Source organism: Lactuca virosa, chromosome 9 (assembly GCF_052849685.1).
Source record: "Lactuca virosa cultivar CGN04683 chromosome 9, Lactuca_virosa_CGN04683_v6, whole genome shotgun sequence".
NCBI classification, from domain to species: domain Eukaryota; kingdom Viridiplantae; phylum Streptophyta; class Magnoliopsida; order Asterales; family Asteraceae; genus Lactuca; species Lactuca virosa.
In genome coordinates, this window is record NC_136434.1 from 261,250,560 (window position 1) to 261,322,648 (window position 72,089).

Sequence of the window (72,089 nt, forward strand, 5' to 3'; positions counted from 1 at the left end):
ACCGCTTACTCCCGAATGTCTCACTTGAGATTTGATCTTCAAATTTAGGAGTTCTTTTATTTTCCAAAGAAATCTGTATGGTTATGTCACACGAGAGGCCCTCAAACATGCTTAATCGTTTACTTGTATTGGATAATGATGCTAAAGTTCCATACATAATTTAGTTGTTGCTTAAAAGTTAAAAATTATGTTCTACTAGAACAAATCCTTAATTTAGTTGTCTTTAGAATTGTAGAATCGTAGTTTTTGATGAGTATGAAAATAAATAGAGCTAATCTCTATTTTCTAAAATCTTCATTCCTTTTTACGAGGTTTGGATTTGGAGCGTTCCTCTTTCCTTTTATTAGAGACAGCAGTGGTTCTTTTATCTTGTATTTTCGTTCTAAGTGAGAAACCTTAGTTCCTTTTTGGGGTTCATTTTCATTATTTCTTCCACCAGTTTTTTTCCAGCACTTACTTTCATATCATTGAATGAATCTCTAACTTCCGCATATTAATCCCAGACAACCTACATACTGGTTACCCATTTCCATCACTAATTTTTTGAATAATCATGATACTAAAATTAGGCACTCTTTTTTTTTTGGCACCGAATGGAATCCATTGCTGATATATACAAGTAACACAGCTCGAAAATAATTTTGATAACCGAGTGAAGTCAAACAAATCCTTGAATATGTTTATATATCTATATATCTATACACAATCTGAATGAATCCCAAGGAAATTTATGTTTTATTGTTGTTTACAATAATATGATGAATTTGAGCTAATGTCCAAAGCTGGAATGACATTGTTTGTTTACATCTTGTGACCAGCATCGGCTGAGTTGAATGTTTTGTACTCGGCTGCAAGAAGATCAGTTGGATGATTGCCATGAAACCCTCCAAACTGATAATATGATGATAGCAACCGTGGAAGAATCTCATCAATCTTTCCAGAATGCTCATCATGTCGATCCATCTCAATAAGATCCTACACATGTAATGTAAAAACCACACATTCAGGAGAATGAGAGGGAGAGGGAAAAAAGACCGATTTGCCCCACTACCTGTACGGCTTTGTTGTTGAAAAGTGGCAAAAACTTATGGCGACAATACAAGTTGAAAAGGGCAGTGAAGATGATGAGTACAAAGGCAAGGGTTGATGCAGTGCCAAAGTTTTTCATTCCAAAGATAATTGAAGCTACTGCTTGCATCACTATTAAAGAAAAGATTGCAGCATTATGTGCAATTGGCCAATAACTTCCATTCGTATTGTATCTTGTGATATAGACGTTCAGGAGCTGCAACACATCAAATTCATCATTTCATGTAGAAATTAAAGATCAATGAGTTTCAAACCTATCTATTCTAGTACTAGTAGTTAGGTTTAATCTAAAGAGCCAAATGCATTTATTTTTTTTAATTGTATCATCTTACTTCCATTTCTTTCGATTACAACCTTGTACTTTCAGCTTCTTCTTATAAGGGCATTGTACATTGAAAAATATATCCAATTTTAGATATGAAAGCATTTGATTAGGACATTATAATTTGAAAAAAATTACCCATATAGAAATGAAAATTTATTTAAATTTGGATGGCATCACTAAAATTAAAGTACGATGTTGTAATAGGAAAACATTTACCCATAGTAGGATGCTATGATAAACAATTCAATGAAAATACGCTGCTATTTCTTGCATTTAGATATTTAATCCTAATCTAAGTCCACAAAGAATATAAAGAAAATTGTAAGGTAAACTATGTTTTCCTATTTCATACGTGTGTACATCTTGCTTAAAGATCCATGAAGACTACTAAGCAAACATTGAAGCAAACCATGTTTGCCCATTTCATATTTAAAAAACATTTACCATATTTACTAGGGTTAAATGCAAGAAATAGCAACATACTTTTACTGATTTGTTTATTATAGCATCCTATTTCCTTTTCTTCCGATTACAACATTGGCCTTTGAAAAATCTACCCAGTCATAGCAACATCATCCATTACAAAGCAATATTCACTGCTATAGATGGGTAGCTTTTTCAAAATATGTCCTAATAAGAAAAATATTATAAGTCTAATTCTATAAATGGTTAGATTTTCAAAGTACAACACTTGAATGAGAAAAAACTGAAACTACAGTGATATAATAGAAAAAAAACTATGAAATAGGATGCTATAATAAACAAATCAATGAAAGTATGTTTCTGTTTCTTGCATTTAGCCCTATTTTCTAACCCTTCTTAACAACAATTAGTTTCAAATCTATATTTTATGGTAGTTGGGCTTAATCTAGACCACAAAATGTCGTTTTTCTCATTAAATGAAAGTATGTTGCTATTTTTTGACAAAAGAGAATAAAATGTCATAGTTTTCTCTATCCTTCTTGAGTTGATTCATAAGTATGCTACATAGAACTGGAGTTTATATCAAATCTTAAGAGTTGATTAGCGTTTGAACAAATTACTCTCCACCCTTAGACCCCATTTTTCACAAATTATAGGACATAAAAGAACAACTTGTATTACGTTTAATGTGCACGAGATGTTGTAATTGGGACAAATATTGTAATTTTTATCCAACCTAAAAAGATGGGACAGGGACTTGCTCTCGATCTTTCATGTGTGCAAAATATGTGAATGCCCTTCTCATTCTCATCTAAATGGAAATGATGAGGTCATTCACATTTTTTTTATAAACGAGAGATTCCTTGCCCCAAACTATTTGGGTCAAACAAAAATTGTAATTTGTTATCTCACCTAAAAAGGTGAGACAAGGACTTGAGACTTGCTCTCAATCTTTGGTCTATGCAAAAGACAAAAATACCCTCCTCATCCACATCTATATGCAAAAGATGAGGAGGGCATAAACATCTTTTTCGATCACCAATGCTCACCACACACTGTAAGTGGCCATATGTTCTATACCCACAAAGTCAACTAATATAAGCACCAAAGTCCATAGTTTAGATTATTCTAAGGTGGAAATGAAGTGAGAACCTGATTTCTGTAGACAAAATACGCGAAGAAGTAGTAAACAAGCAGGAAAGGTAATATCAATGGTGCCAAAATGCAGAATGTGAATCCAAGGAGTCCAAATAGAAGGGCCCTTGGAACTTCAGTGTGGTAAGGGAAAGTGTAGAGGTCACCATAGCCCTCTTTCCTCAACAGAACAATCTGATAGATCCAGTTAATTATAAGGACAAATGGTTGCATCAATTCATATGCCAAACTCGCCCATCCCGTGGTCATAATGTATGTCATAAAGAAGGGCGCCTGCAAAAAAATATATGAAACAGAGAATTGGATAAGGGATTGTATTTTGTTAGCTAACTAGACAAAGCAAGTATCAACCTCGAGATTTAGGGTGGGCTGTTTCGCTAGGTGAAATGGAATGGAAAAGGTCAATGGAATAAATAATTCTATGGAATGAGTCATTACATCCCATGATCATGTATATTATTTATATTCTACTTTCATTTTCTTCCTATTAAAAAATTGTACTTTCAAGGATCTACCCAATTATAGCAATGCCATCCAAATACTTCATTGCTATAATTGGAAGGATTTTTCAAAGTACGACTTAATAAGCAAAAATTTGAAATGAAATATTGTATTAGAAATAAATGGAATTGTGATGCTATAATACACACATAATTTAGTACGTTGCTATTTCTTGAATTTACGTGCAAATCTATCAAACAATGTCCATGGGGGGTCGTAATAGTCCATACAAGGCCTTTCTTAACTTACATACTTATGTTTTGCCAAATTCTTTTCATATCTTGGTGGCAGGTCCATATAAATCTCTTACAACAATTTTTTTGTGTAAACATGCATTTTGTATATAAAATGCTCCAAATTGTAGACATAATTAGTTTCCAATGATAACGAGATTCTCAATATGTTAGATCATTTCAATCAGGGAAACGTCTCAAGGTATAATGTTCTAAAAGGAAGAAATTAAAGCAAAAACGAATCTTTATAAGTAATCAATGAAGACACATAGTGAATTGTTCCAACAATCATTTTTGAAGTCTACTCAAAGGGCCCATCAATCAATAGGGAAAAATGCAGGAAACAACAACATACTTAAATCTCGCAACCAAAAATGAGCAATGTACTTTGTTTCTTATCGATATTAGTAATGTACTTACATTTTTTTAACATTAACAACCATATCTTTACCAATAACAAAATTATATAACTTAAAATTTGTAAATTTCTTACAATTTTCATGTTACATATTGCTATTATCCATAATGTAATTAAGTACTTTGCTATATGTGTAAGGAATTTTAAGTACGTTGCTATTATGTGTAGAGAAATGTAGCTACGTTGCTATTACAGCTATCATATGTTTTAAATCACCTCTTGCTAAAAATGGCAAGCAGGTTACGATTATGGGTAAAGAGGTGCAAGTACATTGCTATTACCTGAAAAGCGTAAAATACATTGCCTATATTGGTAAAAAGAGTAAAGTAAACCGCTATTTCCTACAATTTTCCCTAATCAGTAAATATATGATGGAGAGAATAGATTAGAAAGAAATTTTACCTGCCCGGGGATCAAATTGCCAAGAAGGGTAGCCATGTCTTTTAGACCAGTAACAGTAAGTTTACCCATGCGATCCCACCAACTACCGGTGAAAAGGTTATAGAAGAAAATATTCCAAAAAAAGAAAATAATACATTTGCAGCAAGCACTCTGTTTCCTTGAACTACGAGAGACAGTTCCTTCGAGTGTAGCAAACATCAACATTATCGGTGGCACGATTAAAACAAAACAAGTCAGCACAAGACTTGGTAGATATCCCGAAACTATGTTTGCATATTTCCTGCAACATTCATAAATTATATTGGTTAAAATAAAAAAGTAAAGTGTGTTGCTATTTCCTACGATTAGAACTAAACATATTTACTAATTGCATACGTAAAGCTTTTTTTTATGAATGTTTTGTTCTATAATTATACTACACCATAAAAACAAATAGGTTGTGTTTATTATGTGGGACTCGTCTGGATAGGACTGAACAAGCTTTTTAGGGTCATCTTCAAGGCCTAAATGCAAGATATAACAATGTGTTTTTATTTATCTATGTATTATAACATCCTACTTCTATTACTTTCTATCATTGCATTGTACTTTTACTTTTTCTTGTTAAGGCATTGTTGTTTTGAAATTATATCGATTATAGCAACGAACATTCAATTTTTTTTTCTTATTAGGACATTATACTTTGAAAAATATAGCTTTGTATTTGGATGTCATTTAGGTAGATATTTAAAGTACAATGTTGTACTATGAAGAAATGAAAGTAAGATGTTATAATAAACAAATATGAAAGACGTTATTTCGTGCCTTTAACCCTATTTCCAATAAGGATAAGGACGGCATTAATGTCTTGCAAAGACAAGGGATCGAGAATGAGTCGGTTTCGCATCATGCTACATATGTTTTCATGACAAATTCAAAATTCAACTCTTTACTCATCTTTGGAACAAGAAAACCTAACTTGGGAATATCAATTATATCTTAACGCAAACTAGATATGGTTATTTTATTTATTTATTTATTTATATTTTCTTTGGAGGGGGGGGGGGATATTTTATTCTTGGCGACCATGGCTATAATATAATACATATTATTTGGTTAAATGCAAAAAATAGCAACATACTTTTATTAGAGAATCCTACTTTCATTGCTTTTAATTACAACATTATGCTTCAAAAATAACTACCCATTTATAGCAATGTCATTGAAATACAAAGAAATTTCAAATGCAATAATTGGGTAGTATTTCAGAGTATAACGTCATAATAAGAAAAACAAAATTGAAAGTGCATTTTATAATTAAGTAGATTTTTTGAAGTCTAATTTCTTAATAGAAAATACAAATGTTGTAACAGAGAGAAATAAAAGTATGATGCTATAATACACAAGTAAATGAAAGTTGCATTGCTATTTCTTCCATTTAGCTAGATAATAATTTGTATTATTGTACTAGTGTTTTGGGATCAATAGAAGAAATAGAAATATACATTCATTTACTTGTTCATTATAGCATCCTACTTTCATCTTTTCTAAAAATAACATTGTAATTACAACGTTTCCCTTATTAAAGCATTACATTTTGACAAATCTACCCAATTCAATTTTTTTTCTTATTAGGATATTGTGCATTGAAAAACATATCTAAATAGAGCAATGACAATTAATTTGATTTGGATGTCATTGCTATACTTGGGTAGATATTTTGATGCATAATGTCCTCATACATTGAAAATGGAAAGTATATAGTAATAATTGATAGATTTTTCAAAGTACAATGCCTTAGTAAGAGAAAAAAGTTGAGAGTAAAAATATTGTAATAAAAAGAAACAAATGCAGGATGCTACAATACACAATTAAAAGGAAGTGCATTGGCCCGATAATAATTGCATTCTCATAATTGTTTTTCCGGTAAAATCAAGAGATAGTAATTTCATTAGTCTCGGTATATTCTTTCCTTATTAGAGCATTGTATAGTGAAAAAAAATCCACCCAGAGTATTGTACTTCCAATTTTTTTTTTGTTATTATGACATTGTACTTTGAAAAAATAACAAAATTATAGCAATTAAATTAAATTGTATTTGGATGCAATTTCTATAATTGGGTAGATTTTTCAATGTACAATGCTCTAATACAGAGGAAATGAAAGTAGAATGCCATAATACAGAAAATAATGAAAGTATGTTAGCATTAATCCTTGTGTTTTCAACCAAGTTTCATGGAAGCTTACGCACGTTTGTGATATCCCTCTGAGGAATGGAAAAGTGTCCTCGAGTTGATCAAGATTAACAAGACCTTGAACTAATGTTGTAGGCAAAAGAAACCACACACTGAAGATAATGGTGCCTATAAATACCGATGTTTTACGGATCCAAAGCATTCTATATGGTAGACAAAGGTTTTCCCAGTAAACATCATGTGGTTCAGGAGCAAAGTCTATGACCCATAACATTGGATCATATGATTGGATGGTTTTTGAAGCCACCATAGCTGCATATCGTGTCCTGAAAAACACAAACGCCGCTGCACACTCCTGTATAATCATGGGAAATCATTAAATACAAGAAATACTAATTGTACCTTTTTTTATTTATTTATTCATTATAATATCCTATTTTTATTTTTTCCTATTACAATGAGAAATCAATAACATGATGACTTAATTTGCTACTTTCTACAAGAAGCACCATCAAATGCAAGATAAACATAAAGTCTAAATCTCATTAATTAATAGGAAAGACAGAAACTCCACACAAATAAGACACCTTCTTTGCAAAGCAAATTCTATAACAATACTTCCATTTCTTTCTCTAATAGCATTGTATTTTTAACATTTTCCTTAGTAAGGCATTTTCCTGATAAGCCCCAAACCATTCTAGTCTACAAAAGGAAGAACAAGAAGCCCAAGAAGGATGCACCCCGGTAATTCCTTTCAAATGAAGTCCAATTTTCTTTTTAAGCTTGTCTTTTATTATTTTGTTTAGCTGTTAAGGTAGTGCCCTCATCATTTTGTGTTGGTCAGTGTAGCAGTGGGAAACCACCTTTTTGGTCTGGTCTGGTGAGGTGGCACCCTTTCTAGTATTTATATCCATTTTGCTTGTTCTAGAAGGGAAAAGAAGAATATTAAAGAATCGAATTCTTAGAGATCCCAATCCTCTCGAATGATTGGAACTATCTATCTTTGAGTGTTTCCCTTATACATTCTACTGTTCTATTGTTTGGTAATTGTGAGAATCAAGGTGCTTACCAACTGGTATCAAAGCAATGGCCGGTGCTGGGAAAAATGCGGCTGCTCCAGCCAAGCGGATAGAGTCGATAGAAGAAAACCTGGGAAAAGTACTTAATGAACAACATCAGAAACTGGTAAACCAACAACAAGCTAGGGTTGTGGAAGATGTGAGGCTTCTTCAAAACGAAATGATGAAGAAGTTAGACCTGATGATGGAGAAGATCGATCGTGGGAAGGGATCAACCACTCCTAACTCAGGTATGGGTACTCATCAAACTAACACTTGAAACAAAAACCCTACACGAGATGGACGCAGTGGATCCGAATTTGGTTCTGGCCCGGTTTTAGAAGGACCTGAGTTGGTCTTCGGATCTTTTGACGGGACAAACCAAGGGAATGGACAATTTGAATATCGCCACCGCAAGATAGATATGCCAGCCTTCGACGGAAAAGACCCTGATGGGTGGATTTTGCAGGCAGAGAGGTACTTTGCTCTCTCATGGTTGAAGCGGCGAAAAGGTTGAAGCGGCGGTGCTGAGTCCGATCACGAACTGGGGTGATATGAAGGAGATATTTCTTAGAAAATTTTGTCCCACCTAAGACGGCGACATGTACGAGCAATGGGTAACGGTGGAGCAGATGGGAATGGTGGCAGAGTACGTACGCCGGTTCATTGAGCTCATTGCCCCGTAGAAGACGTTTCTGATCGATTTGCAATTGGGACCTTTCTTAGTGTGCTAAAGCCTGCTATCAGGAAAGAGTTACGGATGTGGACTCCAAGGGAGTTGGGCTACGCCATGGAGTTAGCCCAACAATTTGACGAGAAGAACCAGGAGGATAGACCCAGCGGAGTCGGATCATTAGGGTACCGGTCGGGTAAACAAAGTAATCCTCGTGTTGGAGAAAAACCGACGTATCCCACCAACACCACAGTTACCAACACTCGACGACCCTTTAGAGAACGACGACTGTCGGAAGCTCAGATCTCGGACAAACGAGCAAAGGGGTCATGTTATAAATATGATGAGAAGTGAAACACAGGTCTGGTCTTTCCTCTCCTAAAACGATGAAATTACAAGGAGTGGTTATGGCGCAAACAGTTGTAGCACTGATTGATCCCGGAGCCATACATAATTTCATCGCCACTACGCTGGTCGTAGTGGCGACCAGATTAGGACTTCTAGTCAAGGACACGGAACCCTACGGGGAACGGATGGGTACCGAAGACAGTGAAGCAGGAAGGGGGATATGTCAGGGCATTCTCCTGGTCGACATCATCAAGGAGTTCTTGCCTTTGAGACTAGGAAGTTCCGACATTATCTTGGGATTAAAATGGTTGGAAACCTTGGGAACTACTCAAACAAACTCGAAGACCCAGACAATGGAATTCGATATTGGGGGAAAGCGGGTGAAGCTCCAAGGAGACCCATCACTAGGAAAATCCCTACTATCTCTGAGGTCTATAGAGAGGGAACTTAAACACAAGAGTGAAGGGTACGTGGTGGAACTGTGCAACTCAGAAGTCCATGTAACATCCGGTAAGGAGGTTCCAACTTTTCTTAACCATCTTCTACATCGTTTCCATAAGATGAATGCCCCCTAGAAGAGACATTGAGCACACAATCATTCTCTAAGAAGGTACTCCTCCGATTAATGTCTGTCCTTATCGCTACTCCCATTATCAAAAATAAGAAATAGAACGTATGATTCGCGAGATGTTGTCGGCTGGAATAATTCAAGCTAGTACCAGTCCCTATTCCAGCCCGGTTATACTCGTGAAAAAGAAGAACGGCTCGTGGCGTTTTTGTGTGGATTACCGAGCCTTGAACCGATCCACAGTACCTGACCGGTTCCCAATTCTTGTGATTGACGAACTTCTGGATGAGCTACATGGGTCGATGGTCTTCAGCATAGTTGGACTTACGCTCGAGATACCACCAAATCAGAGTGAAGGCTGCCGATGTTCACAAAACAGCCTTCCGGACTCACGACGAGCACTACGAGTTCAAAGTAATGCCCTTTGGCCTTTCTAACGCCCCTGGTACGTCGTACCTTCGTAAGTTCATCCTCGTGTTTTTCGATGATATCCTCATATACAGCCCCTCGGTAGAGACTTACGTGTATCATCTAACTATGGCCTTAGAGAAGTTGGAACAACACCAACTCTACTTGAATCTTAAGGCAAACAAGATTGTCATACTTGGGGCATGAGATTTCATCAGAAGGAGTGAAAGCGGAGGACTCCAAGATACATGATTGGCCATCTCCGAAAAACATAAAGGAAGTGAGCGGTTTTTTGGGTCTAACAGGCTACTATCGGAAATTCATTAAGGGATATGCAGGAATCGCATTTCCATTGACAGAGCAACTGAAGAAGGATAAGTTTGGGTGGAATGAGGCAGCAGAAAAAGCTTTCCAATAACTGAAGGTCGCAATGACTACAGTCCCTGCTCTCGCCATGCCTGATTTCAAGAAGACCTTCGTGGTGGAAACAGATGCATCGAGTTTTGGTCTTGGAGTCGTCTTAATGCAAGACAAGAACCGCTGATTACAGTTTCACCTTGGGACCACAAGCACAGTTGAAGTCCATATATAAAAAGGAACTCATGGCCATCATTAAAGCTTTGCTAAAGTTGAGGTATTACTTGATGGGATGGAAATTCATTGTCCGAACGGATGAGATCAGCCTAAAGTACTTGTTGGAACAACGGGTGATTGGGCAAGATTACCAAATATGGGTCTCCAAGATCATGGGGTTCACGAAAGGATGCACCTGTGTGAACTGTAACACTCTCAGCATCGGGGTGTTGAGCTCTTGGGAAAAACTGAAGGAAGAAATCAAGAATGATGAGCTGCTACAGAAAATTAACTGAGAGTTGCTATTGGACCCAACCACTCACAAAGACTTTGCCATCTTTAGGGATAATTTACTCTATAAGGGTAGATTGGTCATTCCCGCCAAATCCACCCTTAAGATTAAGACTGATATCATCAGTGAATTTCACAACACACCCATGCAAGGAAATGCAGGGGAGAAAAAGACTTATCAAAGAGAAATTGCAGACTGGAATAAAGAGCGACATCATCAATCATGTCATGCCAAACATGTCAACATAACAAGACCCTCGTGACCTCCTCAGCTGGCTTGTTGGAACCCATTCCCCTACCTACCCAATCTTGGGATGAAATCACAATGGATTTCATTGAAGGGCTGCTGAAATCTGATGGGTGGGACACCATATGGGTCGTGGTCGACAAGCTCACAAAATATGTCCATTTCGTCCCCCTAAAACATCCATTCACAGCAGCCACTGTGCATTGCACACTGTTTTGTTAAAGAAGTAGTCCGTCTTCATAGGTTTCCCCTTTCGATAATCAGTAATCGGGATCGAATCTTCTTGAGCCACTTCTGGACGGAATTGTTCAAATTGCATGTAGTGAACTTGAAATGAAGCACAACTTACCATCCTCAAACGAACGGCTGATCGGAGGTGGTGAATAGGTGTTTGGAAATGTATCTAAGGTGCTTTTGTTGTGAAAAGCCCAAGCAATGGTCAAGATGGTTAGATTGGGCATAATTCTTCATTTCATCCGGCTACAAAATGTACCCCATTCCGAGCACTTTATGGGCGAGACCCCCCACCCATCATTCGATATGAAGGTCAACAAACCCCTATCGATGCGATTGATGTTTTGCTGGAAGACAGAGACGCCATCCTGGATGATTTGTGAATGAATTTACTGAGAGCTCAACAGAAATGCAACAACAAGTTGATAAGAAAAGGAAAGAAGTGCACTATCAAGAAGGAGATTGGGTTTATTTGAAGCTAAATCCTTATCGACAACAAAGTTTGGAAAAAAGAAAATTTAAAAAACTAGTTACCCGCTACTATGACCCTTATTGAATTCAGAAGAAGGTGGGGAAGGTGGCGTACACACTCGAATTACCCCTTTCAGCTCTCATACACCCCACCTTCCACGTGTCGCAATTACGTCAAGCATATGGAACGGTGAACAAACCAACAAAATTACTATTCCAGCTCAAAGAAGATATGCATCTATTGGTGCAACCAGAAGCAATGAAAAGGTAAGGCCTTCTACGGGAAGCTCATCGAATGAAAAGGAGGTTCTAATTCAATGACAAGGCTTGACCGAGTATGATGATGCCACCTAGGAGGATTGGGAGAGGATGGACCAGCAATTTCCAACTTTATTTCCGACTTTTCACCTTGAGGACAAGGTGAGAGTTTGCGCCGCCGGTGTTGATAAGCCCCAAACCTTTCTAGTCTACAAAAGGAAGAACAAGAAGCCCAAGAGGGATGCAGCCCGGTAATTCCATTCAAATGAAGTCCAATTTACTTTTTAAGCTTTTGTCTTTTATTATTTTGTTTAGCTGTTAAGGTAGTGCCCTCACCATTTTGTGTTGGTCAGTGTAGCAGTGGGAAACCACCTTTTTGGTTTGGTCTGGTTTGGTGAGGTGGCACCCTTTCTAGTATTTATATCCGTTTTGCTTGTTCTAGAAGGGCAAAGAATAATATTAAAGAATTGAATTCTTGGAGAGCCCAATGATTGGAACTATCTATCTTTGAGTGTTTCCCTTATACATTCTACTGTTCTATTGTTTCGGTAATTGTGAGAATCAAGGTGCTTACCATTTCCTTAGTAAGGCATTGTATTGTAAATCTGGCCACTTTAAATTTTATTTATTAGGACATTATACTTCGAACAATTTACCTGATTATAGGAGAAATTACTGCTCTATATTATAATGGCATTGCTATACTTTGGTCGATTATTCGAAGTAAGAATTTATGATAGGAAAAAATGAAGGTAACATGTTATAATAAACGAGTAATGTACGCATATTGTTATTACTTACATTGAAAAAAAGAACTCGTCCAAAAGAATAAGGGTAAAATTCAAGATATAGCAATATACTTTCATTGATTTGTTTATTATAGCACCCTACTTCAATTTTTTTTCCTTTTACAACACTTTACTTTTAAAAATCTACCCATGTAAAGCAACATCGTCCATATACAAAGCAACTTTCACTACTATAATTGGGTAGATTTTTCAAATTAAAATGTGATAATAAGAGAAAAATTGAAAGTACAATGCAATAGTTAGATAGATTTATCAAAGTACAATACCTTCATCAGAAAAGATATGAAAGTATAATGTTCTGATAAAAGAAATGGAACTAGGAAGCTATAATACACAGATAAATGGAAGTACGTTGCTGTTTCTTGCACTTAGCCTTAAAAAAAGATAATCCAATAAACGAGGTACAGTAAGAGATATGTTACTAGGGGTAAATGCAAGAAATAACAACGTAATTTCATTGATATTTTCATTATAACATCCTAATTCTGTGTCTTCTTAATACAATATTGTACTTTAAAGAATCTACCTAGTTAATGTCACCAAAATACAAAGCAATTTTCACTGCTATAATTAGGTAGAAATTCAAAGTGTAATGTCCACATAAGAACAAAATTTAAAGTACAATGATACGATTTTAAGATTTTTCCAAGTATAATGATGTCTTAATAGAGAAAAAACTGAAGGTACAATGTTGTAATAGAAAGAAATGATAGTAGGATGCTACAAAACATGATTAAATGAATGTACATCGCTATTTCTTGCATATAGCCCTATGTTGCTTTTTTAGGTTTACCATTATATTTAAATGTATAATGAAAATACAGAGATTTTCAAGAAGCGATAAGTAACCGAAGAAATTCGTTATATTTCTTTTCATCTCAAAACTAAATATATAATGCTTCCTACCGGTAATTAAGTTCACTTTCAATTTTGAAAATTCAGACCTAGCTAGCATATCTTCCAAGATACATAATTAATATCGATGTTTTAGCTTTTTAGCTGTGATATTTTATTTTATTTTATTTTTGTAAATCTTTGGAAGGTCTGAAAACCTTACTCTACAACTAAAACAGTTTTTGTCAATTTTGCATTTAAAGAATAGAACTGAACAAAACAAAACAAGTTGTAATGCATTTGGCATTCATTGGACTTGGACCTGGGCTGATGTCAATAGGACAGAATTTGCATTTTTTGTCTCACCCTAAAAGGTGGGACAGGTACTCACCGAAGATCTCTCATCTATTAAAAAAGACAAGAATGCCCTCCTCATCCTCATTCTCATCATAAAAAACTAGCCCTAAAAACATGTTCAGATTGTAACCTAACGAAACATCTTTTTGATGGGACAAGTCGTTTTGGTCATGTTTATCAACGCCACAAATAAGGGCATATATAAGAAGCATTAATTATGGAAAATATTACTATAATTAAATGTGTGATGCATTAATTATATGAATATTCTTCATAATTAATGTATTTTATATTTTTTAATGAGATATATTTTGTATAATTAATATATTTCACATTTTGGTAATATTTCTCATAATTAATGTTTCTTATTTGTGCCCTTAAGGCACATGTTAGGAAATCTTTTTTTTATATTTAATTAAAAATAGGATTTCCTCAACAGTTAGTATCTTTTTATTTTGGTAGGTTTTTAGTTTTGGTAAAGTACGACTTGACAAACATTATAAGTATGCACTTTGGATCCTTTTTATGATTATGGAATAAACATTTTGAGTCTTCGGACTTTGGGACGTCTCGAATTACAGGCACCTTTTCTGGTTTTTCTTTGCCTTTTTTTTTTCTGGTTTGCATCAGTTTTCTTCAGTTTAAACTAGCAAGTACTAAAAGAGGATAAAAATCAACAGAAATAGCATTAAAACATAAGATAATTCAAAAATTCTGACCTCTTTCCCATCTGATTTTTTTGGAGTCTTATGTTTCTTGACATCAATTTCTGTTTCAGCAGCAATCATTTTAACGGAGTTTACACGTTCTCCACAAGTGTCACACCCTGCTCCTGTTCCCGTTCCCGTTCCCGTTCCCGTTCCGTCTGTAGAAGTTTGTTGACCACTAGCTAGGTCATTATACATCTTCTCTGCATCCATCTACATCAACAAGCTATAGGTCAAACATCACCACTAAGATAAAAGGGCAAAATACATAAAACCCATTATATTTTGGCCATTTTTACTATATTTCAATTTCATCAATGAAAGCCACCTAAGTTTTACAATTTTTTACATGTTCACCACTTTGACCTGCTATGACCTATTGTAATGCTCTATAGCAGGTTACAGAGGTCACAATAGAAAATTTAGTGTCAAAATTTTCACTAAAGCGACCAAACTTTGACAAAATTTTCGTATAGCAGGTCAAAGTGGTCGACATATATAGAGAAAATTGTGAAACTTTATTCTTACCATCAATCTCTGAATTGTACCAGATCGATAAACCATTTGGTGTGCCAGGTAACTTGATTCGTAATAACTCCCAAAGTGCTTGCTTACAGTATCACTGTATGCTTCTCCAGGACACCATGGGATACCCCGAACAAGAACTGTAAAGTGACTTGGCTTTGTTGGAAACCGGATTACTTGCTCCAGCCTCAACCGTGCTACACTCTTAAACTCCTATACCAAATTCTTATCTTTTTAATCACTATATAAAAATGTCACAAAACCAGAGTCTCTACTCTAGTCACCATTCTTACAATGTATAGAAGAACGTAAGCACAGATAGATACAACATAGAGCGCGAAGAAATGAGCCCACAGCCTAAGAAAAAAATAAAAACATAAGTTAAGAAAATCATGGGTATGTTTAATTATATTTTTATATAGATTGATAAAGCATACCCTTTTGAACCTGCTTGGACATTTCTAATAGTGAACATGTCCATCTGTGCTTCGGCATCCCTCTCTTGTATCGCTTGCCCAAACAAGTTTACTGGAAGCACGATAAAGATGCAAAGAACAGAAGCAATAGAAAAAATGCGTATGCTGCAACAATTTCATGGAAAACTTTAATAACAAGATAAAAACTTGAAGATATTAAAACCAGAATAATTAAGAAATATAATATGACCTAAAAACAATCATCTTGATGAAAACAAGGCCATCGATACCACCACAACGATAGATGTCATCATCTGATGCTTCCCATGCCTTAACCAACCAGCCTGCAGATGGGACAAGTCTCTGACCAAAATAATAAGTCTTTTGTTCTGGCTTCAGCTGTGCAAGCCTCTGCCCAAAGTATACTTTTAAATTAATCGGTTGCTTTCTCAATATCGAATATAGCGAGAAAAATCCCACACAAATCACGATATTGAAACCAGCAGAAGTCAGTAAAGCTGGTAAGATCATCTCCTCACTCTTGTTTCTTAAACCAATCAACTAACATCAAAGGGAAAGCTTCCAAATCCAACTTTTTTTTTTATATCGAATTTCTGCTCATGCCTACAAAACATCCATGTCAGATTCACAAAAAGTTATAAACTTACAACAACCCCTTAGCACATCATGTGAGGTTAAATCAGATGTACACATATGGGCATGCCCACAAGGTTTCTTTTTTTCCATTATACTAAATCTTGTATGCGTAAATGAAAGAGACTAAATGAACATTTTACCTTTACATTTTGGAAAAACGGAAGAAATAAAGATAAGTAAAGGGTTAATGTCTTAATAAAGATTAAGTGTTTAAGTTATTAAGCTCATTAAATAAAAAAAGAAACAACCCGTAATTCACATTGGAATTCTTCATTTATCATCAAAAAAGCACAATTGAGTGTCATGAACATAAAATAGTCAACCGTTAGTTATTTGACGTGATAATATCTCTTAAAATTTTTGAAGAACCTAAAAACTTATTAGTCAAGGGGAAAACATGAGCGTTATATTAGCATCTTGAACCAGTTGATTCAAGCTAGAAACAATCTTGAGAGAAAAAAAAAAAACAATATTAATAGAAATCTGAAACACAAAATCAGAAGTCGAGTTTCACAATCAAATTCTACCTTTATCCAACTTACTTACAGTTTCTTAATTATATCAAACCCAATTCAAACTTTTTCGCCACCATAAATTTCGAAATAGCAAGCAACTAATGCATGTTAAATACAAAAAATTTTCGAAGGAAACAATATTCAGAAGAAAATGCAATGGATATAAAATGGAATTCATAGCCTCATACCTGAAAGGAAGCGATTGATTACATGCATGAGAAAAACAACAAAAAGAATCAGGTCGAATTTAACCACAATTTCCTTTGAGCTTCCTGTTGGGTCGTCCTAACTTCAAATCCAGGGAAAAAGATTGATTGCGATTGTTTAAAAGAGAAAACAGGGATTAATGATTTCAAAGAAACTCAAAATCCCATGAAATTGCTATTGCTTTGGAAAAAGCAAAACTGGAAACAAATTATGCAAGAAATCGAAGGAGAACAAGAACATACGGAAAAGGGAATTGGGGTCAAGGATTTGTTAATTTCCGTTGTTAATCTACAGCGGAAACCCCAAAAGAGAAAAATTGAGAACTATTAACGAAACAAGAAAATCGCGGGGAATCGTAATAACGTTCGAATATCATTGGCTGTCCATGAACACATCAGATCAGGAACATAACAACCAAAAAAAGCCCATCATGTTTGATATATTACAGAAACTACCATCCAAAATCAAAGTATTACAGTTTACAACAATAACATTTTCTTACAAAAATTGAAAACAAAAACGTTTACAAGTAGGGTCTTTTTACAAACACCTTACGCTTACCCTAGAGCACAATATCATTTATAGATACGGCTGTCATTGCATGTTTCTACAAAGATAACACTTTGGGACTAACTATTCTATGCGAAGAGGGCTAAAGCAATCATATATCTTTTATTCTATGCCAAGAGGGCTAAAGCAATCATATACATCTAACGATCTGTCCCAGAATCAAACGAAGATAACCCAAATACCCACTTTAAACCCAAAGATTTTCTTGAAATACAAGTTGAGCTCTCATAACGTCTATGTCCACAAAAGGTCTCCACAAAGACCTTCATCCTTTGCATTGAAACACATAACATTTCTTCTGATAAGTTTGCGAAACATATCCGAAACCACCCAGGTTCGCTACAATGACAAGAAGCTCCTGGAGAGATATTCAACTTAATATCAAAAAGAATCTTGTTCCATAGCACGAATTCGGCCTCAAATGTGTTGGAGCTTAACAAATGCCTCAGATCCACCCAACAAAACAATCCGGCATTGCTTCTCAAACATGGAATCCCGATCATTTTCAACTTTGAAACCACCATTTTGTGTCTTCTTTTTAGGCGTTTTGCGTTTTCTTTCATGTAACATTTCATGAATTTCTTGTCACCGAGAATCTTGGAGACAAGATGTTGAGTTTGGGATGAGATGAGCCCAAAGCTAGACATTTTGGTTGCTGCAGATATGACCTTTTCATTGTACGAATAAATCATCCCAATTCGAAACCCTGAGAGTCCTAAATCTTTGGAGAGACTATAAACAACATGAACAAAATTCCCAAAATCTTGGAGGTTTCGTTGATGTAATACATCAAGTATGCTTATGAAGTTTGGAGAGGTGAAAACAGTTGCGGAAAATATTTCGTCACTTATAATATGGATTGATTTCGTCATGCAGAAGTTAATAACGATATCAAATTCTTGTTTGCTCATGGTTGTGCCCAAAGGGTTTGAAGGGTTTGTGATGAAAACCCCTTTTACGTTTAGATTAAGTTGGTTGTGTGCTTGCTTGTATGCTTCTTCTAAGGCAGACTTGGTGATTCTGAATTGGTTTGAGCTCCAACACTTGATGGGAACGATTTCGACCCCCGTTCGCCACTTTAAATCTCTGTCGTATCTACAAAGAAAACACATGCCCATGTCGACGTTAAATTATCTCCGGCCATACTTGTAGAGTAACAAAATGAAATCTTATCCGACAACACTCTAAAACCCAAAATAGTTTGATGTTGATGGACGGTGACACATGTTACACTATTTATGTTACAACACGCAACAAATTTGATTTCATAAACTGCTAAAACATTTAATATAAAAAATAAAATATAAATTTACACAACATATCTTATCAAGTAGTAATGAATTATATGTAGTTCAACCAAGTTGTATAATAATAAAAACAATATACAAAAGGGTCTGGTCATGTTGGAATGAACATTTTAATCAAAAAGACTTGAGGATTCAAACATCGTATATGTGTGATCAATGTTAAGAAAAATGCTATTAAAATATTAAAAAATAATTATGTATTATTGTTGGAAAATAAGTTAATGCTATATAAAAATCACTGTTGTATATATTTGCATGTGGAGTTAATGTTGGAGAATATGGCATCAAACTTCAATAAGTGACTATTTGTTTCAAAAGATGTATATAAGTGTGATTACCCTGGGTAATATGGTGTGGGGATAAGGAAACATTCACCAGGTTCAGCAAGGCAAAACATTAGGGTCTCGTTTGCAGAAGTTGAACCAGCAGTAAGAACAATCTTGTTTGGATCCATTCTTACTCTCTTCCCTCTGATTTCTTCCATGAATTCTGCTAATTCCTGAATCAAAAGTAGAAAAAACTAAATATATATATATATATATATATATAGTTTTTTAACATTTGACAAAACGGTCCGTTTTGAAAAAAAAAAAAATGACACTACATGTTTTTAACGTTCATTGTAAACAAAACGTTCTAAATCTAAAAGTTACGTCACGTAACGTTTAACAAAACACTATCAACTAGTTTTGCCGAACAAACACATTCGTGTGTATATATATATATATATATATATATATATATATATATATATATATATATATATATATATAAGAGAGAGAGAGAGAGAGAGAGAGAGAGACGTACTTTCTTGAAAGTTGGCAATCCGTGATAATCTTGAAACCGAGCCAAGTCCTTAAATATGGAACCTTCTTTTTCTTTGAATCCAGTAACATCTGAGTTCTTTGCTAGCCATGATTCAAGAAGATCCATCGACAACTGCATTATTATTCAGAGTAATCATAAGTTTTTTATTGTTAATAAAATGATCTACATGCATGTATATATACACACATACTGCATATACATAAAGAATATTGTTTTTAATGTTAATAAAATCTTTGACGGAAACCCAAATGTCATTTTAAAACCATAATAGATTAATGGAGATTGGCCAACGTACTTTCTTTATCCAACCATCATTGTGAACCATACTTCAGATTATTATCTATCATGCATGCCTACGACCTTCATTAGTTCATGTACAATAATACATACGTGGAACAAAAAACTATACAGTTTAAGTAAAGAAGACCTGATTTTCGGCAAGACCCATTTGGATGATACCAGAAGGGTTATGAACATGATCGTAAGGGTTCTTCTCGTATTCTTGTAACCCAACAAAATACGACGAGTCTTCTCCATGCGAATCGCATGAAGCTTTTTTTGACAACATTTTTTCTCAGTCTATGAATGCTACTTAATTTTAATCTCTGGTTCTTTATGTTTGGGGGACAATGACTAGATACTTGAAGAAACCTAGGCGTTTTGTTTCTTTTGTTGTGGGATTGTGTAGAATTAGTATGGATATAAGTGTATATATATAGGTGAACCGTGAACCATGCCACTTATCTTGATGTAATAATTACTATCGCTATATCTACCGTTAAATATAGAATAGAAAGCATATTAAATTTAATAACTTAATGGAATTTACTTTAAATAACAAAGTCGTGATGGAAATTGTTTTTTACGATTTATAGCATATTATCTTCACGGTTCAAATAAATGTGTGAATAGTGAAAACGAATTCTGACCTATAGTATTATCTAGGATTTTATTAATTAAAAAAATCGAAAGGGCAAATTTAAACAATTAACAAATCTCTATAATATTATATTATAAATGAAACATTTTTCCTTTTATCACATTCATTTTGAAACTTCCATTCATTTTTCCTTTTACCACATTGATTTGAAACTCTCATTACTTTTCAATTTCTTTCTAATAATAATAATTATAAGTTGGTTAATAAGGTTAAATAAATATCACACCTAAAGTGTAATCATATATAAACTAAATTTCAATATTAAAATAATATATTTTCTTCTACTTATAAAGTTATGTTTTTAACTTTTAACATATTATACTTAATTTAATAGGTCTAATATGTTGTTGTATGTAAACCATTATCATTTTAAAAGCTACAACTTTTGAACAATTTGTATAAAATACTCAAATTGTTAATTTAAATATAACCTTACAAGATCAACTTAAATATCAACTTAACTTAAAGTGTAATCATATATAAACTAAATTTCAAACCTAAAGTGTAATCATATATAAACTAAATTTTAATATTAAAATAATATCTTTACTTTTACTTATAAAGTTTAACTTTTAACATATTATACTTAATTTATTAGTTTTAATATGTTGTTGTATGTAACCATTATCATTTTAAAGCCACAACTTTTGAACAGTTTGGATAAATACTTAAATTGTTAATTTTAAATATAACATTACAGAGCCAACTTAAATATTAATTTCAGTTTAACTTAAAAAAACCCAAAGAATATTTTGTAAATAGTTAAAAGTGATAAATTGTAATGTTAAATGCAAAAACTAAATTGTAGTCTCAAATGAACTAAAATATTTCCTAAAGATATTTGTATAATCATTAAAAGTTTTCAAAATAACTAGTTTAAAATAACTTACAATAAAAATAGTTAAAAATAACACTATATAAATTATTATATTGTTACTTTTAAAAACAAAAACAATGTTTGATGTTTTAAATAATCACAATAATAGAAATTAAAGCGTTAAGCAAATAAATTTTAAAAAATTAATTAACGGTAACAACAACTATAAATAACATTAAACCATATATTATATTTAATTTTATTCATTAGTAACTCGCAGATAGAGGTCATTCAAACGATTGAGATTATGCAGTTTTAATAGATGTATATATTATCATATAATTCAAAATAATCAATATATTATATCAACTTAGTATACGAATTATTATATCAAATTTAACAACAATGTTATTTTTATATTTAAGAAAACAATATTGTAAAGATTTCAACTATATAAGTGATTCTGCGCAACGCGCGGGCATTCGTCTAATTCTTAATAAAAGAGTGTTTAAACGGACACGTGTCCTCTTTTAAGTCCCTAATCTGCTTGTGTATCAATCAGATCCGTTTGATGGTGCGGAATCTCAATCAAACGGATGATGTCAGATCATATAGAAGAGAAGGAGAAGAAGAATAATGTGAATCTCAATGTATTAATGAATAGAATGATGATCCTTTACATGAGATTCACACACACTTGTTCTTTTCTCTAGTTTCTCTCTCTAGAACACCTTCAAATGCACACACTTAAGCTCCTCTATTCTATGTGTTCATCCCTCTACTCCTCACCCCTTACACCTATATTTATACATAAGAAACATGGGCTTGGTGAACATGGGCCGTAAATGGGTTTACGGCCGTAAACCTGTTTACGGCCGTAAACACAACCGTAAACACGTATACGACCGTAAACACCAAGCTGTTTACGGTCCAAGACACAAAAATACATTTTCCGGGAAAAGCAAAGTATAAACCATATTTTTGACCCAACAATCTCCCCCTTGGTTTATAGCTTTCTTTTCTTTTCTTAAATGACCCAACAAGCTCCCCCTAAAAAGTAGCTAGCTTTCTTGATAATCTTCATTGGGAGCTTTGGCTTCAGCTTTAATCTTCGAATTCTTCACAGCTTCAAGATGAACATGATGCATCTTCAATAATTGACTTCATCTTGAGCAGTTGGGCATTTCTTCAGAATTTGGCATTGAACGCACATTGGGTGAGGAGGCTTTTTGTACTGATTCTTGAAAGATAATGCTTTCAGTTTGAGAATCTTCAGAGAGAACATCAGAGAGAACTAATCTTTTGGATCACTTCAGCAGGTACAAGATAGCAGCAAATTAATTGAGGAGGCTTCAATGCAATCTGTCACATAATCTTCAAGTCAGCTTCACCTTGCTTCTGGGGTTGAAAGATTGAATGTCGAAAGAATAATCTTCATTTCTTGCTCCTTCGAATGAGAATTCTTCGATGATCACGGATGAAGCCTTGGCTCAGAAATCTTCGACACAAACTCCATGAGTTTCATCTTCACCTGAATTCACTATTCAAGACAAAACAAAACTAAAAGAAAAATTTAGCACACAATATTTTTTTTTGGATTTTTCATATTTTCTGAAAAAGAAATAAAACAGAAATAACACTATTTTTGGATTTTTTTTTATTTTCTGATTTTTGTTTGGTTTTTAAAATTTTTAATTCTCCCTTAATATTTAAATTAGAAGAAACTATGAACAAATTTAACAAAAATAAAATGATATCTAACTTTAAGAATGATTTGGGATCAAAGTTTTTAGACAGCCTTTATCTGCTTGTCGGTACCTTTTATCTGCACGTCTTTGTCTGGTCGATCGCCAGTATTGTGGTCCACTTAAACACGAAAAATTGTGACAAAATTAGGACATACTATTAATTATAAGACAAAGTGATCCTAAGTTCCTAGATAATATTTCTTAAGGACCATTCAGCTGACAACGACCAGGGATATTGTTGTCCACCTAAATTGAGCAGCGAGATCTACAGACAACCTGTAAGTGTTCAGTTTTAGTTGTATCAGAACATGTTTCCCGCTTCCTGATATGCTCCAGTAATCAAGGACTTCCAGAATACTCCTTACATTGGGTGAGCAGACAATTATTAAGAGAGAAGATAGATTTAGAATGCATATGCTATACACCCAGGTCGGATCTCTTCCAATCTCGCAGAGGGTGAAACATATGACTAACTGAAGTTTTAGAGGGATTGAGAAAAAGAATGATGCATATACTGTGTACCAGGTCGGATTGTGAGTCACGCAAAGGAGACAGTATATGGCTAACAGACAGAAAGAATTGCATAGATGGAGGATGCAGAGAGATAGAGTTGCATATGCTACATTCCAGGTCGGATTTTGAGTCACACAGAGGAGGTAACATATGACTAACAGACAGATAGAGAAAGAAAACAATTTTCTACAGACCTAATTCATCGGAATTCACCAGTCACCCCATCAATACCGGAATTAAGGACAGAATCCGCACATCGAGGAAAAGTTAATCCACGGTTCCAAGTACAGGTTCTTTAATGTAACCAGTAGATTCCCGTGTTTATCTCCCTGCTCAACCTATCCGAGCGTCGTATTGTCAGGCTAAACGGATTTAACTAGGTCAAAATTTGTTAAGTCTATAAATTCCGTAAGTCACCGATTGAATTTGCATCCAGAAGGTCTGAGAACAGCACGTGTAATCTCAGAACAGATCCAAAAATTCTTCACATCGTTAAGCACTAACCCCATGAGTGATCCCTTCCTTTCTTCCCTTCCCGCAAAGGACACATACTCTCAAACAATGTTCTGAGTGTTGTACAGTTGAGAGATGCCTCCTATCATGTGCCTGGAACAGCCACTACCAACAAACCGAAGTCTGATGATATGCCTCCATAGCTGCTCCGACACAGAGCGGGATTAGTTGGTCTTTGGAACCCAGTCCATTTTGAAACTGGGTCGACCTTTGTCATCCTTGCATAGTACTCTCTCCCATGACATGTCCTGCTTATCACAAACAGAAGATGTAGAAATATTAGAATCGTTAGAAGATTTGGGAGAGTGAGCCTTTGGAACCCATTTGTAGTTGGGTTTAACCCATTTCTTTTTCGATCTGATGGGTGGCTCGGTACTTGATTTTGAACTTGATGTCGGCCGTTGAGATGACTTTGATTTTGGCTTCATGGGAGCATCTCTTGGATTTGGCTTCTTGGCCGGCATTTCCTTCTTGACTTTGGGATTTTGATTCTTGTCCTTTGGAGTTTGATTCTTGCTCTTCTGCGCATTCCAGTCATCATTGTCTGAACGTGACCTTGAGGGGTTTCTTTTGAAGTATCTCCCTCTTGGCGCGTTCTGCCAGCCTTGTGCATAGTACGGAACATATGCGCGATTAGGACAATTTCGGGCAATGTGACCAGGTGTTCCACAGTGAAAACATGTCTTTTTCTTCACTGTGAAGTTGTTTCTTCCTGCCCCTGGTGGCGTATCTTTGCCTTGTTTCTTGTTTTTCCCACAAGCACAATTGCAGGAGGCACTCTGTTTCACTGGAATTGGTGGTCTGTATTTCTCAACAGCAGGTTGATCAGAAGCAGTTGAGTTCAAAGCAACAGATTCAGAGCTCAAGGAGATGTTGGTTTGTTCAGTGGTGTTCTCCTTGTTCTCATCTTCTGCTACTTTACCTGCATATGAAGTAGATGTGCTAGAAACATGAACATTAGTATTTTCAAACAAATAATCAAATATGTCAAAAAAATTTAACTCAACATGATCCGATGCAAAAGCATCAAAGGCATCACAAGATGTATCATCAACTTTAACATCAGAAACAGAAGGTTGTTCATTGGAAACAGAAACATCAGGTTCAGGCTCAGTTTTGTTATCAAAAACAGAAACAGAATCTCCAGCTTCACGCTTTGCCTGATCTAATGGTTGATCTGCAGGGGAAGTAGAAATGTTAGAACTTTCAACATTAATAAGTCCGCCTGAAACGAAACCAGATGGCTTGCCATAAACCATAAACGGTTCATTGGCAATCTTATCCTTGGATAGGGGTTGATACTGATATGTATGATTATAAGGAGGAGGTACACTATCATATCCTAAACCCTTTGACTGATTTCGTTTGAACTGCATGCAGTGATCAATCATGTTGGCAACTACCTCGCTTGATCCATCAAATTTTCTAAAATCAAAATTTGCAGTTTCAAATTGTTCTTTTAATGTATCAAGCTCGGTAATTAGCTCATCATTTTGTCTTTTAACATAATCATAAAGCTCACATTTTTCACTGTATTCTGTCTGAATTCTTTTAAAGTCCTTAATTTTTGTTTCTAACTGGGCCTTAAGGGGTTTCTGTCCTTTCCTGAGTTGATATCCTTCATATCTCAGGTCCTCAACTTCTCTTTTTAATAAATCAATTTGTTCCCGAAGAAATTTAATCGTAGTTTCACAAGATGGAGTACATGAAACTTTATTGACTGGAACGTTTGAAGAACTCATTATTTTTTTTTTAAAATGCCCTTTGACTAAAAACTCAAAAGTCAACCTCAAAAGTCAAATTTAAAAAGTCAAACTTGAAAAGTCAAACTTAAAAGTCAAACCGAAAAGCTAAATTTGAAAATTTAAAAGTTAAACGAGAAAGTCAAAGTTTAAAGTCAAAGGTCAAACTTGAAAGTCAAAGTCAAAATTTTAAGGTCAAAAGTTAAAAAATAAAGTCAAAAATTAAAAACTAAATTTTTGGGTTGAAAATGGAATTTTAAAATAAAGAAAATTGATTTTTGGGTTAAAAATGTAAAAAATGCGAAATTAGGAACGAAAGGGAGTGCTTTTGAATTAAAATTGGGAGGGAAGGAACAAAGGCGTTGCTATAGTAGTTGGTAAAGCGTTGGGTTCCTCAACCAGAGGTCGCAGGTTCGATCCTCGGCACCCCCCAATCTGTTTCAATATTTTTAATGCGAAGCTGCTGTGATGCGAGGGCGCTGGTCCGAAGTGCGAAGGCGAGGACCTGGTGCGAGGATGCTGATGCGAAGCTTGCTGCTGCTGAGCCGGCTTCCCTAGCCGTTCACCGAGCCGAATTCCGAGCCGAGGCCGCAAACTCTGGCGACCGTAAACCGCCGACCGTAAACTTCGGACCGTAAACACGTTTACGGCCGTAAACTCCGGGAAACCCTAGCCGCCGCCGCCGCCGACCGTAAACCCTTCAAAGACCGTAAACTCTTCGCAGATTACGTGAAAAACAGCGTTTTTCACCTCTTTTTGCTCCAAAACTCGATCAAAAACTCGTTTTTATCAAAAATGCGAAGAACAAACCCCCCCTAATTTTCAGAGATCTATTTAAAAACGCAAGAATCTTTCAAAAATAAGATCAAATATGCTCCAGATCTGACAAATATGACTGATACAATCCAAGCTCTGATACCACTTGTAAGTCCCTAATCTACTTGTGTATCAATCAGATCCGTTTGATGGTGCGGAATCCCAATCAAACGGATGATGCCAGATCAAATAGAAGAGAATGAGAAGAAGAATAATGTGAATCTCAATGTATTAATGAATAGAATGATGATCCTTTACATGAGATTCACACACACTAACACACACTTGTTCTTCTCTCTAGTTTCTCTCTCTAGAACACCTTCAAATGCACACACTTAAGCTCCTATATTCTATGTGTTCATCCCTCTACTCCTCACCCCTTACACCTATATTTATACATAAGAAACATGGGCTTGGTGAACATGGGCCGTAAATGGGTTTACGGCCGTAAACCTATTTACGGCCGTAAACACAACCGTAAACACGTATACGACCGTAAACACCAAGCTGTTTACGGTCCAAGACACAAAAATACATTTTCCGGGAAAAGCAAAGTACAAACCATATTTTTGACCCAACACCTTGAAATTTCATCTTCTTTTGGCGTCTTTGTCTTTTTTTTTAGTCAACACCTGTTCAATCCATCAGGTATGTTGCTTTTTATTTTCTGAAAATACAATGAAAACTCCATTTTATAGCATCTTACATTCATGTATACGACAAATAGTAACTATGTGTGAGTGTGTGTTACAGTCGAAAATCATACTTTAAGAAAACTCCATTACATAACATATTACATTATTATTTCATCATAGTTTTCTGCAACAAAATTTTTTATTATTCCATTTCTTTACTCAAAGGGCAAAGGGTAATATATTGAAGTTATTGTCTTATTATGGATGATTTGGATGCTTTCTTGACCGTGTTTCTGTTATTGTTACTGTATGTGTTTGTGTGACAGTCAAACAAAATTATTTTCTCCTTAATAAAAGAATGTTTAAGAATTTGTTTTTTCAAAAAAAAATTGAAATTCTTTCTTTATTTTTTCATATTTTACATTTTTCTAATCAAAGACCAAAAAGGGCAGTTAACTTTTAATTTATAACGGAGTTTGATTTTTTCATTTATAGCATCATACTTTCTGATGCAACAGTTTTATAACACAAATTTGTATTATTTTAATTTTGTACTCAAAGAGCAATATAAGAGTTTATATATATATATATATATATATATATATATATATATATATATATATATATATATATATATATATATATATATATATATAACTTTAGTTTTGGAGCAGTTTTATAACAAAGATACTTTACTTTAAACAAAGTGGTGTTTTTTCATTTATTTTAATCAAAGCCTAACAAGTTTTAATTTATCATTTATTTTTTCAATTATATATATGTTTTTCTGTTGTAACATTTTTATACCAAAACTTATATCATTTTGATTTATAAATTAAGTTTTTTTTATTATTTTTTGAAAGGATGATAATCAAATTGTACTTTTGTTATTGTCTTATTATTATGATATTATGTATCCATTATGTAACATCCCAAAATATGGTCCCAAAAATTTCATTTTTAATAATAGATAAAATAGTATTTTCCAACATCATCCAAACATTTCAAATAAAAACCAATGTAACAATTGCCATAAAATCAAAGTAAAACATCATATGCGGAATCCTAATGGTGTGTGCGATGTAGTCAACCCGAGCTCTTCCTTTTGCAACCGGAAGTACCTGAAACATAAACTAAAAACAGTAAGCACAAAGCTTAGTGGGCTCCCCAAAATACCACATACTATACATATCATGCAATAATGAGATACGGGCCCTGCCCACACTCAGATAACGGTGATATATGGGCCCCACCCACACTCGAATAACGGACCCCACTGAATGAGATACGGGCCCCGCCCACACTCACATAATAATGAGATACGGGCCCCGCCCACACTCATATAACGGGTCCCGCCCAAGAGACATACATATACAAGTACATACAAGTATCACACAGACAACAAGTATAATAACATAACTAAACGAGGGTCGGCCTTGGTGCCTTAGACCCATTAAACCCAGTGAGGAAACTCACCTCGAAAAGCTGAATCTCACAGAAGGAAATCCCTAGTTGTTGCCCTGACGACTCCCGAGCTATTAGTGCAAAATAACATTCAATCAAAATCCAATAATCCATCTTAGGGTAAAATGACCATTTTACCCATGGCCTAACTTGGTTCATGACTAAGGTCCAAAACCATAACATAAAAGGTTCATCACTAGATAGTCTTCCAAAGACCACCAGTGGCCCACTTATGGCTCAATTTTCCAAATTGGGCCCAAACTCCTCTAATGGGCATTACCCTAAAGCCCAAACATATACATAATCCAAAAACCTGATTTCTGATGGTCTACTAAAGCCCAAAGCAACAAGGTCCAAGAAAATGGCCCAAAGAAAGCCCACTGATGGATCGAACGTTGGGCGTTCGTCCCCAGTCAACAGATCGCGAGCCTCAGCCAGAACGTTGGGCGTTCCTCAACCCAACGTTGGGCGTTCGCACACTGATTCCCAAAAGTGACTATTAAGCACTTAATGCTTAAAGCCATACGACCAAAACATAGATCCAAGTCCTAAAGAACATCTAGAACCATAAAGTTACCGACTTGGCGGATTTGCATGCCCCAAAAGGTCCCAACTTCAAGATATAGCTTTCAACTTCCATAAAAAGGGCTTAATCTCATGCATGGGGCTTATACAACTCTAAAGATGCAAACTTTATGAATCTAAAGCATCATAAACGTCAAGAGAAGCAACTCAAAGCTTCTGGAGTGATCATAACTACAAGATCTGACCCATGGGACCAAAAAGGGACTAAAATCCATAAGAACTTAGATCTAAGCTTCTAATGAGCAAGGTTAGAGCTTTATACCTTAAATGTGCTGGAAATGGAGTAGAGAACCATAATCTAAAAGTCCATACTTGACCCACCACCTTACACCAAGCTTCTCTTCCTTGAATGAGCTTCAAACACACACCAAAACACACACAATGAGCTCATAACACTCAAAGAGGCTATAGGGTTTCGAGATTAGAATTAGGGGCTATGGAGGTTGGAAATGAGGCCAACACCTGGGACTTAAGGTGTTTAAATAGGTCTTAAACCCTAAAAATTAGGGTTTCAGCTCCACGCGTAAACCCCATGCGTTCCCTAAGGGAACGCCCCGCGTTCAAGCTCCGCCTCTAAAAATCCAATCTTCGCAAGAATGGTCCCTCCTCTCTCACAAACATGCAAAACAAGGCCAAAAAGCAATAACTTAATATATGAGGGACCAAAAATGAATAATACCTGGATCGAGCGTTAGACGTTAATGTAACCAAAAGTAACTGTTTTGTATGGTAATGACCTTTTATTGTAGTTTTTTTTTTCGGATTTATGTTAATTCTAACATCTTACTTATCTTTTTTAAAACAATATTTATTATGTATAAATTGTTTTTTTAATAAATATGCAGCTTTATTTCAATTATAACATCTTGGCATTGGATGAATGTTTTTTTGGGATTTCATGGTTTTGCTTATACTGTTTTGAAAGTACATTGCTATTTTTTATGGTTACTTTCAAAAGAGTCTTACCACATTGACCTAATGCAATCGTTTCCAGTTTTGTAATTTGGCAATTTTACCCTTTAGTGCATCTGTACATATTTGTGATAGTTTATTTATATTGTTTGCATTTTTATTATTTTTAAATTCAAATTTACAAAACTGGAAAATTAGTTAATAGACTTTTTCTTTAATAAAAATTCCCTAATAGCATTTTATACAAAAGTAAACACGACCTGGTATGTAAACTTTTTTATGTCATTCTTTCCATTTTTGTAATTTTTCCATCTTTGTAATTTCATAATTTTACCTTTGTTGTAACATGTTATAATCATGATAATTTATATTGTATTGTCTAAAAGATTAATATTTTACCTAATCATACTTTAACATTTGTGTACCAAAACGGAGTCTTATTTGGATAGAAAGGCTTTATATAATCACACCAAGATGTAGAGATTTTTTACTGGACATGATTTTTTTTTCTCTTTTTCTATTAATTTTGAATGTTAAGTTGAGTGTTTAAGGATTGAATTTGTAAGTACTATGCTTTCCATTCTTTACTTTACTCATCTATCTATCTGGGAGCCCCTTTTCGCGATCTGGAGTTCAAGAACCCTTTGCTTTTTTAAAATCATATATGTATATATATCCAAACTGTTAAATAATGTACAAAGATAAATTTTAATTTGGAAGGTATATCAAACAAAATAAATCTCTTATTTACTCATACCGATCAATAAATATTTTGTACAAAATTAAGCCTAATATTTAGCAAATTCTAATTCTAAAATTTTAAACAAATACTAACAAAATTTGAATTTAACCTTCAAAGTTTTAAGCAAATTGAAAGCTACCTGCTTATGTTTCCAGTCTTAAATAATTGAAGGTATTATTTTGCACATCTTCTGTCTAACATCTTCAAATACAACATTTCTGAAGAACAAAAAAAAAATCAGGTAAAATTGTCTTCCAAACAATGTATGTTTTGTTAAAAAAAATAAGATTAAAAAACAATTGATGATCTCTTCTTACCTTCACTATTGCTATCTTCAACCCCCAATGTTTCGTTTCTCCAATCTCCCAGTTCAACATAGGCTATGAATCAATGTAAGTTTTTCTTCAACTGAAATTTCTTCGATTGTTGTATATTCGTCTCTTCCTTCATCGATACAAATGGAGAAAGTTGTATACCCTTTTAGAAATGGATACGAGGGAGATGTTCCTGGTGGTGGCGGAAATATCTATGGAGGGATAGTTTTAGGTTGGTGTTTGTATTACAGCCAAAGTGGAGGGGGATGCCTGATAAGTGTTTGGTGGGTATTTCGGTAAATTTTTTTTTAATAATCTTAAAAAAAACAATCTATATATTAAATCAGTATTTTAATATTAATTTTTGTACAAAATAACAACTAAATAACCCTTCAAATAAATTTTTTTATCTTTTTTTTTCATTTTTCTACTAAAAGAATTGACATAATTTCGATTGTTATATATATATATATATATATATATATATATATATATATATATATATATATATATATATAGAGGGGACAGTTCAAATAAAAACAGTAAATAGTGTGAGGAAGTAAGTTCAAATAAAAACAGTAAATAGTGTGAGAACGTAAAAACATTATGTTTATGTTATTATTCTGTGATGAATTTTGTATATGTGTATTATTGAAGTAATTCTAATATAAATATTAACTTTCGATTAGTCATATATTCATTACAATGTTATTATTCTATTATAAACTTATATATGTGCATTTTTGTAGTAATTTCTAATTTTAATTTTAACCTTTGACTATTCATTTATTCTTTGCTGAATAATGACATAAATTTGTCGATACAAAATTCATTGCAGAATAATAACATAAAAAAGTGTTTTTACGTTCTTACACTATGGACAGTTCAAATAAAAATAGTAAATAGTGTGAGAACGTAAAAACACTTTTTTATGTTATTATTCTGCAATGAATATATATATATATATATATATATATATATATATATATATATATGAAAAGAAATATAAATAAATAATAAAGAAAATTTATATGTCATATTTATTAAACTTTTAAAATGACATAAAATTTTTAAAATGTCAGTCAACAATTTGATAAGTCAATTTAATTTATATATAAGTATCTAATATTAACATTTTTTATTAATTTATACCTAAACAACTACTTAAATATCGACAAAACATTTTAAATATTAATTAAAATCACAACTTATAAAATTAAATACAAATAATATGAATATGCAAATTAATAATTGTTTGAAAAGTGATTGATTATTCAACATGATTTAGAATTATTATTTATTTACTATTTGATTATTATTTAATTTGTCGATTGAAGTCTATTCGAATTACAAGAGTTACCGATCGTCTGTAATCCTTACGTTCAAATTATTAGTTGTATGTTGTTTTATCTAGAGTTCAAAATAGAGAATGATTCAAAATTGTTAATTTTAGATAATGATGGTAAACTAACAAATAAAATATCCAATGTTGCGTATAAAAAAGTTTTTAAAAATTTATAAAACTTTGTACAATTTTATTATTTATATCAATTTATGTTTCCGTTTTATTTAAATTTATATTGCATTCTACAAAATGATAATTTATAAACATATCAACAAATACAAATTGCCGATTGGATATTCAAACTATTATGCTTTCTAATTTTAACCAATCATTATATCATTATGAAATTACTGACAGAACATTGGTCAATAATTAAGTTATAATTTAATTGAAATTATTTTTAAATTTCTCACCCATGGTGTTCACGGGTTATAACCTAGTACAGTTAATATCTACCATATTTCTATAATCAAAGAATCATTACATCTATTTCAAATTAAGTATATAAACATATCATGAGTTCTATTAATAAAAAACTAAATATCTTATTCTTACGTAAAATATATGGGAACGTGGACACTCTTCACTGACGGATCCTCAAACTTTAGAGGAGCAGGCCTAGGGATCATATTAAAATCGTCATAGGGGGACATCATAGCTCGGGCAGTTAACTGCGAATTTGATACAACCAACAACGAAGCTGAATACGAAGCATTGATCGTGGGATTATAGTTGGCCAAGGATCTTCAAATAAACGATCTTCAGGTATTTGTTGACTCCTTATTATTAACTAATCATTTTAATAGATCCTATGCAGTGAAAGGCTAAAGACTAGCACTATACCTACAAATCCTTAAAAAGCTGGCCTCCGAATTAGAAACTTTCAGCCTAAGCCAAGTTCCCAGAGAAGAAAATGTTGAGGCAGGCGCACTAGCCAACCTAGGATCTTCCCTTAAGATCCTGCCAGAAGTTAGGATCCCTATAACCCATATATTAATCCCAACGATAGAAGATACCTCCAATAAACCATATGATCTCAATCACCATAGCTAAACAATCGACGTGGCAATTATCGAGGATCCTAACCCTCAATCATTTCCTCAGGATCCTATTCATCAAAATCTCAACATTCAGGATCCTCCGCAACACTCCAAATCTTGGATCCATCCCATAGTGGAATACCTCCAAAATGGCACCATCCCCAAAGAGGAAAAAAGCGAGAAAGCATTCAAGATGAGGGTATCACGATTTTTGTTGATCCAAGGAAGAAGGTACAAGAAATTTGTGGCAGGTCCATACCTTAGATGCTTAGAAGATCATGTAGTTACAAAAGTCCTAAAAGATATACACAAAGGAGATTATGACAACCACACTGGGGACAGATCCTTATGCTCTAAAGCATTAAGGACCGGATACTATTGGCCAACAATGAAAAAGGATGCTCTCTTGCATGCCTAAAAATGTGATGCTTTCTAGAGACACAACAACATCCTACATCAACATGCAGAACCATTACATCCCATCATATCCCCTTGGCCATTCATGAAATGGGGAATGGATATAGTTGGCAAGCGACCAAAAGCTCCTGGTGGAAAGGTGTTCATGCTAGTAATCACGTACTACCTCTCGAAAAGGATAGAGGCTGAAGCCTTTGTTCAAGTACGAGACAAGGAAGTGGTCTCGTTTAGCAAGTGTAATATCCTGACTATGTTCGAGATCCCTGTAGAGATAATATGCGATAATGGATACCAGTTTATAAGCAAAAGCACTAGATACTTTTGCACTAGTTGGGGGATTAAAATGATAATGTCCACTCCTGTTCACCCTCATGCTAATGGTCAAGTTGAATCCAACAATAAGAGCATAGTCAACAATCTAAAGAAAAGGTTAGATGAGAAGAAAGGAAGATGGGAATAGGAACTTCCTCTCGTCATATGGGCAGATAGGACCACTTCAAAGGCAGCCACTGGCCAATCTCCATACTCCTTGGTGTTTGCAATGAAAGCTATGATTTGTAGTAAGGTGGTGATTCCAACAACAAGATATCAATTGCAAAATCAGGAGAACAACGATAGGATCGTAGCCCACGATCTTGACACCATTGATGAGCTTTGGGATCTTGACAAGATCCACATTGATGCTCATCAACAGAGGATCACTAAAGCATATAACAAGAACATCAAAGTCAGAAGGTTCCAGGTAGGTGACTTGGTACTTAGGAAAACATTTAAAAATACCAAGGATCCCAATGCAGGGAAACTGACACCTAAATGGGAATGACCATATCTCATCGATTCAAAAGCAGGAAAGGAGGAATATTGGCTAGCTACCATTGAGGGTAACGTCCTGCCAAGATCCTGGAATGTAAACCATCTAAAAGCATACTTCATGTAAGTAGTATCGGTCATTTTTGAACGAAATCGAGGTACACTCTCTCTACCCTCTACTCTTATCTGATTCTTTTTATTATTATGAAAGCCAATACTGACTTAAGCATCAGAGGGGCATTTTCCAGGCTAACACACACCCCAAGCTAATGTTTCCTTTGCGTAGGAAATCAAAGATCCTATCATTCAAGGATCCTAACAGGTAGGGGTCCTGACATTCGAGGATCCTTGGATTTAGGGATCGCAATAGATACATGGTTTTGTAGTCTTGACGATTGCAATAGGTACTTATCCAGATAACCGCGAATAGAGACTGATCATCTCTCCTACGACTAAGGGTACTTAATCCACTCTAAGGTTTAAATAGTTAGTTACCTCTTTCATACGAGTTAAGGTTTCTACACCTCGCTTGGACGTACAAAATCTTACTATGGGACATGAATAAGGGGATCATTTCATGCTTTAGTGACTTGACAACCCTCTTATTTTTGAACATATGTCAAGATCCTAACGTTTAAACATAAGGTCTATAACACTTACGTGTTATCCAAAGTTGGGATCTTCCCCAATGATTTCTTAAGGTTAATAACACTTACGTGTTATCCAAATTGGGATCTTCCCCAGAACAAACTTAAGATCTATAATATTTTCATGTTATCATCCGATTTAGGATTTTCCCTAATTATTTACTAAATCTTGTAACACTAACGTGTTGCCTTAAAATTGGGATTTTCCTCAGTGGTCTGCTAAGAACTATAACATTAATATCTTGATTGAATTTGGGATACTCCCTTGAAAATATGCAAAGGCTTGTGACATTATCATACAAAACAAGAGTTTTCCTGGATTTTTCTCATAGATGGCGTTATTTACAATTGATTCTTAAGGTCGGATCCTTCCAAGTTCACTAAGTTAAGGATCCTCCTTGATGAATTCCTAAAGCAAAGATCTTTTCCATACGGAAGCATCAAGATTTCTCATAAGTCAAATGGTCGAAAATCCTAAGGATGACCAGGTCTTATCTATCCTTTAAAATTATTTTTTCCTACATAAAAAAGATTTTCTATCCTAAAATATCTTGATTATTTTAAGATCCCAGTTGGATGACTAATCGTTTCAGGCTAATCAGATCTTAAAAGGTTCTTGTAAGATTTGAACTTTTCAGGATCCTTACCATGTAAGAATCCTCAGAAATCATACAATCATATCAAGCAAATTAACCATGCAAGCATAGAAGTATGAAACAACCATACATAAACAAAGAAGTGGTACATCAATTCCATAAGAAACAAACATTGTTTTGTACAAAATCATGCAAAATATTCTTATCTAACAGGCCTAGACCGTGGCTTGGTCATCATTGTCTGGGGTGTTCTCCTCCTCATTCGCTTTCGGCTATGGCCCTTCAGGATCCTCATTGGTGTTGGCAGGATCACCCTTTAATTTGGGTAAGGCTGCTCGCCACCCAGCCAAATTCTAGGATTCTGCGTTGGCCACATCTTCGGCTAGTTTGATCTTGGCCTCCCAAATAGTCAAGGCAGCTGTTTTGGTCCAAAATTACACAAGTGAAACTCAACCAAATTGAATGAGAGGCTGTGGTGTTTAAATTGATGTAATAAGAAAATTGTAATCAACACGAGGGTTTACAAGGAAAGCCCTTGATCCTTGCTAGGATCTCAGGCATAAAACCTTGGGAGGTGATAATGATCACCTGCCTTGATGATTTTATTGATTAAAAATGTTGATTACAGAGATGAATGTGTAAATGTAAGTACAAGTATCGTGGATGATCTAATCGTGTCTATAGTGTGATGAATACATGTGTTATTTATAGTCTAATGTTAATAACTAGAAGTCCGATATTTCTGGAATCCTCCGAGATCAGCCTATAGATGTTATTTGACTTGGTATTCCGAGTCTTTTTCCTGGTCAAGATAATTCTTCGTTGAGAATAAGTCTTTAGTTGCCTATTTCTGCACATGTGAGAAAAATAAAGAAGAATATAACCATTATAGAAGTTAGGAAAATAAATGATAATAATCAGGATCCTGAAGTATGTTTAAGGATCCTGAGGCTTTGGAAATATTGAGGATCTTGAATGTAATTCTGGGATTCTGGCCCTAAAAATTGCCCCCAAATTATTCATGCGAAATATTTGAGGTTATTTTATCCAATATTTAAAGGGATAATTTAGGTAAATTAAAAATAATTAAGAGAAAGAGATAGGAAATTTAAATTTCAAATCTTAATTAGATAGGATTTATCCGATCAAGAGTAATTATTGCTCAGTCAAATCATATATTTTTTCTTCTGTGGCTAGGTTAAGTAGGCTGAGGAACTGTCATTTTTTTTCACCTTTTACCATTCTCTCCGATCATCCATAATCGCCTTCAGAGGTAATTCCTTTCTTCCGTGTTCTCCTTTGTGTTTTCTGTAGTCGTCCATGGGAAAAAAGATGACTCGTTCACGTGCCAGCATTATTGCTCCGTCGGAGAGTGATTTCATCGATCAGGGATCCTGGCCTACAATGAGGTCTGTTCTTTTGATGGCGAAGACATGCAATACCTTAAGTCTATAGGAGCTTTCCCTTCCAACGTCGTTTTTAAACCTTTCGATGCCTCTATTCAACTCGATTTTGCGTCTTCCTCATGGGTATGTTTTCCGGAATACCTTTTTTCCCTTGGTTTAAAGTATACGTTTTCTGGCATTGTCTCCAATTTCTTTCAAGCTACTAAACTTTCATTTGTTCAAACCATGCCTGTAATCTGGAGGATTTTGTCTTGTATTGGCCGAGTAAATGTTTCCCATGATCAAGAGATAGATCTTCCTGAGTTGGTTTTCGTTTATGAACTTTCTACCTTTGGAAATTATTCTTTCTTACTCAAGATCAAGCCCAATCAGTCCCCTTTGATTCTGAAATTGAAACACAATGGAGTCTGGAAGGAAAATTATTTCTTCGTGAGGCGTGATTCTATCGCCGGCGAAAAGTTTTTGCCTAAAGTTTGGGCTAAAAAAGGGTAGGATTCGTTTGTTGGTTTTGAGGATCCTAAAATTTACCCTTATTATTTTGTTTGTTTGAATGTAGGTTTGAAGTTTGGGGAAGCTTTTTCTGAAGCTGAAGATATCGACGAAAAGGTTGTAGGCTTTCTCGCACTACCAGCTGGTGTTAGGACGTTCAAGTTTGATTGTGCAAATCTTTAGGAAGGTTCATCTACGACTGCTTCCAAAGCTACCGGTTAGGATACTTTTCTATTTGTTTACTTCAATATTAGGATCCTAAATTTATGAGGATCCTTTGTGGTTTGCAGGATCTAAAACTACTCGTTCAAGTGCTCGCTTCACTTTGGCTGATCTTTAGGATGACATGTCTAGTGGTTTGCTCGCTGTGAAGAAGGAAACGATCCCACCTTCTGCTCCCACCAAGAAGATCCAGCTTGACCTTCTTGTGAAGCCTTCCTCATCTCATATGAGAAAATCTTCCGATATTTGGGATCTTGAGAATCTAGAACGAAGGAAGTTGATTTCTTTCTCCCAATCTGTAAGTGTTTTCATGTTCCCCTTGTTCAAATTTGATTTTCTACTTATTGTTGCTTTTTACAGGTGGTTGATCATGTCTCTCGTTCTAATGAGGATTCTAAGGCAAAGCTTGCTCAAACAAAGCGTGACTTGAGGGAGTAGAGGAGATCAAAAAGGAGCTTTTGCAGAGGGTGGAAATGTTGTTCAAAGAAAAAGCTGATAAGGAGGAGGAACATGCGGCTGAGATGCATGAGGTCATAGCTGAGGTGAAAGCTAGTGTTGCGGTGGCTGTTTGGGAGACGAAGATCAAGCTTGCGCAGGATGTGGATAATGCGGGATCCTGGAACGTGGCCGGATGGCATGAGGTCCTGGCCAAGTTGACTGGAAAGCCTGTGAAAGCTAGTCAGGATCCTGCATTGTAGCTGAAGGAGGGAGAAGAGAAGGACAAGAAGGATGTGGTTCCGGGTGGCGGCGATCAATCTGTAGTTTAAGATTGATTTGTTGTTTTAAAACAATTTGAATGAATTTGGGTTTGTAAGACAATATTATTATTTCCTTCTTTTGTGGGGTTGGTAGGCAACCCTTTTAATGTTATGGTTCTTTTATACTTCTTTGCATGCTTGATTGAATTGTGTGGTTGTAGTAGTAGGATTTCTGAGGATCCTTATAACTAGGATCCCAAAGAGTTCACGATTTACAAGAATTCTTAGGATCTGAATAACCTGAAAGTAGGTAGTAAGCCATTTAGGAACTCAAATAGTTGAGAACCATTTAGGATGATAAATCTTCAATCATCACGTAAGAAAGACAACTTTTGAGAAATAAGGATAGATAGAACTTGATTATCCTTAGGCTTCGTGACCTTTAGGATTCACTTTCCTTTCACTTAGGAGAAGTGTAAAGATACGTTTCTCTTAGTTCCATTTGATCCTGAAGTTCGTATATGGAAGGATCCTTGCTTTAAGAGTTTATCAAGGAGGATCCTTGATTGTCTTCAACTTAGCAAACTTTAAGGAGGATCCCACCTTAGAAATCAATTGGAAATGACTCCAACTTGGAAAATAACTGAGGGAACTTCTGTTTTGCAACATGATAGTGCTACAAGTCTTGCATGTTTTCTGGGGAGTATCCCATCTTCAAGCAATACGTTAGTATCATAGTTCTTGAAAAGTCTCAGGGGAAAATCCCAATCTGAGATTACACGTTAGTGATATAAACTTTAGTAAATTACTGGGGAAAATCCCAATTGAGGTAACACATAAGTGTTACGAACCTTAGTAAATTACTGGGGAAAATCCCAATTGCGTGATAACATGAAAATGTTATAAACCGTAGTTATTTTATGAGGAAGATCCCAACTTGAGATAACATGAAAATGTTATGAACCTTTTGTATTTTGTGGGGAAGACCCCAACTTGAGATAACATGAAAATGTTATGAACCTCAGATTTAAACTTTAGGATCTTAACTTATGTTCAGAAATAAGAGGGTTCCCAAGTCACTGAAGCATTAAATGATCCCCTTATTCACATCCCATAGTTAGATAATGTGCGTCCAAGCGAGGCGTAGAAACCTTAACTTGTATGAAAGAGGTAATTAACAATTTAAACTTTAGAGGGGATTAAGTACCCTTATTCGTAGGAGAGATGACCAGTCTCTATTCTTAGTTACTAGGATACTTGCGTATCATAAAACGTTGTAGCTATGGGACTTTTAACTGCCAGGGTCCTCAAATGTCAAGATCCTTGTATGTCAGGATCCTTGGATCTTCATGTGTCAAGATCCTTGTGTGTCAGGATCTTTGTGTGCCAGGATCCTTGTGTGTTAGGATCCTTGAGTCCCTGCGTACAAAAAACATTAGCTAGGGGTGGACGTTAGTCTAGCTAACGCCCCTTTGATGCTTAAGTCAGTAATGGTATTTGAAGAGGGCAAATAGTAACAAAAATAAAGGATAAAAGGTAAAGAGTATGTGTACATTGAGTGTGTTGGAAAATGACTAATCTTACTTACATAAAATAAGCTTTAAGATGTATAGCATTCCAGGATCTTGGTAAGACATCTCTATCGAGGGTAGCTAGCTAATATGCCCCCTTTCCTACTTCAACATCTATCAGATATGGTCCTTCCTATTTAGGTGCTAGTTTACATGTACTAGGATCCTTGGTGTTTTGGAATGTTTTCCTTGATACCAAGTCTCCTATCTGGAATCTTCTGACTTTTATATTCTTGTTGTATGTCTTGGTGATTCTCTGTTGATGATCAGCGATGCAGATCTTGGAAGTGGTCCTATCTGCCCATAGGACGAAAGGAAGTTCTTCTGTCCATTTTCCTTTTCTTTTTATCTAACATTTTCTTCAAGTTATTGACTATGATTTTGTTGCTAGATTATGCTTGACCGTTGGATTGAGGATGAACAGGAGTGGACATTATCATTTTGATTCCCCAACTCATGCAAAAGTCTCTTATCCTTTTGCTTATTAACTGGGATCCATTGACGCATAGGATTTCGGCAGGGATCCCGAACATGGTCAAGATATTGCATTTAATAAATAAGACTACCTCTTTGTCTCTTACCTGAACAAAAGCTTCGGCTTCTATCCACTTTGAGAAGTAGTCGGTCATCACTATCATGAAGACTTTTCCTCCAGGAGCTACCGACAATTTGCCCACTATATCCATCCCCAACTTCATGAATGACCAAGGGGATATGATAGGATGTAGAGATTCCGCTGGTTGATGTAGGATGTTGCTATGTCTTTGATAAGCATCACATTTTTGAGCATGTAGGAAGGAATCTTTCTTCATGGTTGGCCAGTAGTATCCTGTTCTCAACACTTTGGAGCATAAAGATCTGCCCCCAGTGTGATTGCCGCAGTCTCCTTCATTTATATCCTTTAGAACTTCTGCAACTTCATGAGCTTCTAAGCATCTAAGGTATGGACATGCCATAGATTTTTTATATAATTTACCTTGGATTATTACAAACCTTGAGACCCTTGTTCTGAATGCTCTGTCGCTTTTTTCCTCTTTTGAGATCGTGCCATTCTGGAGGTATTCCATAATAGGTTGGATCCAGGATCTTGAGGTTGGGGAAGGATCCTTGATGTTAGGATCCTGATAAGGAAGTTGAGGATCGGGGTCTTCGATTGTAGCGACGTTGTTAGTTTCCTCGTGATCGTTGGGATCATTTAGTATTTTGGTAGGATCCTCGATCGTTGGGATCAACAAGTGGATTATTGGGATCCTGGTTTCTGGCGTGATCCTAAGAGAAAAATACTAGATTGGCTAAAGCATCTGCTTCAACATTGTCTTCTCTAGGAACGTGGTTTAGGCTGAATGCTTCGAATTCGGAGGCTAATTTTTTGAGGATCTGGAAATATAGTGCTAGTCTTTCTCCTTTTACTGCATAGGATCCATTAAAATGGTTAGTCAATAATAAAGAATCGACGAATACCTGAAGATCCTTGATTTGAATATCCTTGGCTAACTGCAATCCCATGATCAGTGCCTCATATTCTGCCTCATTGTTGGTTGCATTGAACTCGGAACTGATTGTTTGGGGTAGGATGTCCCCCTGTGGCCATTTTAGTATGATCCCTAGGCCATTTCCTCTTTGGTTTGATGCTCCATCTATGACTAGTGTCCATCTTCATATGTGCTTAGTTTCACGGACCACTTTGCCATCTTTCCTGACATTTCTAGTTTTCTCATAACATTCTTAATGGGATTATTAGCTCTTAGATTTATAGGATGTGTTTCAAAATAGTGTCTTAATTTAGTAGAAGCAATTACTAATGCTAGTATAAGTTTTTCAAGGTGGGAGTACCTGGTCTCAGGATCCAAGAGACTTTTACTTACATAGTAGATGGGATGTTGGTCCCCGTTAAGATCCTTAGCTAAGATTGCACTCACCGTGTTTGAGGATACTGAAAGGTAGAGAAGAAGTGGTTCCCCATCTAATGGTTTTACCAATAGGGGTGCTGAACTTAAATATTTTTTAAGTTCTTGGAAAGCATCTTCGTGTTCCTTGGTCCGTTCGAACCTTTTGTTCTTCTTCAAGATGTCGTAGAAAGGCTTGCATCTTTCTGAAGATCTTGAGATGAACCTGTTTAGGGTTGCCACTCTTCCTGTTAGTCTTTGAATATCTTTTGTCGAGGATGGTGATCTTAGATCGAGGATGGTTGTGATTTGCTCCGACCTTGCTTCAATTCCTCTTTTGGTCACAATGTATCCAAGGAACTTGCCTAATTTCATTCCAAAGTGACACTTGGAGGGATTCAGCTTCATGTTATATTCGTCCAGTATGTCGAAGGCTTCTTCAAGATCCTTGAGATGATCTTCAGCTTTCTTAAACTTGAATACCATGTCATCGATGTAGACTTCCATGCTTTCCCCCAGGTTCTCTTTGAACATCTTGTTTACTAGCCTTTGGTATGTTTCACCTGCAGTTTTAAGACCAAATGGCATGTTAGTATAACAATAGATACATGTTGGAGTTATGAATGTCGTATCCTCTTGGCTGGATGGTTCCATCTAGATCTGTTGGAATCCCGCTGATGCATCCATGAATGTTTATAATTCATGACCCGCTGTCGTTTCTATCATGGAGTCTATGTGTGGTAGAGGGAAAGGATCCTTGGGACAAGCCTTGTTAAGATTTGTGTAATCTACACATATTCTTCACTTACCATTCTTCTTTTGTACCACGACCACATTAGCTAGCCACCTTGGGAATTTCACCTCCTTGATCAAACCTGTTTTAAGAAGTTTTTCTACTTTTTCTTTTATAATTTGGTTTCTCTTCGGTGCGAACTTCCTTCTCTTTTGGTGTATTGGTCTGAAAGATGGATCAATGTTAAGTTTATGGGTTATTATATTTTTGTCTATACCTATCGTGTCCTCGTGCTTCCATGCAAATGTCTTGCTTCTAGCTTTGAGGAACTTTATTAGATCTTGTTCGATTTGTTCAGACATTGAGGATCCTATGAGAATTTTGGCTTCAGGATCCTCAAGGTTCAGGGGCACTTCCTTTACATCTTGCTCTCTTGTTTCCAATACGTCTCGTGCCACTTGCTTTAATTGCTATGTTGTCTTGGTATTGTTAAAGATTTCATTAAAGTCTTGTAGCATTCTTTGGATTCTTTTTGATCTCCTGTGATCTTCACTGTCCCCCATGGGGTGGGCATCTTAACACACTGATGATATGTCGATGGGACAGCCTTCATTTCGTGGATCCATGGTCTACCTAGTATAACATTATAAGAGGATAACATATCAATTACACAAAAATATTGCATAGAGTTTACCCCTTCTATGTAGATAGGTAGCTTTATCTCGCCGACTGTGTGTTTGGTTTCACTGCAGAATCCGATCAGCACTGAGGATCTTCTAACTATTTCGTACTCCGGGATGTTCATTCTTTTTAATGTGTCTAGGAGTATAATGTTGACTGAGGATCCTCCATCAACAAGGATCCTCCAAACAAAATATTTGGCGATGCAAAGAGTGATCACTAATCCGTCATGGTGAGGATCTTGGATGTCTTGTCTATCTGCTTCGTCGAAGGTGATCTCTTTCTCGTTTGTGATTGACGTATTCTTCCGTGGACCTTCTTGTTTTTCTGTTTTTGACACCTTGGCGTTCCTCTTTGCTGCAGAATAAGAGGTACCACAAATTTCAGATCCTTCGGAGATCACATTGATTACATTGGCGTCAGCAAGAGGGGATCGTAGTTTGTCGAGGATCTTATGAGGATCCTGATCTTTCTCTTTGGATCTCTCCTTTCTTCTTCCAAGGATTTCTTTGAGGTATCCTTTGCCTAAGAGGTAATTGATCTCCTTCCTACGAGCAATGCAATCCTCTGTGATAGGACCAAAGTCTTCATGGTACACACACAATTTGGATCTGTCTTTCCAAGTGGTGGATTTTCTCCCTTTCTTGGCCATCTTGCTTTGTCTCCAAGATCTTGCATCGCAAATATTATACCTGAAATATCTACAGAAAAGCAATAGTCAGGAATCTTAGGAAAGTCTTCTTCCTCTCATTCATCTTCAAGGGCATTAACCCTATGATGATCAGGTTTGGAATATGGTTTTGAATTATAGGATCTTTGGGCCGAGGAGTCGACCTTCCTATTAGGGTGATCATATGAGCTTGGTGGGTTGCTCCTCTTTTGGATCTCCTTGTCTTCTTCGAGCCTTATGAACCTTAGTGCTCTGCTCCTAGCTTCATCCATAATTTTGCATGGAGTCATTATGAGGTATTCGTTGAAAGGAGAGTCCTTCTTTAAGCCCATTTTAAAAGCTTCAACTGTAGTTCCCATGTCAATGTTGGGGATTATCAGAGCTTCCCTGCCAAACCTGTTAACAAAGACTCTAAGTCGTTCTTTAGGATCCTGAACCACCTGATAGAGATCATTGGTGATCTTCTCAAATGTTTTGCTACAAGAAAATTGATTATTAAAGATGTTAACTAAATGTGCAAAGGATGTAATAGAATAAGGAGGAACATTCAACAGCCATTTAAGAGCTGATCCTGTGAGGGTTGAACCAAAGCCCTTGCATAAGCAAGCTTCCTTCAAGTGTGTAGGGATGGGAATGATCTCCATCCTTTCTCTGTACTGTGCCACGTGCTCCTCAAGATCTGTAGTCCCATCATAAGGCTTCGTGTTGGGGGTTTGGAAGCGCTTTGGGACTTCGGTATCAGCTATTACCGGAACAAATCTTGACATCCTGTGGCTTGTGGTGGATACTTTCGGTATAGGTTGGACCACTCCGGGCATGCTTGAGATCATTCTCCTTAATTGTTGAAGTTCCTTAGAGCCAGTGTTAAAAACATTATTATTTACAAAGTTACCAGGATCCTTAGTATTTGGCGTAAGGAAGGTTTCATTGGGATCCTGGGTCACATGAGATCGCTCGTCAGGAGTTGCATCCCAGACAGGAGTGGATGTTGGTACTGAGGATCCTATCTCCCGACGATTTTCAGAGGATCCCACGCTGTCGAAGTTTAGGATCTTGGGTTGCAGGATCGAGGGTGCAACTTCCTAAGGTTTGCGAATATCAGCCCTAATTATTTCCACTTCCTTTAGCACCGTCCTGTTATCCTCTTGTTGCCGAGTCACCTGTTGTTCCAGCCTCCTCATCATGGAAAAAAGCTCGTTGTTGGAGACTATTACCGGAGGATCCTGGGATCCTTGAGTAGTGACTGGAGGAGTGTTTTTCTTCGGCACATCAGGAGTCTTTTTCGGACCTCTATCTGGAGGTGGTGGAAGGTTTTTGGAGGAAATGGGAGGAATTGAGGAAGAAGATAGGGTCGATTGCGTAGACATGATTTTCCGAAAGGTTTTGAACACCACGGCCCCACGGTGGGCGCCAAATTGTTTTGGTTAAAAATTACACAAGTGAATGTAATGCCCTGTTCCGAATCATTTTCCTAATTTGGGAATGTGGCCTAAAGATAGGTTATCATAAGGCTTAGGGCCTTTGGAAAAGAGAGGTCTAGACCCATTTAGGTACGAATAACGTAATTGAGGTGATCCGGGAGTTTGGGTTGTGTCTTGGAGCCAAGGGGTATATCGGTAAATAGGAAGTTCGAGCTCTTTATGAATTTTGGATTTTTGTTCGGGATATTTTGGGTGAGGATAAGTTGATAAATATGTAGAGATTCTCTCCACCTTTCCGTAGATATAAAGAATGTCGAAAACGGAGTTGAAACGAAGAAGTTATGGCTGTTTGAAGTTGGAGTGGTTCGGATGAGTGATCATTGACTTGTTGACCAAGCTCATTAAGACTCACGACATGAGCATGAAGTGCTCACGACGTGAGATGCACCTGATGCACCAAAACCCTTATTTTTGAGTATTTAAAGGTAAAGGATGATTAGGGTTGCTTCTCCTCAGCTTCCTTCACCTCCAAGACCTCTGAAAATCCCTAGAATCGATCCTCTTGAGCCCTTGAGCCATTGTTGGTGGTATTGGTGTTTTGATTTCCTTTAAGAAGAAGAAGAAGCGCTTGTGGTGGTACCTTTTAGCGAGATAAACCCTTGCTTGTGGATTTTCTGAGCTTGTGAGCTTCTGTAAGTCATAAAGATTCTATCTTTTTGAGTTAAGCTTGCTAGATCTAGGTTATGGTTGCCTTCTTTGCATGGGATCTTGGGTTACCATGCATGAAGTCCATAAAGTTGGCAACTTTATGGACCACTGAGTCATTTGATATATTAGAACCCTCTGATCTGAATTTTTTTGGATGTTTTGGACTCCAAGCTTGAGTCTTGACCCTTTTTCCTTCATTTTGACCTAAGTAGGTGTTTAAGTCATGTATTTGACATATGTGACTGAAAAGCTTCAATTTTTATGGCCCTTGGGGTCAAGGAAGATCCTCTAGACTGTCCCATGTTAAAGCTTAATGGATTAGGAGCTTAATGCTCATTTTTGGTCAGATCTGGACTCACGACGTGAGGAATGAAGCCTCACGACGTGAGAGCGTGTTCAAGGAAGTTTCTGGGCCAAAGTCACGACCTCACGACGTGAGCATAAGGTGCTCACGATGTGAGCATCACCTGTCCAAGTTTTGGACTCTTTAATTGTTGAGTAGCTTGGTATTGGACTTATCCTTTGGTTTGGGCTCGTAATGGACTAAGTATTTTAGAGTAATGGACTTCTGGTTGGGCTTGCCTTGCTGGGCTTACCCTAATGAGCCTTAGATGATGAATTGGGCCTTAGTTGGCCCAATGTAGTTAGGCCTTGATTGGGCCCAATGGGCTTGGACCATTGGGCCATCGGAAAATCATTGGTTCAGAGAAGTAAATGGGCTTTAGGGAAAGGACCATGTAAGGGTTTGGGACCAATTTGGAAAATTGGGCCATTGATGGGTTTTATGGATTTGATAGTTTTGGGCCTTGGTTGTGAATCTTGTTGGGCCAGGGGTGAAAACGGTCATTTCACCCCAAGTATGGATTATGGATCATGATTTGGGACTCAATTGCTAATTGGGTGATATTTTGGTATTGATAGCTCGAGGAGTTGCTAGGACAGCAGCTAAGGATTTCTTGTAGTGGACTTCAGCAGTGTGAGGTGAGTTACCTTCCTGTAGAAGTGGGTCGAAGGCACCAATGTCGGCCCACTAGTAGATGATTATAGTAGAGATGATTATCTTTGTGATAATTGTCTGGTATGTCACTATCTGTTATGATTTATGTGCTAGTATGCTATGATATTATGTGATAGTGGTAGGAGGGGTGAAATAGTCCCCGTAACCGGTGGAAAGGACCGAAGGGGTACGCCAGCACCCAGATATGCTAGGCGGTATGTGATTTATGTGTATATGCTAGGGTATTATGTGGTAGTGGTAGGGGTGAAATAGTCCCTGGTTACCGGTTGAAAGAGACCGAAGGGGTAGGCCAGCACCCTGATATACTAGGCGGTTACCGGTAGAAAGAGACCGAAGGGGTAGGCCAACACCCTGATATACTAGGCGGTTATCGGTTGAAAGAAACCGAAGGGGTAGGCCAGCACTCGGATATGCTAGGCGGTTACCAGTTGAAAGAGACCGAAGGGGTAGGCCAGCACCCGGATATGCTAGGCAGTATGTGTATTGTATGGTATGTGGTATGATGGGGGAACTCACTAAGCTTCGTGCTTACGATTTACAATTTTGGTTTCAGGTACTTATTCTTCGAAAGGAAAGGAGATGGCATGAATGCAGCACATCACACTATGATTTCCGCATTATGAGATCTTTGGGAGTTATACTCTGATGTTGTTTTATCATGACATGTTTTGACTATGGATACATTGGTTTTGGATATGAGTTGTTTCTATGATGTTTTCAGACAATTGGTTTTATAATTATTAAATGATAAATGAAATTTTTGGTCTTGAATTTTGGGATGTTACAAGTTGGTATCAGAGCCGGTAGAAAGAGACTGAAGGGGTAGGCCAACACCCTGATATGCTAGGCGGTTACCGGTTGAAAGAGACCGAAAGGGTAGGCCAGCACCTAGATATGCTAGGCGGTTACAGGTTGAAAGAGACTGAAGGGGTAGGCCAGCACCCAGATATGCTAGGCAGTATATGTATTGTATGGTATGTGGTATGATGGGGGAACTCACTAAGCTTCGTGCTTACGGTTTATAATTTTGGTTTCAGGTACTTATTCTTCGAAAGGAAAGGAGCCGACATGAATGCAGCACATCACACTATGATTTCCGCATTATGAGATCTTTAGGAGTTATACTCTGATGTTGTTTTATCATGACATGTTTTGACTATGGATACATTGGTTTTGGATATGAGTTGTTTCTATGATGTTTTCAGACAAATGGTTTTATAATTTATTAAATAAAAATGAAATTTTTGGTCTTGAATTTTGGGATGTTACAAGTGAAACTCAACCAAATTGAATGAGAGGCTGTGGTGTTTGAATTGATGTAAGAAGAAAATTGTAATCAAGACAACACGAGGGTTTACGAGGAAAGCCCTTGATCCTTGCAAGGATCTCAGGCACAAAACCTTGGGAGGTGATAATGATCACCTGCCTTGATGATTTTATTGATTAAAAATGTTGATTACAGAGATGAATGTGTAAATATAAGTACAAGTATCGTGGATGATCTAATCGTGTCTGTAGTGTGATGAATACATGTGTTATTTATAGTCTAATGCTAATAACAATAAGTCCGATATTTCCGGGATCCTCCGAGATCAGCCTATAGACGTTATTTGACTTGGTATTCCGAGTCTTTTGCCTGGTCAAGATGATTCTTCGTTGAGAATAAGTCTTTAGTTGACTATTTCTGCACATGTGAGAAAAATAAAGAAGAATATAACCGTTATAAATGTTAGGAAAATAAATAATAATAATCAGGATCCTCAAGTAGGAGTACGATGTAGTATTCCATTGGACAACCACATATACTGAGTCCGATCAGGCAAATGAAATGGTATGTCTAGTTATCTACCAGAGTAAGATGACAACACCTGATTATTCTAGATGGTCTTGTGAATTACGTTGCTAGTGTGGACTTATAAACCACAGACATAGATGAAATGGGATACCATATTCATCAAATAATCTGATGGCTTAAATTGCCTTTATGACTTACAACAACCAATGAAGCCCATAGTTGTTGAGTCAAACCATTACTCTAAACGATTCATCAGGCGAGTTGATTCTTCCTGATAATCGTGGACTAGGATTTTTGAGAATCTGGTGGGATGGTTTGTATGTGTGTAATGTTTATAGATATCTAAGTTATGGGAGATATATCTATAATGTTTGGTAATAGTTAGTTTTGCAGGTTTGATAATTATAAATTATTATCATAATAATATTGTGGGATTGAAAATCCTATGTGTCTCACCAGGTTTTCCAACATAGTTCACTCAATTTATATGTATCACAAGTAACAAGGTTAAAGCTGCTGGAATTTGATTAGGATGTCGAGTGATTAAGAAACAACTTGCAATAGTATTTAAGACCATTATGTATTTACGGTGTAGCAATGTTATCTATTGATTATGACATCCTTAGAGTTTTGTATTTTGAAACAACATATTTACTCAAAACATCTTAATAAAACAAGACAGTTTCCTCAAAATGTTTTATTGTACTAGGATTTTTCGCAAACAATGATATGATGATTTTAAAGCGTAATAATTTTTTTTTGTTTTGAAAAATAAGAGATGTCACATTATATAATAATAATAATAAAACATAAAACCAAAAAAACAAATCAATCAGGGTACAATAATTAAATTAAATATATATTAAAAAATTGATTTAATGGAACCATAATTGATTTGTTTAGTTTTAGAGTATCAACTAACAATTATAGGGGTACCAATAATAGCATCATTTTTCTCCTAAATTAATAGAAAAAGTAAATATTTTTCTACATTATGTTTTTATCTATTTTCATTTTTAGACTTTCTGGAATGATCACCACTAACCACAAATGTTGTGAGTGTCATCTTACTGATACCCATATTAGGTTTGTATATCCAATATTATCCACCACTACACATCATCTTTTTTGTTTGAAATATAATCAAAATAATAATAGAAATGTTAGATGTTTTTTTTAAATAATTTTCCATTCATAATACATATATTAAAATTAAAAAAAAAGACGAAAAAAAACTAACATAAAAATCTCAAACATAAAACTAATGATTATTCTTATACCTTGAGGTGATTCCATATTCGGATATTACCGTTTACTTGTATCTAACCCAAAAGGATTATCGGAATTACGGTTTCGATTAGTTGGTGCGGTATTTTGATTTTGACTATATAAATGTGTGTATAAGTAAATAGAGGAAGAGAAGAATGGTATGGAAAAATAAAGTTGTATTATTTTATTTATAGGTATAAATATACTATAAATTAAAAAAAAAGGAAAAAAATGAATATTTTGCCGTTAAACGGCTAGTCAACGGTAATAGAGTCAAACTCACACCTTCGTTTCCTATTTGTCATTGTGGTTCGTTGTCTACACCACAAAATATCAAGACAACGACCGATCACAACCCACCGGGATGGTGTTCATGATCGTGGTCGTTACCACGTAGACCACGAATGTCCTTTGTCTCCATGATTGGTACTCCAGTTGACCTTATATAAAATAATGTCATGTTAATCATCTGTTTTAATTATCATGATATTTGTCTTGATCTAATACATAAGAAGAATTTGAATAACAACAAAATATAGAAAGATATTTATTTCTCTAAATTAAATATAGTTTCTTATTTATACTCTATGTGAAGGACATGATATTGAATAACATGTTTCATGACAATTGTGTGGGTGCACAACGTCTTAGAAAGGGCCAAAGCTCCAACCAATGACCTGCAAACCCACATGGGTTTAATCCAACGTCCTATTTATGAAAGGGGTTGAAGTCACATCTCAACCTTTTGTTTTTTAACGACTACCATTCTGTCAAAGTACCACAACGGGAATCTAGGTACCATCGATATTCTTTTGGTTGATTTAGATGTTATTAATCTAATTATAAGATTTGTTACATTAGTTATGCAAACGGTTTTGTCTTATTCATGTCTCCGGACACTTCAATTAAAGATATATATATAATTCATCATAAAAAAAAAAAGTCTAAAATGTTACGGAGTTGTACATATAATACGAAAAGACCCCTCTTGGGCCATCCCAATGTCTTGAATTCAAAGTGGCATAACGGTGGCTTACAATAAACAACTGGAAAATTATATTAAAAATCATATGAAAAGAAAGCTTATTACCATTTTATATCGATCAACTATTACTAATGTTTCATTTATGATAATTTCACGATGAATGTGGCTTTTTGATCAACATCAAGTGCTTAGCGGACCTGTACTGGTTAACATTATGATTTGGTGTTGGAGTTTAATATTGCGATATTAGGTTCATTAATCTGCGATCGAGAGTGCACTCTGACATTATTTTAAACGTAGGTTGTAACTTGTAAGAAGATAAGTCGGTGCTCCTATTATAACGTTATATATAACAGACTGTTCTTGGACCCCACTTAATTACAAGTGGCAAACATATAGGAAGGGGCTACTTATCTTAACTTATCCGCGCAATAGATAAGCTGATGAAAGTCACCTCGGTCTCCAACATGGGCTTTTGCAACCCTTTTTAGTTCCTAAAAGCAAAATTAACTTCAAGATTGAGTGTAGATAATACCAATGTATTTTTATTGATTTACTTATTATTGTATTTCACTTTTATTTATTCATATACGGCTAGTTGTGTTAATTTTCTTAATTAGGTCCTAAAAAAATGAGATTGAAAGTATACTGTTAGAATTAGATAGATTTACAAAATATATGGACTTAATAATAGAAAAATATTATATCCACGTATACCAATTATTTATTGAGTAAAATTTATAGGGTGACTTCTGGTTTTATTCTTCTTTTGAGAACCACCTTCAAGATGTTATTAAATTCTTTGACATAGTTTTTGGTGGAGAAACTAAATGTAGATTTAATATGCCTATAAAACTTATGATATGTAGCTAATTTATCTATTTTAATAAAAAAAATAGTTTTTGGGACACATATTATTATTCTGGAGCTTCTCAATATATTTTCCCGACCATTTCTAATACATAAAAAATGACATTTATACATTTTCTTCTTATTTGAATTCGAAAATGTTACTTCAATTTCATTAATTTAGGCATTAAATTAGCATATCACATAAACTAAAAAAAAAAAAAATACATATGTATCCCCAAAATACCATTTTTTTTATTTATTTATTCGGCATTATCATTATAATCATAGATCCCGTTATATCAACACATAATTAATTCTATCCGTTAAATATATTACCATGATCCGTTAATTTTGGGATAAATCTTCATCAAAATTTTCCATCAATTTCATCGTCTTACTTATTATAAAACCCTAAGCCCAAAAAATTTCTTAGTGATGGATTGTTATCATTTAATTTCTATCTTTTTAAAACATGGGCAATTTCTATTTAATTTTCTAAAAAAAACTATTTATATTCATTAATGAAAAAATCAACTATTTATGTGATTTCATTTCATCTTTCTGTAATAAGCAGAATCATCTGGTCATTTATAAAATAAGGGACAATTTATGGATTTTATAGTGTTTTGCATATAATTCACAACCTTTTCATTTTTTGGACAAAACATATCTATATACTATGTTTTTTCGGTCATTTATAGCATTAAGAGTAATAAAAGTCGGTTGAAAATAGCAATGCACATTTAGTTTTTTTTCCTATTTTAAAAGCAATGAAAGTATGTATGTTGCTCAAACTATGGAAGTATAAAATAAATGTACTACATGAATAATTAAAACAATAAAACTTAAAAAGAATAAATAATTTATTTTAACAATTTAAAATGCATCGAATACTGATTATTCTTGTTTCAGGTAACAAATAATACCACCGTGAAACAGTTATGTTTCAACGTCAATAAAATCACTCAATTTTGAAAATCATATAACATGTTACAAAAAAAACATCTAATGTTGTGTACAAATAGATTTTAACAAATAATGATTAATGATTATTTTTTTTAATTTTTATATTATTTAAATTTATTAATCATGCAGTACACATGTTATAACCTAGTTAACATAAAACAAGAAAAATGAATTTTCAACAAAAGATTAATGTAACAATTAATAACATGATGTATGGAAAACCATATTGCAAAATAGTCAATGGATAACAAACGTATTTAATAATTAATAGGGTATAGCGAAGCTCAAAGCTACGAATATATCCTCACTCTAGCGAATTAGATATATATCGAACTAGTTATATACCGTACGAGGTATATACCAGACCAGTTATATACCATATATATACTATATATCTGAACCATACACATGTCAAACTATATAAAGTACCGAATCATAGAATATAACGACTAAGATACGAATTGACATCACAACAGTGTTATAGTATATTGGGACTCTAAGAAAAGAGCTTGTATTGTGATACGTGACTGGTAGATCCTTTGATCAACGAGAAATAGATGCCAAACGACTAACAAGTACATGTAAGTATGCCTTTGGGCATACGACCATTAACGCGACAAGATGACAAACTTGCTCAATACAAGAAGAGGTCATAGCTTCCCATATATCGATTATAAATAAGCGACGAAAATCACTTTACAAGGTACGCAAATACATAAACTGTTCTATTAACCTTTACCCGACTCTCAACATACTCTTAAAGTATTCTCTTAGAGTCTTTTTTGACTTTATCATCGGAGAGTTAGTCCGAGACCCCCTCCCGTCTAATGCTTATGAGTTGTTTGTTGTCTCCAGGTTAACTTAACACAAATAAAAAACAAGAACGTGACACCAGAAGGCCCATGATAAGAAAAAAAGGATAAATGAGTCAAAAGAAGTTAGAGGAGAAAGAGATGGAAATGCAGGAGTTTGAAGCCTTCAAGAATTTTAGAGCTATGACGAAACGGCAGATAGAAAAAAGTGAGTGAAGGGCTCAAAAGGAGAAAGAATGGGATTTGGTTTCTGATATTGCTATATTTATACATATATTTAGGCATTATTCAATACATTTTAAGCTAAATTTTGTTTATCTGCAAAGATATTTGATACTTATTGAGATAAATTACATTTTGCAGCCAAATAGGACACTCTTGAAGAAAAAGGACCAAAACCGACAAAAGCTGGAACCTGGAAGGACTGGAGCTGAAGCTGGGAGCTTAACGGAGCTTAAAAGGAAGAAAAACCAAGAAAATACAATTCCCACGACGTGGCTTCAGAGTCCCACGACGTGACGATTAGAAAATTCTCGACGGTATACATAATACTAAGCTCACGACGTGAGCCTTATAATCTCACGTCGTGAGGAGGGATCCTTCCAGAAGATAACTATGCAGAATGCAGTTTCCTTTCCATACACGATTTGCACCGATCTCACGACATGAGACCCTAATTCTCACGACGTGAGACACGAATTTAGGAAACTATAAATATCCCTTCATGCATTCGATTTTAGGAGGTTGGATCTGATATTCTAGAGAGAAGAACAAATTCAGAAGCCATAGAAGAGCGAAAAAAACTCTTTAGAAGAGAGAACGTTTGGTGATTGTATATTTAAAGATTACACATTACATTCGGTTTGCATTTGATTAACCATGTCTAAATCTTGTGTTTTTGTGTGCTTATTTTATGCTATGAGTAGCTAAACATTAGGCTTTCATTTAGTGTACATGAACCATAATACTATATGTTAGTTTCTAGATTATATTTGAATTTTATGAAGTTGGTTAATAAATGTGTTTGATTATCTTTACATAGTGTGTGAAAGTTTGAATCTTTGTTGCTTTAGTTCAAGTTAAGTGTAGTTTAATAAACATTTGAATTGCATGAACTTGTTTACCTAGTAGTTTATGATCATTAAATTGCTAGAGCTAGGATTAATCACATCTTAGATTAAGTAATAAAGGTAACAACTTTAGCTGTGTTAGAGAACATAATTTGATCATAATTGTGTTTAATTAATTGTCTTGATCATAGATAATTAACTTAGATATATCTTACATAGCCCAATTATCATTAATAATCAATTATGTGTTTGCTTGTGTATGATCATTACATAGTATTACATGAATTGGTAAAAATATTAGGAGATCGGATCAAGACTGCTAATTATATTTAAATTGGTAACCAACTGAATCAATTCATATTTAGACACTACACATAGGAAAAAGGGGAATTTGAAGCTAAACGGAAGTGTCTTCTTAATTTTGTTTACAATCATTTTTCGCTGAGTGTTTAGTTATAAGTTAATCTGAAATTGCAAAATCAGATAAAGCCCCTTATTTATTTATTGTTTTTAGATTAATTTTTAATGATTATATTATTAGCTAAATCCGTTCTCAGTGTTCGACACGTGACTTACCTAAACTACTCTATAAATTTGACTAGGTACAGCGCCTAAGTGCAATTACTTAGTTAAGTAGGTTATGATTATAAATTAAAGCCAGATAGTATATAAATTGCACACATTAGTTTCAATGCACACCAGTCAAACGAGGGACTCAGATGAAACAAAAGTGAAAGCCAAAGGAAAAGAAGGAAGGTTGAGCTTAAACGAAAATAAAAACGAAAAATAAGTAAGTTCAGGACTTCCACGTCCCAAAAAAGCAAAGAAGAGCTCTCAAAAAGAACAAGAAGTATCACCAACGGTAATAGAAGGAAAGCTATATCATCAGACCTTTAAGAACTTAAACTTTCGGTCACTCTTTACTGACAACATTAACGAAACGCCCATTCCAAAGGGGCTAAAAGGAAGCAAAGTACCAATATATGACGGAACAGGAGATTCAGACTCAGACGACCATGTCTCAAATTTCCAGTGGGCCATCAAAATGATTCCAATGGATCCGAAGTTGTGGATTTTATACTTCACAAGAACTCTAGATGGATCCGCTAGATATTGGTTGGCAAGTTTTCCCCATAAGAGTATATGATGATTTGAAGAGCTATGTCAAAAGTTCGGTAATAGTTTTATCCAATAAAGAAGATTCCAATAGCAGGCACACACAATATATGCTTGTCGGCAACGAGAAAGAGAATCCAATAAAGCCTACTTCAAGCGGAAGAACCAAACGTCTACAGAAGGAGCAAAGCGCGCTCCAAAAAAAGAAGAGGCATGGGTATATGATGCCGATATTGCTATGAGAAGAGGAGGAGAAGCTAGAAATCAGGTGATCAAGAAAGAGGAAAGCGGTCAACATTGAGTTTAGTCATCATGATTCGATACCTTTTGATAACCAAGGTACTGAACCTTTAATAATAGTAGGAGCAGTGGGGAGAATGTTAATACGAAGGATTTACATGGATAAAGGAAGCTCAGTCAACATCATTTACGAGCATTTCCTGAAATACCTCCCGAGGGACATTCAAAATTATGTTCGACCTTCCATGTCGGCGGTGGTAGGATTTGCTGGACAATCTGTATGGCCAGTTGGGAGGATATCGTTCCCATTCATATTGGAGGATTATAGAGGGAGCATGCAAACCTATCCTAACATAATTCCTTAAAATAAGGGTGTCATCCGCTTATAACATGCTGTTAGGAAGAACAAGTATGTGGAAGTTACAGGCGGTCCTGCCTACGGTGCATGGCTTACTCAAATTTCCCTCCGATGAAGGAATCATGATAGTCCAAAGCACAACGTTGAGTGCTCCAGAACACAGTCATTCCATACAGCTTGATATATTCGAGTCTATTAAAAAATAAGGGAGTGTATCTATGAGCATTGAGGAATTCGTTATCAATGAAAAACACGAGGGCCAGAAGATAAAGATAGGTTCAGAGTTTCTTGAAGTCTTGCGAGCAGGGTTGATAACCTTGATGAAAAAGTATGCAGATGCATTCACATGGAAGCCCGAAGTCATGGTCGGGATCCCCAGGTCATTGATAGAACATCGAATTAATATCAATCTTAGTCATAGTCCCATCGTGAAAAAAGAGCATAATGGCCAATGAAAGAAATGAGATAGTAAACAAGGAAGTGAAAGACGTAGTAGCGGTAGGGGTTATGAGAGCTATACAATTTCCAAAAAGGATAGCAAACCCAGTATTGGTAAAAAAATAGAGATGGGACTATGCGAATATGCGTTAACTTTAATGACCTTAACAAGGCATGCCCGAAAGATAGCGATCCTCTTCTAGAGATAGAACATAAGATTGAGTTGTTGGAGGATTCAAATGGAAACCCTTTTCTAGATGCTTACAAAGGGTACCATCAGGTGAAAATGGCAATACCAGATGAAGATAAAACATCTTTCCATAGATACAAAGGAACGTTCTGTTACACAAAGATGCAATTTGGGTTGAGGAATGCATGAGGAACATACCAATGGTTGGTAGAAAAGTTATACGAGCAACAAATTGGAAGAAATATGGAGGTCTATGTTGATGACATGGTGATCAAAATTAAGGACAACGATACTTTCTTGAAAGACATAGAAAAAACCTTGAAGTGATTGATACGAACCAACATGAAACTCAATCCCAAGAAGTGTATATTTAGGGCACAAAAAGGAAAGTTCATTGGTCATGTTATAACCACGACAGAAATAGAATCAAATCCAGAGAAGGTGGAGGCATTGCTAAAAGTAGAAACACGCAAGACAACAAAAGACATCCAAAGCTTGAACGAAAAACAAGTAGTGCTAGGAAGATTCTTTCCAGGCATTGAAGACACACACAGGGAAAAACAACATCACATGGTCGAGACATGCCAAATAAGCTTTCTAAAAGTTAAAGCATCACCTCCGATGTCTGCCAACGCTAGCAAGCCCAGTCACAAGCGAGCCGCTAATGATGTATCTATCAGCAAGTCAAGAATCGATTAGTGCAATGTTTGTAGCCGAAAGAGATAAGAAGAATATGCTAATGTATTTTGTTATTATAGTATTTCAAGGAGCTAAACGAAATTATTTGACCGTCAAAAAATTAGTTCTATCTTCGGTGTATGCAGCAAGGCAACTACGTCAGTATTTCCAGGCTTACACCATTCTAGTACTGACAAACCAACAAATCTTGCAAATTTTGACATAACCGGAGAGGTCAAGGTGAATGGACAAATGTGAAATTGAACTGGGGGATCACGATATCAATTACAAACCAAGGGTCAGCATCAAAGGCCGAGCCTTGGCTGATTTCCTGACATAAATGCCTGATGACCAGGTACGTTTGACGGTACATACTGAGGACACTTCCTCTAAGATACCGATACTGAACCTTAATAATGATGAGTGGGAATTACATATAGATGGAGCCTCTAGAAAAGATGGTTCAAGAGTTGGGATCATTCTTGTTAGTCCACAGGGAGACAAGTCAACTTATACGTTGAGATTTGAATTCTCATGTTCAGACAACGAGGCATAATATGAAGCTTTACTCGTCGGTCTATGACTGGCATGAAGCATGAATGAATCAAAGATAAAAGTATTTTGTGACTCCACGTTAGTTGTCAACCAAATTAAAGGAGATTATAAGGCAAAGGAGGCACACTGTAACACCCTGTTTCGAGAAGTTTCTTATTTTGGGATTATGGGTAATAAATTGATCAAATAAAGGCCTTGGGCTTTAAGGGAATAGGGTTTAGACCATATTGGATGTTTATAATATTGGTTATATAATCTAACCGTGGTTTGTGCTTTGGAGCCAAAGGGTAAAATGGGAAAAGTTATATGTTAAGCTTCTTACATGGATTATGTTTTTTAGGTCCACATGTGTTAAGCCAAAATTAACTAGATATAAGTGTGGGGCTCGTCAATACCTTTCGATGGATATAAAGATCGCCAAAAAAACGGAGTTAAAACAAAGAAGTTATTGTTGTTTGAAGTTGAGGTGGATTTGGGTGAAAAGTCATGGCCACGGCGTGGGGATCAGTCAGGCCCAAGCCCATGATCTTTTTAGGGTTTTCAATGTATTTAATAATTAATGTTCCATATTTTAGGGAATTTTATTAGCCTCCATCATCTCTAGAACCTCTTGGGAGAAACCTTAGCCTCCACCTTCAAGATTTGAGCTTCTCCCCTCTCCTCTCTCCTCTTTTGGATGCTTTTTATGTTATTCTGATGAAATAAGAAGATCAATAATGTTATCTTAGTTTCAAGGAATGACGCTTTAAGTTTGGATCCATCAAAGGTACTACATTTCTAGAACATTGTGAGTATAAAGTTCCAATCTTTCTATCTAGTTCATTAGATCTTGTCATTTGGTATTTTTGGCACTTTTGGTCCATTTTATGGGTGATCTTCGAATTGAGTGGACTCCAACATTTGTTGATGTGTTTAGAATGCTTCTTGGACCTCATGGACTAGGAAAGTTGTGATCTTTTTCCTTCCCTATTAGCCATGCAAGTTATCTTGGTCCTTTAGGTCATTTTGGTGTATTAAAGTTTATATCTTGGATGATTGTGGGATTATTATGGATAAAGTTGGAAACTTTATCCATCTAGACATCTTGTTGATTTAGATCTAGAAGTTAGAGACTTGGACTTAATGGATTATGTTGAGAAAGATGCAATTTGGATCCCTTTGAGACTTAAAGTCTAGATCTTGGTGGTTTGGACCTTCCTAATGGATAAAGTTAGAAAATTTATCCATTAAGACCTTTGAAAGGATCAAATCTGAGCTTCAGAGCTCTTGGAACCAGAAGAAAATGGATTAAGCTCATTTGAGCTGTCCAGACCAGTCCCCATGACGTGGCCTTAGGTTATCACAACGTGGCAACTAGGGGATTAATGATTGTTTTGTAATTTTATGCCCACGACATGGCCAAGGAAGGCCACGACATGGAGGGCTACTGATTGGAAATTTTGACTTTGACTTTGGTCGTTGACTTTTTGACCAGTTTGACTTTTGGTCAAACTTGAGTAGAATTGAGTACTTGGCTAAGGATTGGTTTCAGTTTGGATTTAGGAATCTTGGATTGGATGCTTTGTTGCTGAGGTAGCTGTTGGGATTCTGTTGAATAGTTCAGGTGAGTCTCTTCACTATACTCGTGGGTCGAAGGCTCCAATGTTGGCCCACTGGATTGTGTTTGTAGGATGATAGTTGTCTTTGTGACATTTGTTGATATGCATGTATGTGCTTGTTGTCTTTGTGACTCTTGGTGATATGATTGTATGCTTAGAGGTAGGGGTGAAATAGACCCGGCACCGGTTGAAAGATAATGCAGGGGTGAAATAGACCCAATACCTGTTGAAAGAGACCGAAGGGGGTGAAATAGACCCAGTACCGGTTGAAAGATACCGAAGGGGTGAAATAGACCCAGTACCGGTTAAAAAAGAGCGAAGGGGGTGAAATAAACCCAATACTGGTTGAAAGATATCGAAGGGGGTGAAATAGACCCATTATCGGTTGAAAGAGATCAAAGGGGGTGAAATAGACCCAATACCGGTTGAAAGATACCGAAGGGATGAAATAGACCCATTTTAGTTTTGAACTGTTATGTACATATGTTATGGGGTATTTTGGGGAACTCACTAAGCTTTGTGCTTACACTTTTATGTTTATGGTTTCAGGTACTTCTGTTTTGAAATGAAGGGCCCGACTTGATCGCACTACATCCCTTGGAGATTTATTCTGCACTAAGTGGTTATGAATTACTATGATATTTTGAGAATACTTTAACTCTGATTGTCTTTTGGAATAATGAATGAATGGCCTTACCTTATTTAAAAATGAAATTTTTACTCGGAAATTTTGGGACGTTACAAGTTGGTATCAGAGCCTTGGTTTGAGGGATTCACGCAAACTTTCGGGTGTGTCTGAACACAAAATGAGAATTTTTAAAATATTTTAAAAGAAAATGATTTTCAAAAAAAGGTTTTCTCAGAAAAATGGGTGTGATGCATGCAATCATCTGAGCTCAAGTAAGTTTTCCCAAAATACCCATACATGTGATATGCTTATTATTTTGGTATGAATGTGTGAGAATTTTATGCTATATTAGGGATAAGGATCTACTTAGGATTTTCATTATAAAATGCTAGGATAGATGCATTTATATACCTGTTGATTGAGCTTTTGGAACTGCATGCTAGTATGGATTTTGTCAGGGTGCAAAGTTCTCATTGGATGTGATGTAGACTTACCCTCTTTATATCTGTAATGGGTTGAGCTTTTACTATAAATTGGAAGTGAGATGCTCCCATTTATGTAACAACTTGAGTGATTAGTCTAGTGAGAGAAATATTTCAAGAGCCACTTTGTAATAACTTTCTAGACTAATAAGAGCTTAAACTATTTATTTACTCCATATATTATTTATATTGTTTAATTCACATAATCATTACATTTCCACATTCATCATCATTCTTGGGATCTTAAATGTGGTATCAGATCGGGTTCTTGAAGGTTTCACAACTATTTCAAGAAATTGATCCATGATGACAATTTTTATTTGGTGAATCATTAATCAAACTTCATGTTGTAAGTTTTCTTTCATTGAGAGAGTTTTTGTTTCTAGAAATCAAATTAATTCTTTGATCTTGATTCAAAATTGATTTTCCCTTTCTAGAATTCATGTGATTTTCGCTTTCTCTTTCTAGAATTCTTGTGATTTTCGCTTTCTCTCTTTACAATTTCATTCGAAATCACTTTCTCTCTCTAGAAATTTTCAAGTTCTTGTGATCTTTTTCGTTTTTGGATTTAAAATGGAAAAACAATTTTGTGAAAGATGGTTTATATTTCTTGGAGATGATCCATATCCATATTGTTTTGAAGGACTTATCAATTGTTTTACAACCGGGTATTTTAAAGAAAATTCACTCATTTCTTGTGGAAAAAGAGATGAAGATGGAAAGATGATTGATTAGCCTTTTAATCATGATAATCATAAAGTTTTTCATAATCGTTTGGTTACAACTTATCATGAGAGAAGAAGGAAGAAGAAAGAAGATGAAATATTAAAGGAATTCGTCTGGATGAATGCAAATATGGTGTCAATGTGCTTGTACTTTACCCGGATGTTCTTGAGGTTCAAGACAAGGAGATTCAAAGCAATTCTCATGAAGTAGTAAAAGGTTTTTGTTCAATTGGAGTTCAAATCGACGATTGTTTGTGTTCTTGTGATTCATTTGAAGGAATGGTGCCTTATAGAAAGCCTTCAATCAAATATGTTCAAATGTATCAAACTCCAAAGGAAATGATTCATAGTTGCCAAGTTCAAGATGTGAATAATGAGGTAGCTTTTAGTTTCAAATCTTCAAGATCCAAAAAGATGAAGAAGAAGAAGAAGAAGAAGAAGAAAAAAAGAAGAAGAAGAAGATCAAAGTCAAGAAAATTTGGTTACCTAAGCAAAATTCATCAAATGTTGGTTGGAGTTGAAATATGTGAAGAAAATTTGGATTTCTAAGCAAAAACCATAAAATGTTGCTATGGTATCAAAGTTCAAAGCCAAAATTGTTGAAGATTCTGAAATTCAACATGATGATGAAGTTTGATCTTGGAGAATTGAGAAGAAGCTTCATGGGTGGTACAATGTGCAATTTGGAAATTTCTTAGTTTCAACCAAGGAACCTAGAAGTTCATATCATTCTAAAGGATTTGATGTTGGATCTTCCATGCTCAATTCGTGTATTGCAAATGGGAAAAGATTTTTCAAGGAGGCTTCTCAAATTCTCAAATGAATTCCGTAAAATTATTGTTGATATCGATACCTCGGTTATTGAAGAAACCCATATTAACTTTGAATTAGCCCAACAATCTGATTCACTGTTACTGTTAATTTGGAGCCCATATTATGTAACATTACTGTTCATGAATTCATTTGTTTTCAAACCCGATACTGCTCTTCTGATTTCTCAATTGAAAAACGGAACAATGAGTGAATTATTCGAGAATAGAAACAAGAGGCCAGGATCTAAAAAACAAAAACTATGAATTACATCGAGTAAGAAATCGCGACCTCGATATCACACTTATTTTGATTTCGATTGGGTTAACAGTTGGGGAGAAGGATTTGATATCGTATAAAATGGAAGAAGACATGTCTCTCAATTTGTCTAAAAGGATTGATGTCGATTAGTTTGAATGTCAAGTTGACTTTCAAGATATCAATGACGATTTGGATAAGTTAGGATAGCTGATACCGAATGATGATATCAAATGGTCTGATTTTCAATTTTTGATGTTAAAAACGAAAGGAATTGTAAAGTTGATTCAAGTTTCAAAATTGGATGTCGATTGAAGATGGTTTCAAAATTGGATGTGGAATGGTGTTATGAATTCGATAGAGATATTGATTGTCAAAGAAACATAAAGAGTCAAAATCAAAACTAATGTCGCAATCAGAATGAGTTATGATGATAGGTTCGCAAATAAGTATTGGAATCGCAATCGAAGTTTGCAATAAATAGGTCTCGTAATTACTTGTCTCACACTTGTTTTGAGTCTCGTTGATACAATGGAACTTGATATGATGGATTATCGACTTGGATATCTAATGTAAATTTGATATTGATGAAGGTTGTTGAATGGAGTTTCGAACATGAATGATTGTGTTAAAGTCGAAAATCAAGGCTTTGGAATCGAAAGCGATTGTGTTTGAGTCAAAAATCATTTCTTGATTCGAAAGTTTTGATTGAAATTTTGGATTAATTGATAATCGAACCTGATAGGTCAAGCTTGATAATCGAAAGTGAAGTCTCGACCCCAGTGCAACTGAATTAAAGGGTTGAATGATTGGAATCGAAAGTAGATGATATAACAGTCGAAAGTGATTTGGATTTGATAGTCGAAAGTTCAATGGCTCTTGGAATTGAAAGGGGCTGTGTTTTCGATTCAAGAATTAACTTTCGATTTTGATTGGTGATAGTCGAAAGTTGTGAGTAAAAAATTCAAAGTTGTATTCGAAATTTTGAATGAATGGGTTGGTTTCGAAAGTGTGATTTCGACTGAGAGATGTTGCGTGTATAATGACTCTGCAAATTATCTTTTCATCCTAGGTAATAACTGAAACTCTTATGTCCTTTCAAATGAGTATCTAACTCTTGTACTTCTTGATTGCTGACAATGCGTAATCTTGCACCCGCTCTTTATCCTATGTTAGACTTTCAATCGTAACCTTCGAGTTACAAACTCAATCCTTATTGGAGACCCCTGCTTCTACTTAAACAGACTTAACTTAAGATAAGGTATTTACTTCGATTATCGTAACAGACCGATGGGTCATGTTCTAATGACCTCTCATCGTATGATGCAACACTTTAGACTCGAGTCTTTTTGAGTCAGATTCCAGAATGGAATAGACCTTCCTTCATGTTCTAATGTGATATAATCACATTCTAGCATGTAGTACCTCTAGCTACAAGCTTCTTACTTTAACGACGGTCGTGATACTTCTATGAATCGCTTCGATTATCTTTCACTTTAATCTTCTAACTTAAGTCGGATGTTACATCGGACTTGGTTCTCTGAACCACGTAACATACTTATCTTATCCAGACTCGATTTAATATGATCACTAGGGTCGGAATAACAATCACCGTCTTAGTCATTACCGAAACGATGGTAACGACAAACATGAACAAAATGAATCAATTACTAGCGCCTTGGTAACCTTGTGACTTTCCCTGATCCAAGTGCGAGTCATGTGTTATAGGCCTCTACTACCTTTCACACCTACTCATACTCATCCCAATTGCCTCACAGTCCCCAAGTTCTTATTTCATAACATCACAAAACGATTTAACACATACGAATGTGTCCAAATAATCTTAAAATTTTCCCTAAACTCTACTAGGAGTAATTCCATACGTATCTTAAATTTTAATTCTGCTTGAACTTGGTTGGTGGTGGAAACGCCAGACGATAGGGCAATTTCAGGAATTACACCAATCGTTCTATCATCCCGCCAATCACATGTGTACATTTGGATGTACCATACTCCTCTATACGTATTGTCATTTTATCAGACGTATTCTAAAGGCAAGATACCACTCTTACGATTTCTTCCGATAAGTATCATTCACTATCGTCAGCCTTCTCATTTCCTCCATATACTCAGTTCGCTATGAGTCTTCACCATGACGTTATGTTCACGGAAGCATGCGTTCAGTGTATCAGGACGAGAATATAGATAGAGAAAGCTTTATTTACGACATATGTATAAATCTCCTTATAACCCTGAAAAGTTATCTGCCAGTTCTAATACCGTAATTAAATTTTTAGAAATTTGAACACATAAAATCTCCAGATCCGGTCGGCAATAGACCATAGATCTGATAGCATCATAAAGCATATAAGGCATATTATAACATAAATCATTTAGCACATAAAATCAATTTAGGCATCTCCCCTAAATAAGCTAGTTCTTGTGTCTATTCAAGCATACATCCTAAATATAGCAGACACTCATCTCACAATCATCGCTTAGCATTCTAAGTTGAAGTCTACAAATTTCCTAAAATTCCTAGTTCGCTTAAACTAATGCTCTGATACCAACTGTGACATCCCCATTTTCATGGCCAGAAAAGACTGATTTTTTATGCTTATTTAAAAATCAGAGTATCCTTTTTGAAGAATAATATTCTGGAATCTGTTCCTAGAAAACATGATAAAGATGTTATCAAAGCATTTCCAAATAAATGTATTTTATTTATATTAAAACATTGGGATGTCGTCGTCAATACAGAAACATAAGCATAAACAGACCTTCCATTCATTTATATTAATGATTTACATCTCCTTTAAACTCTCAGTGTAATGTATCTTCACATCGATACCTATGATACAAATAAACTGAGTGGGTCAGGTTGGGAAACCTGGTGCGTACATAGGGTTTTCAACCCACAATAATATAATTATTATGTTTAATCAACAAACAATTAACCCAATTTCCCATCCCCATTATCTTCTTTATTCTTAAGGATCTACCCTATGAATCATATATTCATAATTTATTTATTCCTAAGGATTGTCCTAAGGAATAGGAACGAAGTCCATCACTGCCAAGGTTTATCTAACCGGGACTAAATCCATAGCTGCTGATGTTATCTGTTAGGCACCGCTGCCAATGTTATCTATTAGGCACTAAGTCCATAGCTTCCAATGTTCATTTATAAGGCACTAAGTCCATAGCTTCCAGGGTTTTTAGAGTACATATGCTGAACACGTCGTTCACAAACACCTACAGGTTGAGAGCTTGCTAGCATTCCACTAGACTGTCTAGAATAGTCCGTGGTTGTCATATATACTATGCTAGATGACTGGATCAACTTCAAAGTCAAGGCTTCTCATCATCTTTCACCTCTCATCATCTATATCATCTTTCATCTCTCATTATTCATCTACCCATATTTACCCAATATATTTATAGGTATAAAAATACATATACAGTTTAAATCATGTAAAACATGTATAAATCATTCATCTAGCATAGATATCAGGAACACATATAATAAGCACATATAGCATGTATTAATATTAAATACTTCATATCTATGTGTAAGATGAAAGTAGCTATGCACTCACTTGTTAAAGTGATGACTGGACATTCGGGCAGCGCTTCGCTTCTAACAATTGTCTTTTCTTTTGACGAAACGTAGTATTGTTATACTAAGTTTTAGTCTAATATTTATTGTGACTAATTATTAGTCTAGATTTATCATTAAATCAAAGTCTAATTTCATGATCTATCAAGTAAGGAACAACCAGGTAGGATCATATCGTAGGTAGGGTCCATTTGGTATACGAAGTATACTGTTTGGAAATCCCACTTTAAACACGTCACTAAATCACAGTCTAGACATCATAATCAATCAGTATAATGACTTGGAATTACTGATAAATCTTATTTATAGGTTCATAATAACGACTTATGACTATAAATATAAGTTACATTGAAAACATAATAATGTAGCTTAACTTACAGGGGTTTTAACGAAAACCGAGAAATTACGCGGGCATAACTCCGACTCTGAAAACTTCTTTTCGTTGGCTTTTTAACAACTCAGAGTTTCTCCATCACACCCTAAAACTATGAGAAATCGAACAAGAAAGAAAGAAGGATTCTAGAGAGAGTTTAGAGGAATGGAGTAAGAAAATATGAAGAATTCATCCTCTATTTATAGGGGTTTGATCATAGAGTATGCCCTAAATTTCGTCAGTTTCTTCCGCGTACGAGCTCCATTTTCTATGTTCTTTATATCCACACGTTGGTATTTACGAGTACTACAACTTTCACTTAGACCCCATCAGCTAATTCTCATTCTATCTCAGATTTACAAATCTATATCGAATTTATCACGCTCGAAGAGTAAGGACTAAGTTTCGTCCATATATTTAACATATGAGCTCTATTATCGACGTTCTTTATATCCACATGTTGGTATTTATGAGTTTTACAACTTTCATTTAGACTCCATCGGCTAATTCTCATTCTATATCAGATTCGAATTCGTCACCCTCGAAGAGTAGGGACTAAGTTTCGTCCATATCTTTCGCATACGAGCTCCGTTTTCGACTGTCTTTTTATCGTTGAACTCCTATTAACGATATCTTTATTTCTCGTTTAGATTGTTTTGGCTAAAAATTGACCGATCTAAAATTCAATTTCCGAGCTGTACACTACTACACTAAATCTTAGAAAAATCATAACTTCCTTAAATGAAGTCAGATTTTGACTTTCTCTATACACACACTCTCGGTTTAACGGCTACTATGACTTTTGTTTAGATTACTAAGGCTAAAAAGTAATTTCTCAAAAATTTACTTTTTACGATACGCAGAGCCGTGCCGGTTTATCCGTAAAACTTCAACGGGTCATAACTTCTTCATTATAAGTCGGATTTCAACGTTCTTTATATTTATGAAATCATTATGACATATACTATAACTTTTGTTAAGATTATTTATATTAAATAATCTTCTATCAAAAATTCATTTTTAACGCTTATTGTCTCTAAATTGACTAGACCGAATCTGCTGGCGTTACAACAATTGACATATACCACAATTCCTCCCATTTCCTCCAAAAACCTTCTACCGCCTCCAGCTGGAGCTCCCAAGAAAGACTTGGAAGCATCGTAGAAAAACACCTCTCCGACCGCTACCTAAGGACTCCAGGATCCTCCTGTGCTAATTTCCAACAATGAAATATCCACTCTGGTGAAGAGACTGGAACGACAAGTCGCCCAACAGCATGAGGATAACAGGACAATTCTCAAGGAAGTGGAGAGAATGAGGACATAAATTCACAACCCTCAAGAAGTAGCACCCTCGATCTTGCAGCCCAAGATCATGAACTTTGATAACACGGGATCCTCAACGATTCGCCGCAAGATAGGATCCTCACTACCTGCCTCTGCTCCCGCCTAAGGTGCAACTCCAAGAGAGCAAGCCCATATGACTCAGGATCCCAACGAAACCTTTCTTATTCCCAATAACAAGGATCTTGGTAACCTGGCCAATAATAATATCTTTACGACTAAATATATAGACCTTGATACAAGTTTAAGCCAAATCATGGCTAAGGAGCTTCAGAATTTAAGATAAATGATCTCAAGCGTGCCTGGAGTAGTCTAACCTATATCGGAAGTATCCCCCACAAGCCACATGATCTCAAGAGTTTTTCCGACAATAGCTGATACCGAAGTCCCAAAGTGCTTCCAAACCCCCAACATGAAGCCTTATGACAGGACTACAGATCCTGAGGAGCACGTGGCACAATATAGGGAAAGCATGGAGATCATTCCCATCCCCACTCACTTGAAAGAAGCTTGCTTGTGCAAGGGTTTTGGTTCAACCCTCACAGGATCAGCTATAAAATGGCTTCTTAACGTTCCTCCTTACTCTATTACTTCATTTGCTCACATAGTTGATTTATTTAAAAATCAATTTTCTTGTAGCAGAACATTCAAAAATATCACTAGTGATCTCAATCGAGTGGTCCAGGATCCTAAGGAATCCCTTAGGACTTTTGTGAACAGGTTAGGCAAGGAAGCTCTGAGTATCCCCAACATCGACATGGCGGCTGCAGTTGAAGCCTTTAAAATGGGCTAAAAGAAGGACTATCCTTTCTATGAAGACCTCGTATTGAATCCATGCAAAAGGATGGACGAAGTTAGGAGCAGAGCACTAAGGTTCATAAGGCTCGAAGAAGACAAGGATATCCAAAAGAGGAGAAACCCACCAAGCTCATACGATCACCCTAATAGGAAGGCCGACTGTTCGGCCCAAAGATGCTATAAGTCAAAACCATATTCCAAACCTGACCATCATAGGGTTAATGCCATTGAAGATGAAGGAGAGGAAGAAGACTTTCCTAAAATTATTGACTATTTTTTTCTGTGGATATTTCAGGTGTAATATTTGCTATCAAGATCTTGGAGACAAAGCAAGATGGCCAAGAAAAGGAGAAAAATCCACCGCATGGAAAGACAAGTCCAAATGGTGTGCATACCATGAAGTCTTTTGTCACATCACAGATGATTGCATAGCTCTCATGAAGGAGATCAGCTACCTCTTGGTAAAATGATACCTCAAATAAATCCTTGGAAGAAGAAAGGAGAGATCCAAAGAGAAAGACCAGGATCCTCAGAAGATCCTCGACAGACCAAGATCCCCTCCTGTTGACGCCAAGGTAATCAATGTGATCTCTGGAGGATCTGACATTTATGGTACCTCTTATTCTGCAGCAAAGAGCCATGCCAAGGTGTCAAAAACAGAAAGAGAGAAAGGGCCACATAAGAATACGTTCACAAACGAGAAGGAGATCACCTTTGACGAAACAGATAGACAAGAAATCCAGGATCCTCACCATGACAGATTGGTGATCACTCTTTACATCGCCAACCATTTTGTCAGAGGGATCCTTGTCGATGGAGGACACTCATTTAACATTATACTCTTGGACGCATTAAAAAGAATGAACATCCCAGAGTCTGAAATAGTTAGAAGATCCTCAGTGCTGATCGAATTCAGAGGCGAAACCAAACACACCGTTGGCGAGATAAAGCTACCTATATACATAGAGGGGGAAAAGTCTATACAACGTTTTTGTGTGATTGATACATTATCCTCTTATAATGTTATACTAGGTAGACCATGGATCCACGAAATGAAGGCCGTTCCATCAGCATATCATTAGTGTGTGAAAATGCCTACCCTATGGGGGATACTGAAGATCATAGGAGATCAACAAGAATCCAAAGAATGCTACATGACTTTGATGAAAGCCTCGACGATACCAAGACAAGCATAGCCATTAAAGCAGGGGCACAAGATGTTTGCATGAAAGCATGAGGACATGACAAGTATAGACAAAAATATAATAACCCATAAACTTAACATTGACCCATCTTACAGACCAATACACCAAAAGAGGAGGAAGTTTGCACCGGAGAGAAACCAAGTTATACAAGAAGAAGTAGAAAAAATTCTTAAAACAGGGATGATCAAGGAGGTGAAATTACTAAGGTGGATAACTAATGTGGTCGTGGTACAAAAGAATAATGGTAAGAGTGTGTGTATATTACATGGATCTTAACAAGGCTTGTTCCAAGGATCCTTTCCCTCTACCACACATAGACTCCATGATAGACGTGACAACAGGTCATGAATTATTAACATTCTCGGATGCATCCATGGGTTTCCAAAAGATCCAGATGGAACCATCTGGCCAAGAGGATACAACATTCATAACTCCAACAGGTATATATTGTTATACTACCATGCCATTTGGTCTTAGAAATGCAGGTGCAACATACCAAAGGCTAGTCACCAAGATGTTCAAGGAGAAACCGGGGGACACCATGGAAGTCTACATCAACGACATGGTGGTCAAGTCTAAGAAACCTGAAGATCACCTCAGGGATCTTGAAGAAGCCTTCGACATACTGGATGAATATAACATGAAGCTAAATCCCTCCAAGAGTCACTCTGGAATGAGATCAGGCAAGTTCCATTGATACATGGTGACCCAAAGAGGAATTGAAGCAATCCCGGAGCAGATCAAGGCAATCCTCGATCTAAGATCACCATCCTCGATAAAAGATATTCAAAGACTAACAGGGAGAGTGGTAGCCCCTAAATAGGTTCATCTCACGATCCTCAGAAAGATCCAAGCCTTTCTATGACATCTTGAAGAAGAACAAAAGATTCGAGTGGACCAAGAAACATGAAGATGCTTTCCAGGAACTTAAAAAATACTTAAGTTCAGCACCCCTATTGGTAAAACAGTAGATAGGGAACCACTTATCCTTTACCTTTCTGTATCCTCAAACATGGTGAGTGCAGTTTTGGCTAAGGATCTTAGCAGAGAACAACATCCCATCTACTATGTAAGGAAAACTCTCTTGGATCCTGGCACCAGGTACTCCCACCTTTAAAAACATATACTTGCATTAGTAACTGCTTCTACTAAATTAAGAAACTATTTTGAAACACATCCTATAAATTTAAGAACTAATTATCCCATTAATAATGTTATGAGAAAACCAGAAATGCCAGGAAGAATG

The 72,089-nt window shown here is 35.6% G+C and overlaps 3 protein-coding genes across 3 annotated transcripts; 1 reads left to right on the top strand and 2 right to left on the bottom strand.

Moving 5' to 3' along the window:
- Window positions 1-678: 678 nt before the first annotated feature.
- LOC145138532 (hyperosmolality-gated Ca2+ permeable channel 2.1-like) lies at window positions 679-17,145 on the bottom strand. Its single transcript, XM_079072605.1, has 11 exons — window positions 16,858-17,145; window positions 15,748-16,121; window positions 15,519-15,662; window positions 15,375-15,438; window positions 15,085-15,294; window positions 14,569-14,769; window positions 6,777-7,075; window positions 4,547-4,826; window positions 2,990-3,265; window positions 1,052-1,285; window positions 679-975 (listed from the first exon to the last, which is right to left on the bottom strand). The coding sequence occupies exons 2-11, from the start codon at window positions 16,026-16,028 to the stop codon at window positions 802-804; spliced, it is 2,163 nt and encodes a 720-aa protein (XP_078928731.1). The 5' UTR covers window positions 16,029-16,121; window positions 16,858-17,145; the 3' UTR covers window positions 679-801.
- Window positions 17,146-17,578: 433 nt separating this feature from the next.
- Window positions 17,579-20,149, bottom strand: LOC145137632 (1-aminocyclopropane-1-carboxylate synthase 3-like). The gene is made up of 4 exons (XM_079071761.1): window positions 20,009-20,149; window positions 19,561-19,692; window positions 19,092-19,252; window positions 17,579-18,541 (listed from the first exon to the last, which is right to left on the bottom strand). The coding sequence occupies exons 1-4, from the start codon at window positions 20,147-20,149 to the stop codon at window positions 17,587-17,589; spliced, it is 1,389 nt and encodes a 462-aa protein (XP_078927887.1). The 3' UTR covers window positions 17,579-17,586.
- Window positions 20,150-34,209: 14,060 nt separating this feature from the next.
- On the top strand, window positions 34,210-34,584 carry LOC145140497 (uncharacterized). The gene has a single exon (XM_079073969.1). The coding sequence runs from the start codon at window positions 34,210-34,212 to the stop codon at window positions 34,582-34,584; it is 375 nt and encodes a 124-aa protein (XP_078930095.1).
- Window positions 34,585-72,089: the final 37,505 nt, after the last annotated feature.

Bases quoted from the DNA above. Each gene is read 5' to 3' on its own strand.
- LOC145138532 (XM_079072605.1), bottom strand. From the start codon at position 16,028: ATGATCTTACCAGCTTTACTGACTTCTGCTGGTTTCAATATCGTGATT. The intron at 7,076-14,568 runs GTCAGAATTTTT...ATGATTATACAG, and splicing joins AAAAATCAGATGGGAAAGAG to GAGTGTGCAGCGGCGTTTGT. The intron at 1,286-2,989 runs GTTCTCACTTCA...GATGTGTTGCAG, and splicing joins ATTTTGTCTACAGAAATCAG to CTCCTGAACGTCTATATCAC.
- LOC145137632 (XM_079071761.1), bottom strand. From the start codon at position 20,149: ATGTTGTCAAAAAAAGCTTCATGCGATTCGCATGGAGAAGACTCGTCG. The intron at 19,693-20,008 runs GTCTTCTTTACT...ATAATAATGCAG, and splicing joins TGGGTCTTGCCGAAAATCAG to TTGTCGATGGATCTTCTTGA. The intron at 19,253-19,560 runs GTACGTCTCTCT...CTTTTGATTCAG, and splicing joins GATTGCCAACTTTCAAGAAA to GAATTAGCAGAATTCATGGA.
- LOC145140497 (XM_079073969.1), top strand. From the start codon at position 34,210: ATGAAATGGGGAATGGATATAGTTGGCAAGCGACCAAAAGCTCCTGGT.